The 67765-nt window shown below is 41.8% G+C and overlaps 2 protein-coding genes across 2 annotated transcripts in view; one reads left to right on the top strand and one right to left on the bottom strand.

Annotated features, from left to right (window-relative positions):
* The first annotated feature begins 15450 nt into the window (after positions 1-15450).
* LOC112961011 (piezo-type mechanosensitive ion channel component 2-like) lies at positions 15451-47318 on the top strand. Its single transcript, XM_026055805.1, is given in 32 exon segments — positions 15451-15587; positions 16621-16804; positions 17198-17397; positions 19660-19774; positions 21552-21815; positions 22875-23018; positions 23415-23620; positions 25412-25482; positions 26301-26524; positions 27164-27368; positions 28709-28813; positions 28898-29063; positions 29762-29796; positions 29799-29991; positions 30683-30783; positions 31377-31536; positions 32807-32896; positions 35268-35368; positions 36373-36447; positions 37576-37632; positions 37821-37942; positions 38604-38743; positions 39392-39685; positions 40388-40646; positions 41080-41271; positions 41844-41934; positions 42270-42399; positions 42562-42709; positions 44265-44479; positions 45155-45312; positions 46841-46989; positions 47076-47318. Coding segments are annotated over 32 exon segments (4974 nt in total).
* Positions 47319-51960: 4642 nt separating this feature from the next.
* NPEPL1 (aminopeptidase like 1) overlaps positions 51961-67765 on the bottom strand; it is a gene marked incomplete at its 5' end in the record, with an annotated part of 18868 nt that continues 3063 nt past the window's right edge. The window contains 11 exons of the mRNA XM_026058207.1: positions 51961-52850; positions 53695-53805; positions 54491-54667; positions 56158-56281; positions 56948-57048; positions 60664-60741; positions 61284-61426; positions 61626-61707; positions 62442-62531; positions 65161-65331; positions 66558-66743. Coding sequence (XP_025913992.1) covers positions 52692-52850; positions 53695-53805; positions 54491-54667; positions 56158-56281; positions 56948-57048; positions 60664-60741; positions 61284-61426; positions 61626-61707; positions 62442-62531; positions 65161-65331; positions 66558-66743 — 1422 coding nt within the window. The remainder of the gene's footprint in view (positions 52851-53694; positions 53806-54490; positions 54668-56157; positions 56282-56947; positions 57049-60663; positions 60742-61283; positions 61427-61625; positions 61708-62441; positions 62532-65160; positions 65332-66557; positions 66744-67765) is intronic.

Below are 67765 nucleotides of genomic sequence, written 5' to 3'. Positions count from 1 at the left end.
GCTCGTCCCGCCCGGCACCAGGCCTGGACCGCTCCAGCCGACGTCCCCGTCCCGCCACGCGGAGGGACCTCGTGGGCGCGGGGCTCGCGGCCGGCTCGAGCGCGCCGTGGCGATGCTCAACCCGCGGGGAGCGCGGGCCGTGCGCCGAGATGGGCCCCTTCTCGTGCCCCGCACCTTGTGCGCTTCCAGCCGGAACGCTCTGATTTCTCAGGGGTTGCTTGGATTTTCTATCCACACTGGCACCCGGCAGGGAAGTTAATGACAAAGCTTGCCCGCTTGCTCTCCCCTCTGCTTCGTAACCTCCACATCTGGTTTCTTACAATAAACTTCAAATATACCTCCTCCGTTGCTATCATTTTACCTGGCTGGGGTGATAATACTGCTGTGGTAATGTTATTCCCTCCTCTGGCAGCACACTCCGTGCACAGTACTGCCAACTTTGTCATACTATATTTTATACTCATCTCCGGACAGCTCTGAGCATTCACTTACAATATGACTAATAGTCTCTAGGGCCTGGCCACACATCCTGCGTTCTGGAGTTGGAGCTTTCCAACCGTCTATCTCTGCTGTAGCATGTCTTCTGCAAATAGCCTGTATGGTTATTATTAAAATCTCAGTTTCTCCTTTCAGTGCTCTCTCACGAGTTGCATATTGTCCATAAATTTCTCTTTCAAAATCTTCCTGGGAGTCTGTGCTAGCCAAAGGCTGGAGCTGTTAAGAGAACTGCAGTGACCCTTTCTTCCCTCTTTATAAATACCACCCAGAAGGTTGAGCAGGTCATATCCTATAGCACACGTCTGGACCATAGTCATACTGTTTCTGTTGCTGAAATCAGCAGGACAGCTTTGGAGGGGTAAGGGCTACCCTGTAGGAATTACAGAACTGTCCGCAGAGGTCACTGTTAAGCAGATGAGTTAACCAGCTCACATGCTTTTTTTTTTTTTTGCATCTTTGCTACTCTTAGGACTCAAGAATTAGACTTTTCAGGATGACCTAAACTAACCTATTTGACTTTGCACTGAAACAGAGGAGGAGTACCCACATGCCTGGGTCCTGCCTTTACTGGAAGACAACGACAAGTCCCTGGTGGCTGGCTGCTGGCATGTCTGCAAGGCTCACCATCACCCTGTGTGGCAGGCAGGAACTCGGGCTTCTCTGGGAACTGGCTCTCTGGCATCCTCCTCCCAGATTGTTTCCAGGCACAATCAACGAAGGCAAGTGGGGATGCCAGGAAAAAGTTCATGAAATGTATTAAAATGATCTGTGAGTTTGGGCTCAAACACACACAAAAGCAAATGCTTCACAGTGGGAACATACCCAGAGTGTTTTGCACCTATTCCATAAGAAGACGCTGTGTGTTTATGTCCTTCGTAAGAAGGATGTCAGTTATTTCAACGACAAATTTATTTCTATTTGACTCACTTTCAGTGGGGCCCGGTAACAGGACCAGATTCTTACCTCTTCGCTGCCATAAGTTATCCTGTGGAAAGTCAGCGAGTTTGTTCCTGGAGAAGGACATCGCCTGAGAACCTCGGCTTCTTCCCCTTTGCTGTGTTGCCTATGCAACACTGAGGGCACCTAATCAGTAGCCTACTGCCTGGCTGTGACAATAATTAGTAGGTATACAAATTAAATCATTATACAGCGGATGAGTTCACTTTACACAATCACAAGTTTCACAATCCTAAGCTTCAGAGACAGTTGTGTACTGCAGAAATTAATCAATCTCACAACATGCTTTAGATGCCCACATGACTCACTTTCTGCCTCTGTTGCTGTAATGCCTTTTCCTCCATGACTGAGGTTTGTCCATCTGATGAACATACCCCTGAGAATGTAATACACCAAGCAAATGGAAAGGTCAGGCTAGAGGATTATTAATAACAGTTTTCTTTTTCTTCCTGTGTTTTTTGGGAGGCACTAGAACAAGGTTATCCTTAGAGACAGGACAATTCTGAGAAGTATGCTATGTTGCAGGGATCTCTGTGCTGCCTGCAAAAGGAATGGGAACACTTGAGTGCTTGTGAAGGAAAAAAAAAGTGAACAAAACCAAAATGTAAAATGAGAAGTCAGAAAGCAGCATTCAGCCCATGAATTTGTTCCCCTGGCTCTGCAGGAAGATAAACATTTTTCCTGTTTGTGCAGTTCATAGTAAGACAAGTTTAGGATCAGTCTCTCTTGTTTTCATTACTTTAAAAACCTTTCCAGTTCAGGTGACTTAATCTTAAAGGATATATCAATGCTCCAGATTGTTCTACACAGCACATAGAACTTAACTTTGCTGTAAAGTCCTTTTCTCTCCCAGGTATGATCTGAAGTAGAAATCTGAAAATGAAGTAGAACTTGAAAGTGGAAGTCAGGCTTTCCCTCATCCTATTTCACCTCCAATTCCTTACCATAACTCATAAAACTTATGAATTACCTGTTTCAGGAAATCAGAAATTGCACATTCTGGTATATTCCTGGTTACTGCCCTGGCTATAGTTACTGTATAACTCCATAGTTCCTCAACTTTCCCCCTGTTAACTGTGTCAGGCACTGTTCATCAGCTTCGCAGCTTATTCCAGTAAAAGTCAGTGGCAAAATTCTGATGGACTTCAGTGACAGCAAGGATAAAGTCATATATTTCAACTGGGTAAAGAGTGCATGACACACAGACAGACACAGACACACATTGACAACTCTCTGAAATCACATACAATTTGAAAGATAGCAGAAGAAATTACCTCCAAGATCAAACCATCTTTTACCATTTATATATATTATTCATCCATATATTTGGAGAATTTATACCGTGGGCCAGATGCAAGTTTAAAGAGCACAGATTAAGCAGGTTTCACAAAACAGAGAATGTGTTTCCAACAGGCACAGGTCATGCCCACAACCACACACTCTGTATTTACACGACTTCATCTATGCATGACAAACCGCATGGCCCCAGGAACCTCATGTAATGTGTTCAGCTTCTTTCAAACGCCCTAAGCAAAAAACCATGACATACCATATTTACAAGAAGCAAGCGTCCATGCATAGTAAAGTGAGAGCTGAGATAAAAGTTTCTCAATTGTTAAATTCTTGCTATGAAAATTTCCCTAGTAATTTTTGTAGGAAAAAAACAAGAGTGCAAAATTTAATAAAAGCCAAATGCCTGAGACTTGCCCCTTGTAAAGCTCAGCCACCTTTGGGACTATGCATGGCTGTACCAGCCCAGAAGGTGTTCTCCACATCAGGTGTATCAGAAAGCTGTCTGAAGCATGGAGTCCACAGAAATATCATGTCTGTACAGTCTACTGCTTTCACGTACATCTCTACCCCCATCCCTCTGGCAGGCTAGCAGAGTGAGGGTGACTTGAGACCCTGCCTCTTCCTGACTCCCCAGCAGGGTAGGAAGGGAATAGAGAATTGCTCTCCCTGAGCACAGGGCTCCAGATCTCTCTAGATCTTTATTCTGTTGCTTCTACTGTCTGCAACAGGAAAAAAAAAAGTGTGGAGGTTAAAAAGCAGAGCAGGCCATCTGGGAATGCAAAAGTTTCAAGGAAAAGAGAAAGAGAGGCAATAACTGAGGCTGCAACATTTAAAGAAGAGACATGGACACACAAGTGAAAGAACTTGGATCACCACCAGGAAATATGTCAGCAAGAGAAATGTAAATTAGCAAAATTTACATTTATTTCTGCCTTGGGAGAGAAAATAATTGATTGAACTCAAGACATCCTAGGAAAACTCCCAACCCTATTACCGTAAGTGATCTATACATGCAATGTTCATTTCTTCTTGAAAAACATTAATGTGTCAGAGTCATTCATGAGCTTTCTGGTGCTCCCCTCCCACTGGCAGTCCTCTCTCCAGTGCACTGATTTGCACTCAACTTTTCCAGTGTAGGTGGTGTAGCCTGGCACTCTGTTAAAGGGACCTTCAGTAAAGGAGTTAGCTTTTCAAAGAGGCCCTGTAGCTGCAATTCCTAGCAAGTCTAGAGCAACAAGGGGTGCTGAGTATCCCTGAAAAATAAATCTTGCCACCCAAGTGCAAAACAAGACTTTTAGGGCATAAAGAAAGGCCTCTGCATTTGTAAAGTTTGCCCAGAGTCTACATGATTCAACACCCACGACAAACTGAGTGTTTTCCATTAATTTTAGCAGAAGCAGGTTCTATCCGGTCTCTAATTTTGGTTCTTTGCTTCAGGTCAATATGTAGCTGCTGTCATTCCTCTATTTCCTATATTAATGTATAGATTAAAAAAGGTAATTAAGTGCCTAATTTCAATCTTGGATTCCTAAAACCCTGTTTATGTATGCATCTAAACTGTTAACTTTTTCTTCTTTCAGATTTGAGAGCCAAGAGTTCCTAATACCTATAACCACAAAGCCACTATCAGTGGCCTTGTCACATCTCTTAACTCATAGCCAGTTCATCTGTAAAATGAACATCACCATATTCAGATAAGAGATGATGGTTCTCGGGGGGGACGTCAACCACCCTGATATCTGCTGGAAAGACAACACAGCTAGGCACAAACAGTCCAGGAGATTCCTGCAAAGCGTTGATGATAACTTTTTGACACAGGTGGTGGAGGAGCCAACGAGGAGAGGTGTGCTGCTGGATTTTGTCCTAACAAACAAAGGAGGACTGGTTGGAGATGTGAAGGTTGGGGGTAGCCTTGGCTGCAGTGACCCTGAGATGATGGAGTTCAGGATCCTGCGAGGAGGAAGCGGGGCAATAAGTAGGATCGCAACCCTGGAATTCAGGAGAGCAAACTTTGGCCTCTTCAGGGACCTACTTGGAGAAATCTCATGGGTTAGGGCCCTAGAAGGAAGGGGGATCCAAGAGAGTTGGTTAATATTCAAGCATCACTTCCTCCAAGCTCAAGATCGGAGCATCCCTATGAGTAAGAAGTCAAGCAAAGGAGGCAGGAGACCTGCATGTATGAGCAAGGAGCTCCTGGCAAAACTCAACCAGAAGAAGGAAGTATGCAGAATGTGGAAAAAGGGACAGGTCGCTTGGGAGGAATATGGGAACATTGTCAGTGTATGCAGGGATGCAAYGAGGAAGGTCAAGGCCCATTTGGAATTAAATCTGGCAAGGGATGTCAAGGACAACAAGAAGGGCTTCTTCAAATACATTGGTAGCAAAAGGAAGACTAGGGAAAATGTGGGCCGGTTGCTGAATGGGGTGTGTGCCCTGGTGACGAAGGATACAGAGAAGGCAAAGTTACTGAATGCCTTCTTTGCTTCAGTCTTTACTGCTAAGGCCAGCCCTCAGGAATCCCAGACCCTGGAGACCAGAGACAGAAAGTCTGGAGAAAGGAAGACTTTCCCTTGGTCGAGGAGAATCGGGTTAGAGATCATTTAAGCAAACTTGACACCCACGAGTGCTGAGGGAGCTGGCAGACATTATTGCTAAGCCACTCTCCATCATCTTTGAAAGGTCATGGAGAACAGGAGAGGTGCCTGAAGACTGGAAGAAAGCCAGTGTCACTCCAGTCTTCAAAAAGGGCAAGAAGGAGGACCCAGGAGACTACAGGCCAGTCAGCCTCACCTGCATCCCTGGAAAGGTGATGGAACAGCTCATTCTGGATGTCATCTCTAAGTATGTGGAGGACAAGAAGGTGATCAGGAGTAGTCAGCATGGCTTCACCAAGGGGAAATCATGCTTAACCAATTTGATAGCCTTCTATGATGGAATGACTGGCTGGGTAGAYGAGGGGAGAGCAGTGGATGTTGTCTACCTTGACTTCAGCAAGGCTTTYGACACTGTCTCCCATARCATCCTCATAGACAAGCTCAGGAAGTGTGGGYTRGATGAGTGGACAGTGAGGTGGATTGAGAACTGGCTGAATGGCAGAGCTCWGAGAGTTGTGATCAGTGGCACAGAGTCTAGTTGGAGGCCTGTAGCTAGCGGTGTCCCCCAGGGGTCAGTACTGGGTCCAGTCTTGTTCAACTTCTTCATCAATGACCTGGATGAAGGGACAGAGTGCACCCTCAGCAAGTTTGCTGATGATACCAAACTGCGAGGAGTGGCTGATACACCAGAGGGCTGTGCTGCCATTCAGAGAGACCTGGACAGGCTGGAGAGCTGGGCAGAGAGGAACCTCATGAAGTTCAGCAAAGGCAAGTGCAGGGTCCTGCACCTGGGGAGGAATAACCCCAGGCACCAGTACAGGTTGGGGGTTGACCTGCTGGAAAGCAGCTCTGCCGAGAAGGACCTGGGAGTGCTGGTGGACACCAAGTTAAGCATGAGGCAGCAATGTGCCCTTGTGGCCAAGAAGGCCAATGGTATCCTGGGGTGCATCAGGAAGGGTGCTGCCAGCAGGTCGAGGGAGGTGATCCTCCCCCTCTACTCAGCCCTGGTGAGGCCACATCTGGAGTACTGCATCCAGTTCTGGCCTCCCCAATACAAGAGAGACATGGAGCTACTGGAGCAAGTCCAGCGAAGGGCTACAAAGATGATTAGGGGACTGGAGCATCTCCCCTATGGGGAAAGGCTGAGAGAGCTGGGCCTGTTTAGCCTGGAGGAGAGAAGACTGAGAGGGGATCTTATCAATGTATACAAATATCTAAAGGGAGGGTGTCAAGAGGATGGGGCCAGACTATTTTCAGTGGTGTCCTGTGACAGGACAAGAGTCAATGGGCACAAACTGAAACACAGGAAATTCCATCTGAATATGAGGAAAAACTTGTTCACTGTGAGGGTGACAGAGCACTGGAACAGGTTGCCCAGAGAGGTTGTGGAGTCTCCTTCTCTGGAGATATTCAAAACGCGCCTGGACGCGATCCTGTGCAATGTGCTCTAGGTGACCCTGCTTGAGCAGGGGGGTTGGACTAGATGATCTCCAGAGGTCCCTTCCAACCTCAACCATTCTGTGATTGTTACAATTAGCTACGTTTGAACTGTATTACAGATACCAAATGACAAAAGTGCTTCTAGTCATGGGAATGTGTTCCCAAGATACTGTCAAAAAATGCTTTATTACTGTTACTGCACAGCAGATTTTTAGCTCCCACCCTGGACTCATGAGGATGTAGGCTGAGCAAAACCACCTTTCATCTAGGAAGAGATTCAAAACCATTCCATGTACAAAGAGAGAAAAGCCTTTATGTGGGGAGACTGGAATATATAGATATGGCTGTGGGGGGACAGCATCCTGGTCTAAATGTCCATTCTGAAACCCTTCCGGGCCATCTTAGGTTTCCTGAATCTGCAGGGCCAAGCCTGGTCTCCAGAAGCAAAGCTGTGCACTTCACTGTGTGTAGAGCATAGCTGAAACGATAGCCATCCCAGTCATTAATATCCTGATTTACTTTATGCAGATGTTAGTTATCCCAAAGCAATTCCCATGAGGTCCTTCATCATCTCATCTAACATTTTTCTTCTCTCTGGTCCTAACAATGCAGTGAGGGATAACTGACTTGTCATGGCAAGAAAAAGGACATGCAAAGATGGTGTGGGACTTGGATGTTTGTAGCTGTGAGTACTGCATTATGAGTTCAGACTGACATTGTGGGTATAAATTAAAGTGTGATTATTTGCTCCTGGGTCTATTCCTCTTGCCAAACTTCTGAAGGCACTCACTGAAGCATCTTCTGGTGGTAACGGCAGCCTGTGCTCTGGGTTGACTACTCTGACAAGTAGTGATCGCTAGGCACAGAATCAGCCAATATCACCATCCAAACTCCAAGGTCCAAACTTTTCCTCTGTTGCATACAGTAAAACTGGCTATATTCCCCCCTGATTATCTTTACGGACTCTTAGCTCATTCTTAGCATCACGTCTCAGTTTTACTTCAAGAATAACAAAATCGTTACCCTTTTCACCAATTGAAGATTGTCCGTAAGGTTCCCTACAGTGGCTTTCTGGGGCCTTAAGCCATCACCTTGAGAAATATTTAGAACTTCAGGTGGAAAAAAAAAAAAGAGCATATTTTTAAACCCCTTTCCATTCAGAAATCACTTAACCAGCCAGATGACCTGCCTAATTCCCCTGGTTGCACTGGGGTTTATACATATATCTAGCAGCAACCTACCACATAATAGGTGTCCAGAGTTGGGCTAGAAAACCTCTGGGATTGTGCTTGTGAAAACAGAATAGCAATATTTTGATAAAACAGCTTATTTCCATTTCTTAACTGGTTTTCCTACAGACTGCAGATACTTCCTGTTTCCCCTCTGTCCCTTTCTAAAAGATAAAGCGACACGGTTGTTGTTGAGATCATTGCGGCCCCTCTAGTGAGCCAGGGTTGTCATGGGACTCCCTGCATAAACAGAGCAAGTTTTCAAGGATAATACACAACATAAATGAGCAGTCTTGTTCTGTCAACACAAGTCCATGTGTTTGTAAGGACCCTTGAATGTGTTTTTAAAATTACTTGGGCGGGTATTTTTAGCTGTGAGAGCCTCTCCAGCCTCCCCTAACACAGTGAGATTGTTCTCGGTGGCATTCTCCCCCTCTCCCAGGAGCGTTACCTCCGTCTCGGGTGCGACTCCCCCGAGGGATGTTCCTGCGGTGCCCGCTCCCTCCTGCACCAGCACGGCCTCTTGTTATTCAGGCTATACTGACATCTGTTGGCTCTTATCAACAAAGGTAGTGAAAAACAAAACCAGTTGGTTTCATGCGCTGAGATAGTGCTCACGGGCAGAAACAAATAACTGGGCGAGTAATCTTGCAATAACACTGGCTTGCGTCCAGGAGTGATAAGTAATTCATGCAGTACTGTCCAGCGGGCAGGGTCAAGTAAGTTTAAAAACTATACAGTCGGCAATGTATCATGCTCCTTATGAAACATTCCCAACAATTGTCCTTCCAGTTTTGTGGCTCTCACTAYATTTTATTCTGAGAAAACGCAACAGTTGCCATTCTGAAGGAGAAGGCTAAAGTCTACTGCAAGAACTTGTGTGTTTCACTTTAAGCATTTTAAGCATAGTCCATTTGACTAATTAAACCAGTCGTGGGACACGAACACTGTTTTCTGAATCAGTGTTTGAAAAGATCACACAACATTTGGAAAAGACAAGTAAGAACTAAGCAAATTTCAGCTGAATGACCAAAGTCTTACTTAGATGCACGACCTCCATAACATAATTTTACGTTCAGTGTAATAAGCAAAGAACAACCGGATGTGCTGGAATTTAGCCAGCATCTGCAAATACTGTCCTCATATGTCAGTACTCTAATTCACACAAGCAATACGAAACTTAACTGAAGTAGGGAACAGTGCTACCCACCTCTCTGTCAGTCTTAGTGATGAAGCAATTAGAGGCCTCTTTTTTTAGTGACCTTACTTACTTCCTTAAAAAAAAAAAAACACTGCCTAAGGTTTGGCAAGTCTTAAGTATGACTGTGAAGCCCAAGGTGTTTTCTTGGAAACTCACTGCAAATATAGCACACAACTGATCTGGGTGCTGATTTGGCCACAGCCTTTGTGAGGGAAAGAAACAGCAAACAAGTATGCAAAGAGGTATTGTGAGCCTGGGAGGAAATTACACGGAGGAGATCTTCTAGGAAAAGGACTGGAAAAGGAGACTTGGGTTGCCGAACAAGGACACTGCCAGCTGCTGTTTGTTCCTGTCGTGTGCATGGGAACAGGACGCCACGTACAGCCTTTGTAACTGCCCGAGACTGCACCAAAGAAATGGAGACTGCTATCAATTTCCCTTTTGCGTGGAAAAATGCAAAAACGATCCCAGAAATCCATTTCCCTGCTATTCCCCACAAATACTTGTTAAATGCTTTGATCACCAGCACTGAGTTTAGGCCTTACAAAGTACTGTACAATCTCTTTAAAAAGAGTCAAAACTGCCTTTTGGCTTTAAAGAGTTTGTGCTGTTTAGTTTTTGAAATGATTTAGAAGAGAATTAGGTTATTTTACAGCTCTGTGAATCTCTCCTGGTTGACTCCAGTGTAATTAGGTTGTTAAAATTCTACCAGTAAAGGTTTCATCCGTCTCTGAGCACTGGAAGTTTAGTATTTCATGCAGGAGCACTGGGCCAGGCTGATTTTGCCTGTTAGGCTTGGTTGTTCTCATGCAGCTTTAAAGGGGAAAACGGCAGGGAAACAATGGACCCACTTTCCTGGTAAAAGGCACCGAACCTGAAGGCATTTCTGGCCACCCAAGACAGGGGAGGTCGAGAAGGCTGGTGGCTCTGCCACTGCAYGATCCCGTGCCAAGGAGCTCAAGAGCCAAGGTGAAGAGCTGGAGCTGCCAGGGACAAGGAGGCTCAGTGAACCCAGGGCTCTCGCTAAGGTAATTCGGGGGCATGTCTCAAAGAAATGGGAAGAAGCAGCCCTGCAGCAGAATTTATACTCCCACGTGCTCTTTATATACTTTTATATACTTTTTATATACTTTTATATACTATATACTCTTTATATACTCACATTGCCTGAACCTCTGCATCTTGATTCTCGTTGGGCTTGCAGAAAACAGAGGTATCAAGTGATTGCAGTTGCAGTTGTAACCGTAATTCTGACTATTTGTGCACTGCTTCCAGGGCAAGATGCTATCAGTGATCGGAAGGAGGGCAGTGGAAATACTTCCCTACAACACCAGAGCTGCATCTGTTCTGCATTACATGGTCACTTGACCCTGACTCTGGGAACAAAGTCAGAGAATGTCCCCAGATATAAGCACTCTGATAAGTCAGTTAATCACAACAGTAAAGTAACTGATTTTGCTTTCTTATTCTTTGCTTGCAGTAGTATAGCCTATACTATTAGTTAATGAAATATGAAACTACAGTGAGGGTACAGAACTAGGAAAGCACAGTGTTTTCTCAGGGCACAGTTATATATRCACACAGAGACTTTTTTAAATTTTTTCCTCTGTTCCATCACTATGAAATTAGTTTAGCTGGCAGTGTGCAATGGCGTAGGGTTGGACAGAAAGTACTTTCAGCTCACTGGCAGCACCAGGCTGTCAATAATGCAGAGAGCGCTAATCCTCTAGATGTCACCACTGCCACAGCCTTGCAAATGCTTGGTCCTGCAGTAACACATCCCCTAAAGTCTGTCCACTACGAACAAAGGAAGAGCTACTGGAGATGGCCAGCTTTAAAGCTATTTTTTAAATTGCTAATGAGACCTCACTATAATAACACAAGACTCATTAAAAGCTAAAAACAAAAACAACCCAAACCCAAACCCTTTCATTTCTTTTTAATTATTTAGGCTGTTACTTCACTATTTGCTTTTTCACGGCTGGTCTCTAATGAGTTCAGATATCTGCATGTCTGGTTGGAAGGCCCAAACAAAAGACTTTTGTTTATTGGGACAAACAGCTACCCAGTACTCAAGAGGATCCTTCTGTGCTGTGTGGGGAACTTGCAGTATCACCTGGACCAAATGGAAGGGCTCCAGGTGAAARAGATGCAACTGCGGTGAGGAAAAAAGCCTCCAGCCCTCCTGGAAGTGTAAAGCATTCCTGACTCCCCCCACTGAAAAAAAAGCTGGGGATGGAAGGCAATGAAGTCTTTTCACATTAAGAAACTGTCTCATCTGGCAAATAGCACACCAAAAACTGTACAGCATCAGCAGTGGCTACGGAGGCCTACAACAGGAACAAGGCAAAATATATATCATCTTATGGTCCTGAAAGGAAGCCAAGGGATTCTTGCTTTCAGAGCTGCAAGCCAGAATTTTGCTGTTCTACACCAATRAGACTTTTTTCACCAAACCTATATCCATACTGGGAACTGAGCCATCTTTTGTAGAGCTAGTTAGAAAACATGAAAATAAGAATTTTAAACATGCCATTCTTTACAGAGTTAGCCTTTGTCAGAAATAAAACAAAACAAGTAAATTTTTGAAAGTATAATTATTTTCTTCTATTCATTAACCAGGTAGTTCCAAATGTTACTGAAACATCTCAGTGATGCTAGGATATGACCATGATGCACAAAGATGACACCTTGCTGAGAATTTATGCAATTTCCAAGCTCACAGAGCTTGTGCCTTCCTTACTCTCCCCTATTTTCCACTTCTATATAGCGAAAAAGTCAGCCCATAAATGGCAGTAGTTTTTTTTCTTCTTTAAACTACTCAAGAATCTTAGCCTTATTTCCACAGATTAAAAAAAAAAAAAATTGTGTTATTGCACTGGGAGACCTCAGCGTAATGTCTGATTGGAAGCAAGGCAAGGGTAGCTTTCCTTCGCCTAGTTATTCTGAGGTAGGTATGGCAGAACATCGGGTTGTTTTTAAAAAATCCTTTCCCTTCCATAACGTAAGCATCCCTCACGCTTTAGCTTGCTTTGGCTTTTGGACAGAACGAAAGCTCCGATGACAATACTCRCAAGTGTACCTTATGACTTATTGCCTAGAGACCCCAACCAAGGCCACGTAATTCTGAAACTCTGGCCATTGCGACTGTACTGCAATTTCTCCTCAGGGACCGAGGGATAAATTTTGCTCACTGGTTCAATGATGCCTCAACTTCCAGCTTGGAAGCCAAAGCGTAGCCTAAGTCAGTGATGTGGCACAGATAACAGCAAGGCGGAATATGACATTAGTTTCTACCAGTTTCCAGAAGCTGCTATATAGGGAAGAGTAATCGTTTGTATTTTGGACTGTAACACCCTCCTGTCACTTTAATCATCCCTTTGTTCATATAACACAAGAGACTTTGTTTTCTGTTCCATTTTAAAATGTGCTTCCCCTTGCTATGATGTCAATCATATCTTAAGTGGTATTTTTCACTGGACAGCAAAGGAGGATTTGATGAGCTTTATTATTTTGCTGATGGCATTTACTGGCACTCACATTATGAARTAACTCTGTATACAGCCAGTGCCAGAGTAGATATTTGTGGTCCTTCCAACAAGATTTTAGAAAAAGAATGCAATGTTAGCTATCATTCRGTCTTCACATACCACAGAGAGGTTTATAGGACTGAATTAAATTCTACTGAGAGTAGAACAATCTTAGAAGTGAATTACATAAACAGATGAGTACATTTAGTCTGCAAAGTGTAGTTCCTTACTTGAGTCACCCATGCTAAGAACTTTGAAAAGACTTGTTCCTCCCCGGGATTGATACTCCACAGAGACATTGACAAAATCCCTTTGGACAGGCCGTGTAATTAAGGCACCAGCCCCTGAACTAATTCCCATTAAAGTGTGGGAGTAGTATGCAGCTGCCCAGTGCTAAAGGAAGCTGTGGGAATTGTTGTGACTCAGGGTACAGTCCAGCCACCTGCATTATTTCAACTGAACATATGCATGCAAACATGTTACAGCATTCTGGCTAGTCTCTGTGATGGGAGCTCTCGTTCACCCTATGATTAATTTCCTTTAAAGCTAACAATAATATAAAAGGAGATTGCACACAAGTACCAGCCTCAAAACAACTTGTAATTGCTTTTTTGGAAAATTATTTTAAATAGCTCCATGTTTTCAGGGCTGCAAAGTTTAGTTACGGACACGTTTGGCAACAAAATCACAGTCCCACCACATGCTCTCTGTTGGATTATCTGTTACAAAGTCATTAGGCAAAGATTAGAAAGAAAACTCACAGAAATATTTCAGCTTTCACAGTTTAAGAAGTAAATGGCATCAGCAAATCATTAAGAGGACAGAGAGAAAACTTGTTGAGTGAGTCGATAGTACCAGTGTTACTGTATCAACACAATTGTGCTCTGCCTTGGCTAGTTAACGCTGATCTGAATATTAGTGAGAATATCAACTCAGCCAAAGTACTATGGTGATGCACCAATACTATTTCCAGTCTCCGTGCTAGTTTGCTCAGAGCTGGGCTGCATATCTTTATGCAACACTGAGCTGGGTGAACTCAGAGTTCACACTTAGAACTATAGCTGATACACAATATTTTTGCTGCGCTGGAGCAACATCACCACTCAGCCATGCTACTCTTTCTTTATCCTTAGCTTTCTATTCAAACTGCAAGCGCTCTAGGGAAAGAGCCTGCATAGCACTGAGGACATTCCAATAACAACAATTAAGAGAAAAAAATTAAATACAGAGTAATTTTCATAAAGAGATAAAATGTTAAAATTACAATCAAAACTGAAAAGTAGAGRAGTCAAGTTCATGTTCAGGGCTGTCACTCAGAGGAATGGTATAGCTTATGGAAAAACAAGGAGAGGAGTGATGGCTTTGAAACGAAATATCTCACTGCCAATATCAATACAATATTGTTGAATAGACAKAGGCTTTCTTTAAATTCCATCATCCATCTCAGTTAAAGTCACATCTGATTATTTCACAGCTATATCATTCCGATACAATGGATTTTCTGTGGCCTATCTCATCTTCCTATTGATTATCCCACTGTTTCCAGGATCTACAGTTGACACAATGAAAGGTAGACCTCCATCAAATTCTTTATGAGCAATACTGCATTATTACGTATAAGTGATTAATTTGCTAAGTTTAGCATTTTATACTCAACCCATGTAAATACACTATAGCCTATGTTCTTACAGACCTTCTTTACATGGTGTCCAAGGAGCCCRGGCCTGGGTGTGTCATTATTATTTTGTTAGCTTGTGCATCTCTCTCACTTGCTGCCTCTGAATAGGCCACAGAGGGCAGAAAAAAAATTCTCTCTACACCTGATACTGAGACTTTCTGGGTGATTTTATCTGTAATGTCCTTGGGAAGGGAAGAGGACTCGTGGTTGTTCTGGGGGAGAGTATCTAGATGATGTAGCCTGTTAAATCCTTGCAGCAAGGAACTTGCTTCATCATATGTTTTACTTCATATAATACATGTTTTTCTGCTGGCACAACAAAGCCAACATCTCCTGTTTCAGGAGGCACCCACAACTTAGTCGGAGCAATAGATTTCAGCAGTTTCACTTTCTTTGTGATCCAAGTGGCATTTCAGATTGTTTACCACTGCCTGCTGCCTCACAGTAAGGGCATTTTCCATGGCAGTTTGTCACTTGATAGTAAAATGCCTCAGAAATTAATTTATGGGAGCCAAGTGCCATCACTGATGGCCCTGTTCCAACCACCCCCAAGTTACAAAGGAGTCTGGATACTCATCCTGCATTTTTATCTGACTGCATTCCTACCTGGACAGGGGCCAGATGTCACAGTCCAGTGACATCTCTAATCACTATCTAAGCTGTTTCAGTGATGATTTGATTCAGGGTATTTAAACACACACTTCAGTTCCACTGAAATCCCAGAATTGCTAGTGACCTTTAAAGCAGACAGATACATGCATCATTTTGACTGTGCAGATAATATCAGCGTGTTCTTCAGAAGTTTCTTGAAACTCTTTGAACCAAAGCAGATTCTACTTCTGTCACCCTCTTTATTGTAGCATTGAAGGACCCGTAAGAGCTTTGCGGGTTTTACACTGTTCTGACTAATGCCAATGGCAAACTTCACTGAGTGGTGGGAAAGGACGGAACATTTTTGTGTTGCTGCTTGCATGCCACACAGCAGCATGTATCATATGCAGGCTCCCCTTACAAAAGCGCGACAACAGGAATGGGGGGCATAATACAGGCTAAGCATGTATTCAGGGATTTGAAAACAGGGACATACCAGTTCGTAGACACATCCTCTCATTCCTATCTACTAGACTGCAGCTGGCAGAACTGGTTTTGTCATTTTGGAATTGTAAGGTAGGATACCAAAGCATGGCTCTACTGAAATGTAGTAAAAAGAAATGGTATATTAAATGAATCAAAACAGATTCAGTGTTGGCTGTAAAAAAAAGATATTAAATTGCTGTATTCATGAGGCTATCTGATCTTTTCTCTCAAAGAATTATGATAATCCTTCTGAAAGAAACCTTTGAATCTTTCCTTGAGAGAAGTAATAAATGTTTTACTGGAGGAACTTTACTGTATGTTTACATAGCAATATGCAATTGCCAGATGTGGCTCTGAAGTATTATTACAGTAGAGTCAACTATTCTATAACAATGAGAACTAAGAGTAATGCTAGTTTTTTGTAACGACTGATCCAGCAAACCCTTTAGATAAAACTGAGTGCAACTAATACTGTTTTTTTTTTTTAAACATTCTAAGTATAGAACCCCCAGTCTATTGGTAAGAAAAAAAAWTTGTAATCCATCTTTGCTATCTTTGTTAGTCTGTTCTTTAACAATACTTATCCTAAAGCTATCTGAGCCAAAAATACAGACTAAATGGATTTTTTGAGACAAAAGACTGACCTCATCRTTTTAGTGACAAACATTAAGCTCACTGCATATAATGACATTCTGGATTTTTTTTTAATCAGTGTATGATTTTAAAATAATATCAGCAATTCTTTCTTCAGCACTCTAAATGAATTAATATTTAACCGTATTTTATATCATTGGTTGAGGGTAAGCACTAAATTTCTCTAGTCTTTCACAGGAGCTTAARAGGTGCAAAGTTTCTGTTTCTTCTGCAATGTATCTGATCTTTAAAGCCACATCTTAAGAATTATACTCAGTGTTTGAATATAATACCAGCTCATATGATTGATTACTGTTATTCTGATGTAATTTGCTTTATTTTAAAGCACATTAGTGCTTTTTTTTCTCTGTTACTGCACAGTTACATTTCTGGGTGGTAGGAGGAAGAGAGATTTCAGTTTAATTTTTCAAAAGGTTATATGGAAAAAATGAAGCTGTAGTTTTTTAAAGCACTGCTTCCTGCTCTGCAGGCTCAGCGAGGTCGATGCTGGGAATATCTTCCTCCTACTGATTCCTGATGTTGGAATGTTTCTTAGTAGCATCACAGTTACAAGAATTTGTAAAAAACTGATGAAGCCTCCTGTTCCCAAAACACAGACTTATTCTGAAGACCAGGAACAAGAGGAGGAGGAGGAGGAGGAGAACGATGAAGAGGTACATGCAATACTCCATTACCTGAATTAAAATGCCGACAAATATCAAAAAGTCAGGCAGCTGGGGTAAAATTTGTTGGCAGCRTATACAGGAGCCAAATAAACAGTCCACAGAGAAGTTTTGCTTTCTCTGGTTCACTGTATAGCCTAAGTGATCTCCCAGAAAAGCTTCTCACACTCCAGCTGTAAATATACAACACAGTGTTTAGAGACTTAGATGTACCTTGACTTACTTTTCAGTAGATTCTTGTGTCCTGTTCTGCACATCACTGTATCCAGACTGGAACACATTTCCCCTCGTGAGAAAGTGCATTAAAGACAGTTTGAGCGCTGATGAAATCGCTTGGTTTTCATTTTACTCTTCATGCTGATGTTTGGCTCCCGCTTTTTAAAGGACTCCGATGTGGAAGGAGGAGATAGCAATGGAATGGAGTCTGACTGCTCAACTGAGGATGATCTGGGAAGAGAAACAAGCGAGAGAAAACCCCATGTCGTGCAGAAGATCACTGTCTTCCTGGCAGGGTTGAAAATCCTATTTGAGGCTGTTTGGACCAGTGCTGCAAAAGTGGTAGGAACTCTGCTGTTACACTTGAGGTAAGGCTTTAAAGAAGAGGTCTCAAAGGCCTGGGCCTCAGTCCAGAAAACAAAACAAAACAAAACAAAACAGATCTTAACTGCCCTGTTATTCTTGTTTGTTATTTGCTATGACCCTGTTACTGTTGTCACGTCAAATATTGTTGCAAACTCGTAGTACATACAAGGCAGAATTTCTTTCTCAATTCACAGATAGCTCTTGAAATAGCTGTTCTAGTCACCCAACCTGTCTGATGGGGAGTTTCAGATAATCCAGCTGCTGTGCAATTGAAAAAGCATATTTCTTTAGTGCAGATCTGTTGTCCAGAGAACTGTGAGGATTTCAAAAATTTCCTTTCATTTTTGTAGGTTACCTAGGGGGTAGAAGTTAATATCTGCTTATATTCTCGTTACTTTGAGTTAATATCTGTCAGTGAGATGYTGTTCTGCTGAGTGCCTGGTCTGCAATTTTTACATCATTGGTTGAGGGTAATCCAAGTGCCTGCGTGTTGCTTGCTGTGGAACAGAATCTATTTCAYTGACTGCTTTTCCCCTACGTATAATCTTGCCTTCTGCAACATCTGCAATCTATTTTCTTACCTTCTTGGGCTTGCGCTCCYGCTGGGCTTGTCATCGTAGCATTACCTTGGTCAACTTCAGCAGCATGTGTGTGATGATAGCTACATTCAATGCAGGGCACCTTTCTGCCCTTTACCTGTACTAGTTACCATATTTCCAGAGCCTCATTCCTCCTGATGACATCTGTGCAAGGTAAAGACATCATCTGCTGTGCAGGGAAATATTTAAAGTAAAGTGCTTTCAGAATGGATTGAAACTCACATGTTATCTTATCACCAAGGCAATATAAATAGAAGTGAAATGTCAATATTTGGAAGAAATACTTGAAGAAAGCTCTATGGGACGATGTGCTTTCTAAGGTGTAGCACGTATGTTCTTTCGCACCCTCTTTGCAATTTTTAGTGGAGAATTTCAGAGCACTTGACAAACTTTATTCAAACCTCAACCCCTCTCCTGTTTATTCTTCCCAATTTACATATTGCAAAGCCGAAGTTTAACAGCTTATCCAAGGCGATGTGGAGCACTGTGGCAGRACAGCTCCAGAAGAACCTGGACTTGCTGAGGTCAGCGGCTGTTTCTCCACCGATTTCAAAGGGCCTAAGCTTTGCTGCAGGAGGCCCAGTTTCCATCCACCCATCACGAGTCAGGACCCTAACGCTATTCTGGCAGCTTGTACCAACTTCRTTTCACAATAATTACTAAGTGGGTGATCGTGCAGAGTAGCTGGTGGGCGATGATTTTCATGGGTTGAACTCTTAGCATTTCTTTGCTACTATTTTAGAAAACAAGATTTTTAGCACCTTTGCTGTTTCTCTTCCACTTCTCCAGGCTCTTTGGGATGACGGCACTCATCAACACAAGCATCACAGAGTCATGGAAACTGCAGGTTCATCCTGGATTAACCTGGCCTGTGTTTTTAAATCCCATCATACTGCTTGCACTATATTATACTTTGGTCACATTGCTACAGCAGAGGACATGAAATTCAAAGGTAACAAATGGGTGAAARGGCAGAGGGTGCAAGGCAGAACAAGTGGTATAGCAAATACGGTCACATAAAAGAGACAATCAGAAAGAAAGGAGTTTCTTCTTCTTTCTACAGAATTGCTCCACATGAGGAATCAGTAACAGGAAATTCTGTACAGATCCATCTCTCCAGTCTTAGGTCCAGGGTGTTCAAAAACATGTCTCTGCTTTTCTGGTTTACAAATGGACTCTGTTACTGGGAAAAAAATTTTAGAGGTTTTGCTGATACTCTGTTATTACTCTCAGCTAGTAACATCAGCACTGGATGGTGTGTAGTTGCACGCTGGGTATATGATATCCTGGYGTGATACTTAATGCAGGAGCGTAGGGCAGAAATCCCATTGCCACCAGCAGGGAACAGAAGTCTGCAGGAGAATAACATGCTATGGATGACCAAGACTGAAGAGAATAAGGTAGATTAGTTTTGTTTCTTATCTACACAAATGTATGCAGAGAAATTGAGAGCTATTGTTTCTCCTTTCCTGCTTTGCCCCTCTCCCCATTTAAGTTTCTTATTAAAAAATCCAATATTCAGAAAGCTAACATCTCCATCGCCGTGTCAACATGCAGGAACTATGAGTCATTAGAAAGCAGTTCCAGCTTCTTATACTGCTGCACTAGACAACCTCTGTAGGAAGACAAGGCTGCACCTACAATATTTTTGTATTTTATTTTTAGGCAGGTTATTTCTCAAGTGGAAGCTGGCAGGACATACCCCTTTTACAGTGTGAACACAGCATTTCCTGCAAAGTTCCTGCCAACATCTGTGAAGGACACAGCCCTTCTTTATTGGGTAAAATACTCCTAGAGCGATAATTACATGACTAAGTGCGACACAGCCCAATGCACTGTTGCCACTTAGTTCCATCAAAGGGTGCAGTACCAAAAATAAAACTAAAATAGCTCTTTTCAGAATATCTTTTCTAGGAAAAAAAAAAAAAAGGAACTGCAAAGATAGACCATGTTCATCTTGCACCTATGGCAGTAGGAGTGCCAGGTTATTGGGCAAATAAGATCACTTTGAAGGAGTTGCCAAATCCAGCATTCAGGGGGAGAGCAGAGTCAAGCCATGTCAACGAGCAGGATTTGATGCAAAGTATTTCTCACCGCACAAGAGCGCCTTATTTGCTTTTGTAAAACAAGACTTTCACTATGGGCCTTCAACACTGGTTGCACTGATGAGGGGATGTTCCCCGTGTAGTATTTGGGGAGGTTCAGACACCTTTTACAAAAAGGAAGGTGGCTGTGTAAATTCACAGCCTTGGGGCACACAGGGACATGAAGACAGGTTGCCTGGGATAACAAGCCAAGTCCCTGGGATGGGGAGCCACCACGTCACACAGTTCAGTTCACCATATGAGGATTGCTGGCACTGGTGAGACACTCACAGCAGGCACCATAACCATGTTCACTGATGGATATAAGCTTTATATTTCTTGCAGAGGACAACAYGTGTCCTGCAAACGCGAAGGGTGATGGGAATGATACCGGCTGTCCGGCTGCACCAGCGCAGTTTGTTCRGAGTCAGAGCCATGTCAGTGCCCCGACTGCCATGCTGGCAAGACTGCTGCAACTGTATGTATTCATATTGTTTTCCAGATTTCATTAACCTCATCAGGGAGCTTGGCATAGAGCTGGGCCTCTTCATCATTTGGAGTGGRAAAGAAAGGAAAATAAATTTCCTAGACTGTAAAACTCTTGTAAAGAAACAGGATTCTTCTTCTTTTATAGCAAAGCTTCCTGGTCTGTACTCTCCAGCTGAACGTTGCATATATGGCACTGAAATTTCAAAAGGACTAATACATTTGTGGGTCAGTCCTGATCAGCCATATAAATGCTATAAAAAGGACTTACTTCCCTTAGTATTACCAATATGAGCAAACAAACTGTTCTTTCTTAAGTTTTTCTCCCGCCCCGCCCCCCCCACCCCCAGGCAGGAAGGGAAGTATCCATGTGGTTTAATGGCAGGTGCCATATATGTTCATTTTTTGACTATTGCTAAGCAATAAATGATTGAAATAGGAARTTTCAGTATCAGAACAAGCTCTAAAAATAAAACTCCACTCTGCTGTCAGCGTGCAAGAACTTTATGATGATTAAGAGCAYACAAATAAAACATGCTCATTTGGTCAATTAAACCTATCTATCTAAACTGATTTTTTAACACCCTGGCTTTGCAAAATTTRTACAAAGTTTGCAGGTAACCTTAAGACACATTCCAGTGTCACATCCGCTTCCTACTGAAGTATGCAAGCTCTGTAAGTGCCCAGAAGACCATGGCCAGAGGGACTGAGAAACTGAGGTCTGAAAAGGTGCTGGCCACTCGTTGCCTAAGAGACTATTCCGCTTCCTTCCTTCCCGAGGTGCCACATCACACTTTTGCAAGCCCCGTTGTTTAGTACAGACACACAAGGTTTTCACTTTGGAGCTGATAAAACCCTAATTTTGCTTCTCATAGGGAATCAAAGGGGATAACGTAGTGCATAACTTTTCTGATATGTCTGATTTTGAGTGCTACCAAAATTTAAACAGCAGCATTTCTTCCACTGGGTGTTTGTGTTGTCTTGCAGGTTTGGAGCATCACTCATAACAGCTGTTTGACTTTTGCTCTGCTGATTTTGTCCTGCATCGTTTGGATGGTTYGTGACCAGAGACATTATGCCTTGCATAGTTCTCCATTCCTTGCTGTTTATGGGAACATCCTGCTTGTCCTCAGCTTCTTTGTAGGGCTGAACATCTCCGTAGAGGAACTCTTCCCTGCAATCCCACAACTGGTTCTCATTGGTTTTGATTTAAAACCATACTCCTTGCCATGCACGCATCTTGGTGTGAAGGTAATAATTCCTTGATTTCTCACCCCCTTTTTAGGCAAGTTGGAGTGCAGGTCTTCAGAGAATGAAAAATGTATTTTTATTCTTTTACTGTATCATACTCTCCCTCAGACTGCAATATCCACCCTCATGTTAGGAATGGTAAGAGGGACAAAAAGAAATGAGCTGGCTAAGGCATTCATGAAATACGCCTGCAGTACGGCTTGTACGTTCTCAACCTCCGAGGGCAGGCCATTTGCAAAGTCCAGCTCTCAGTGCTAAAACCTGGGAGTTTGTTCCAGGCCTATCAGGTTATTGTAGTACAAGAATCTGGCTTTGTAGGAGAGCGCAGAGTGGCGAATGGCTAGTCCTGGAATTTGAACAAGAGAACTGCAGTGCTTGAAGCACTTAGCATTTGATTTGTCAARGACATTTCAATGCAGGACGTGGGGAGTTTGGAGGAGATGGTGTTATACAGCCAGCTTAAACTTTCTTCTTCCTATGCTAAATTAATCAGCTGTCAGAAATAAAAGGAAGTAGTTGTTATTACTGAAGAGAAGCACAGCAACTAGTCTTCTCACCTTGTTTTCTGACAGTGCACAGACCTCACATCGTTCCATGCTGTACTGACACAAAGCAATTCTTGCCCCCAAAGTCTTTGCAACCTGAACTCTCTAATTTACTTGTATATAAGATATAGCCACTGTGACAAACCTCTTTAAAGYGTGCTACTTTTTTGACTTATTTAGGTAGTTTGTGAGGATCTAAATCTCTAGCAAAAGGGGAAAGGCATCACTGGTATTCCTTTATGAGTTCTGCAGAAAAAATAAGGTGCAAATGTGGTKTAATTGCAGATCCTTTATGCATTCACATTCTGGCTGTTGCTTAAGGCAACATATGATTGAGAGACATRCGAAGGATAAACAAGACCCACCCCAAGAAGTGATAGTGACTGAGAACAGTAAGGAAACAACACAAGTTGATCCTGTTGTGGTTTTCTGACTTTCTCTTTAGAGATACAGCCAAGCATTTGGTCTTGTTAAATTAAAGCTGGAATCTCTTACCAAAATACTCTAAGGATAGACACTAGTCATCAACAAGTTGGCTTTTCTTCTCCTGAATTTTCTGAAACTTGTTCATGAGACTCAGATATTAGCATGCAGACTCTTAGAACTGCACTTCCTTAAAGTTGTCTCTGCTTGGGTTGTCTGGATCACTCTTCAAGAGGTCAGTAATGATTTTTTCWTATAAGCTTCTTTCCTGGCACTATGACAGGCCAAAATCATGCCTAGATCAGTAACCATAACAAGTCATATTCAGGTTTGGGACCACTACCTGGTCTTCCAAAGCACAAAGAAAGCATATTACAAAGAAGCAGAGGTTCTATCATTCTCTACCTTCCCCCAATCATAAACTTCATGACTTTTTTTTCCCCCCCAATTCTCATGAAAAATATTGCACTTTCTGCCCAGTGGTATCAGCTAATTCCCTTTAAATCTCAGAAGTCTTGTTTTGTCTAATGACCTAAATGTTTATTCCATACAAAAGGGGAGGAGGGCAGGAAGGGTGCAAAAAGACTAAATTTTGCTAGAAATTTAGACTTTCTGTCTACAGTGATTTTAGGTCTCCTTGATGAATTATCCTTTTTTCATCCTCTGGGTGTTTGCTCTACCCAGGCTCCCTCCTCACACATCAAGGCTTTGCACCATTTGGTCTTGTGTTGTGGTCATCTGCAAAATAATATATCAACTGAAGTTTGTCAAACCACAGGGTTATGCCTCAAACTGCACAGAGGTGAGGTTTTTAGTCACTCAGATGGACTTCAAGGACTGTGAATATACTCGGCTTTTATACTTTAACTAATCACACATGGTTAGTCCCAGACACAAATATTTTCAGGATCAAGGCCTTTAGTACTACAGAATTAGGAAATTATGCATCAGATAACAGCAATCCACAATAATGAAAGACAGTAACTGATGATGAGACATGGGCTACTTTTCTTGGGTTGCTTAAAACCCTGCGGTTGCACACCTGCCTGACACACAGGCTTTCCACTGTGACGTGCAGAAAGGCAGTAACATAACTGCAAGTTACTAGTCCCTGGATTTTTGGGGTAATTTTTTTCTCTAGTCTTAGTTAACCTTAAGTTCTATCCTATGTAAAAGTTTCACTTTTTTCTGATGACRAACATAAGTATAAATAAATAAAACCATCATAGCTGCAACTATCATTACCATAAACAATGCTTTACATTCATCCAACATTTAACATCCTGCAAATAAATAGCATTTTTCTCCATATTCAGCATTTTCTTGAATAACTTATACCAGGACAAGATTAAGCAGACAGGTAAAGCTCTCAAAGGCAAACTTTCCTACTAAGATTGTTGTAAGTAAGTTTGTAGTAGATAAAAGAACAGTATGCTGAAGAAACAAGTGAAAAATCTTTTAAAACTTGCTTCCTATAAAACATCTCAAACTACAAGAGGCGGAGACTGCACTCTCTGGTTCTGCTACACTCTGCTACCTTCATTTTAGAAGCGTAACTCATTTTTAGGATTTTTTTTTTTTAAACATACAAAGATCCATGAGATAACTTGTGACCTTTAAGTAAAARAGAGAAAAGAGAAAGCAAAATCTCCAAACAGACACTACCTCACATCTCCAGTTAGTTCCACCAGCATCATTCCTCTCCTGCAACCCAGCACCACCTGGCTGATAAGCTCACCATTAATAGCACTTCACCTGGCTCCCAGCCTCTGCCACTTCACTCCACCCCAGCACATCTCCTGTGTCAGGTGCTCAACTTATTCAGCCTTCTCCAGACCTGGCAAAGTCTCAGGCAACCTGCTGCCTTGTCGCACCAGTATCTACCACCGTGCTCCCAGCATTTATCCTGGTTGCAGGGGAGAGAGTGTGCCTTCCCTCTCCCTGAAATGATTCCTTTCTYTGCTCYAAAGCATTACCATCTTTCACAGCTTTCTTCCCAGACGGGCTCCACTTATTTCTTGATCCTCATTTGCTCCTAAAATCTTAAAAGTACATCATCATGGAACAGGGCTTACACTGGGTCTCTAAGCCCTGCAAGTCCTAAAGTGGCAGCCACCCTGTCATAGTGACAGACRCAGGACAGATATCTGATTATAACCAGAGCTTCAAAGTCAGACAGCTGGAGCCATGAATAAATAACACGGTTGAGGTGATGAATGAAACAGCAAAGCAAGCACAGAAGACATGGGGCCTGGCTTCATTTTCTATATCAAGCATTCATTACTGACTTAGCATAAAAAGGGAGCTTTTCGTAAGAGTATAGTGTCAGGTAGCTTATGGAGGAGAGCTTTGACAGTGTTGCTCAAGAAAACACCAAGCACCCTTGGAATGGCCTTACTCAGGGGGGGAAAAAAAAAGAAGAAAATTCCTGCCTAGCAGAGGACCTGTTCAAATGTGTGTGATAAATTGGTACAAACACTTGAAATCTCACAGAACTACTGGAATTTGTGCATACCTCCTGTATTGGAGGAGTTTGTTCCTGAAAGTGGAATTCAGGCTTGGTCTGTCCTTATCTCTGTAGGGGCTTTACCAAAACATGACGTACCATCACAGCAGCCTGGGCGAGCTGCTGCAGAGATCTGCGTTACACGGTGCTCCTGTTGATCCTGTGAACCGGTGGGGAGGGCTCCGGAAGTGTGGTGACAGTGTTTTACCCTGCCTCAAGGTAGGAGCCTTATTTTAATAATTAAATGATTGCTGGAAAAATAGAAGAGTTTCAAGTAGTACAAAGCTCTGCTGGCATATCAGGCTTCAATGTTTACAAAGAGAAGGAAGTACTCGCAACTTAGCACAATTTGAATTGACTTTTTTTTTTTAAACACAGTTGCAGGAAATTTCATTCTTTTATTTTGTTTGCTTTTCTCTTTTAAAGAGAGCCGGAACTTTAATGTTGGCTAGAAACCATTAAAAGATTTGTGATTCAGACAGTAGGCTAAATAAACCATTATTTGCATGGCTTTAACGAGGATAAACATGGGTATAAAGATTTCTTTAAAATAAAAATCCTGTTTAGATCTTTGTGATAGTAAATGGGAGAGAGGAGATTTATGAAACAAGTAATATTTTCTCAGCTATCTTCGTTCTTAGTCTTTTTCTGACTTTGCTTCAGGCCCCCTCCCGCTAGGATCTGGAGTTAGATAACTCCAGAAACATTATCCCTTGAAATTACCAGTGGCCCAAACCCATTACTGTCATTACTGCGGAGCTATGAGGAGAATCTTTCCCACATCATGACATTGGAGTGTTCCAGGCTAGAAATGGACTACGGGTCATTCCATTCTCACCGTACTCCTATTCCTACAAACATCTAGAGAGAGCTGTAAATATTCACAGTACTGTGTCCTAACAGAAAAAAGTGCAGAGCAATATTTTAGATGCTGTGAGTTTTGACTGTCTCTTCTCACCTTTCTGAGTTATTCTTGCTTAGTGTCATACTTAGGTTTTCTTAACATCTGAGACCATTTCACGCTGATCTTGCAGAATCACCTTATTATTTTGGGGCTAACAGCAATGGAGATGACAGTGTATCGCCATCAGTTTTTCTACCGGGTTCAAAACCAGCTGACGCCACCAATGGCAGGGGTCATATTTGACAGCATTACTTGGGAGCACTTGGATGATGGGTTACTCAGCTGTGYCAAATATTTTGTCAGCTACAGTTTTTATAAATTTGGGTTGGAGGTGAGGAAATATGAGGAAAGAAGGAGTCTTTTTGGAATGCAGGCACCAGCAACAGTTCACTGAGGCATTAAAAAGCCCACAGTAAACTCATTTAAACAGAAGTCAAATTCTCTACTGCTATAAGCATACACGACAACAGCAACATACATTTGTCTTCTCTTCCCTTGCTCTTTCCCTAGTATGGTACTAGAGATATCAGCTCTGGGTATGGGTTCTGGGGGTTGCATTTCTTCCCTTCCCCTTTTCCTCCCACAAGACATGTCAGAGGAGGATTGAGGCATCAGGGTTTCTGATCAGTTATCAGGTTATTGCCCACTTGTACAGAAAAACAGAGTTTTACTCTTAATGCTTCACTCCCTAAAGAACAACATTACTTTATGACTTCTATAAGCACAGGCCTCACTAATACAGCAAAATTTTATCTGTATAGTTACATCGCTGTACTTATACAAGTAAACTCCAACTATAGACACTCTTATTCCAGAAGGAGTGGTTTGTTTTTTTAAGTCTTTCTTAAAACTTTTCTCCAGCTACAGTCAGGAGACTGCAAGGCAAGTCAGGATAATTTTCTAAATGACAGTAGATTGTAATCTACAAAGCCATGCCTTCTTTCTGACTTGGATTGCTGTGTTCTTCCAGATGTGTCTCATTGCTGCCATTAATGTTATACAGCACCGTGTGGATTTCTATGCATTGCTCCACGTACGTTGGATAATCTATCTGCTGTGGAGCCAGAGAAGAAAAGCAGTGGCTGAAGTCTGGCCAAGATACTGCTGTTTCCTTGCCACTGTGATGGCCTTCCAGTGTTTGGTGTGTCTTGGTCTGCCTCCTGCTTTCTGCAAAGGTTTGTGCAGTACAGTTTCTAGGTCTGGAAAATGGAGAACACAGAAAAGATCTATGGAAGAACTGGCCAAAGCATGACAGTGGAGGGCTGGAGGGTTACTCCCCTTCCAGTTCTGCCAGAGGAGATCACCTGCACAGCAAAACAAGAGCAGCAGGTGGGATTCCAGTCAATAGTGTCACTTACTGTTCTTTGCATCATTAAACTCTCATTGGATGCGCTTTCAAGAGCAGTGGGAGGCTAGTGAGGGCCATTTCACCCACAAGTGGATGCAAACAGTTCTCCAAGCCTCAGGTCACTAAGGCTGTTTTCTCAAGGCTTGTTTATTATCTGCCCAACAATCAGAAAAGCAGTGATCAACTTTAATCTCCACAATAATCACCAAAATCTAGTCATGCTCTGGAARACATGCTCTTTCTCTTTGTTCCCTTTCAAACAGCCTCCATCTCTTTCTCTGCTGCATCCTAAGCACCATGTCTAAAGAGGTATTAACTCTTGGTAGAAAATAGCTATGCAAATCAAAGTTCCTGAATTTTTGCTCAAAAAAAGACAACTGCTAACAGGTCAGGCCAAAACCCATATACAAAAGTGAATCTACGACACAATGTATTCATGCTCCTGACAACTTTATGGCCACAATTAAAAGGTCTCATTGCACCCACATTTTGCTAGAGGCAAAAGACACACAGTGCCTTTGGGGAACTTCTAGCCCAAAATGTAATAAAACAGTGACCACTGCTGTAAATCATTCTCCTGTTTGTTTTTTGTTTTCTCCCAACTTGGTTTCTCCCTCAATCCCTTTCTAAAGGATGCAGCAAAATGAAGAGAGCAGGAATGAGTTCCTCCTCTGGCATAGCTGACTTCCCATGTCCTCTCCCTGCCCATGAGCAGTTCAGAAGCCAGGTTCTAACACCATCTTGTAGAGCCGAGGGAGTGGAAGAGGGCAGCCACTGCAATGAAACATCTAAAACAAAGAAAAAAAAAAGGGGGGAGGGAAGTATTTCAGAGTTTGGTTAGCAATTGGCAGAGTTCTGCTAATGCTGACTAATGATGAGATCAGAAATCATCTTGGAATAGACCCTGATGAGCTTCTTCAATTATATCCCCAAACCACCAGTTGCTAAGCAGTGAACCACATACATGGTATGCAGCTGTAAACATCTACCTCCTGTTAGAAAGTCTCCTGTTGACTTTTCCCAGGGCTGAAGTCAACTCACGTAGCCACTCCCATTCCTTGCCACTGAGGTCAGAGCACTGAGAAGGTGCATTTTTGTGGGCAGCAACAACATTGCCTCTGCATATCTCTCCAGACATGTCCAGATAAATAACTCCTCTGTTAACAGATTACCTATGGAGGACCTCTCGCTGGTCAATCCATTCCAATCTGATTAAATGGCTCTATCATCTGCTGGATTTTGAAAAGAGACCTGATGCTAGCTTTCTCCTGTGTAAGTATGAATCACTTAGTGCAATGCTACAGTTAAAGCTACATTATGACTGCTGTAATTTTTCTGGCTCTTCTGTCTTTCCAGATGACTTTGTATTTCTGCTTTCTGCCTCCCTCCAGTGGCAAGTATTTGAGAACAAGAATAAAGCTTGTGTGAGAAAGCAGGCAGGAGACAACGTGGAGATCAGTCATGATTTAGACCTGGCTGCCCTTAGCCAGTACAGTCCTGTGCCAAACTTTATATACTGCAGGTAAGAGCCAAGGAGCTATAACAGGTGGAAATGCAGGATCTTTTGGTATTGGTTCAGGAGATTACAGAAGAGAAAGGCATTTGCAAATACTACCACCTCAGCCAGAACTAACTGAGATTGCTGTTCTGCACTGCAGATGTTAGTACTGACTTTTCTTTCTTCCATTACTCTCTCATAATATGTTTCTTAGGCTACTTTTGCATATGTTTTGTGAGTTTGTATGTTTTTCATTGATCCTGGGTATCCCATTTTCCATCATTTTCTGGAATAATCAAGAATTGACTGCAGTTTACTTGAGTTATTAGCTTATGTTTGACTAAATCATATCTTCATCATCTAGCCTTAGTCTGAAGAAATTAGGAGACACTCCCATTTCTCCTGACAGTTTGCTCTACCATCTAATAAGTTTTCTCCCTTTGAATAATAAACCCGGGTTACTGCTCCTCTTCCAGAACAGTCCAAGTATTAACAATCCAATACAGTGCCTGTGTCTGACACAGTTTGGAAATAGCTTTTAAAACACCATCTAATTATGTGAAGCCACAATATCAGAAAATGGGTTGCTGAAGAATCCTCAATGTTACATCAAAAGATATATTATCCAAATTTTGATCTTAATGTATGGCTCATAGGACAATAGACAGAGTTCCCTGTAATGCTCTGAAGTTTCATTTTCTGCGATGGTTTCTCTCCTGCAGGTCCTATCTGGATATGGTTAAGGTGGTTGTGTTCAACTGTTCGTGCTCTGCCTGATTTTTACCACTGGGACAACTCGAATCAGCATCTTTTGTCTGGGCTATCTGATAGCTTGTTTCTACTTTATACTTTTTGGAAACAGTCTTCTACTCAAGCCTGTCAAGAATATTCTTAGGCTGTGGGATTATTTGATTGCATACATTATTTTAGTAATAGAGATGAAGAATCTCTTGTCTGTATGTATTTTCTTTTTGCACTTCACAAAAATAGGGGGAAATCTACACTTCGTTATTATTGTATTAATGCCCAGAAGCACTACCTAAGACACAGGAGTAATGTGCTGATGTTCACATGCTCTTTCACAACAAGTGCTATCCTAAATATCTCCTAGTCAAATGTTAAGCTCCTGTGGCAGTCTTCACATTGATAGGCACTAAATTCAGGCACTACATAAGCCACTAAAACTGAATTACTTGTCTTCCCAAGGAGGTGGGAAGCAGTCAAGAGTTATGGTCTGCTCTGGATTTGTTTTGCAGATAAAAACGAATGCCCTTGGCATGAGAGCTAAATTCACCTATAAAACAAAATATTTTTTGAAAAAGAGCCTCTTGATCATGAAAAATCCATCAAGTCTTCCAAAAGAAGTGGGGAATTTGACTCCGTTCCTGTGCCTGGGTGGTCTGCCTACAGCAAGTGGCGAGCATAGCATTCTTTTGCACACCCCTGCCTGCTTTCCACCCGCTGCCTGCTTTTCACCACTGTGTTCTCCGAGAACCTTTTCTTTCAGAGAAATCACATACAGCAAAGACAAATGCTCATTCAACTGGCCCAGCGTACTGGGTTGGATCAGAAAGTAGAGATGCACTAGAGCATGGGTGGATGGATACACTGGAACCAAACCACGCTGTCTTCCTTCCCAACAGATCGGAGCATATGCCTATCTATCTTGACAAGCTTCTGAGAAATCACTGCTGGCTAATACAGACCTTTGGCGTGTTCTGCACTGTACCAGGGTATGACTTTGGCAAGTAACAGTGAACACTGGGAAGGAGAGAGGAGGCTTATGGGGCAACATTGTTGGCGAGTATATTATTTCAGAGGAATTAACAGCAGTCCATTTCTCTTGTAGAAAGCAAAGGGAACACTGTGTACCATTAGCAGTTCAGGCAAAGTGCAGAACCACAGGAATGTGTAAGATCTTTAGCACGGATCATATAGTGGATTCTCCAGCTGGATGAACTGACTGGAATTAGGTATTAGATTCTCCAAAGGAATGCCTGGAATCACCTGGTGTCTGTAACTTGTCCACTGTATTACTTGACAGTGTGCAAAGGCAGGCGATAGAGACCACAGAACAGGAGGAAGCCAGTGAGTGCTTCTGGATAGGATCCTTAAGAATGAAGCAAGGAGTTGTCCACGAAATCTCCAAATCCACTGCAGTTTTGTTTTTTGATGTTTTACAGAGCCTGACTGTTTCTAAGATCTGCACAAATCACCAGGTGCTAGTCACATGTTTGTGCTGTTTTCTGCGTGAAAACTGGACAATACTTGTATTAATGTCTTAATGTGTAATAAAATATTTGAATAATTGTTGTGATATTTTCTCCCATCCAACAGTTCTTGAGGACAGGAAATGTGAACTGCCTGAAAATGAAGCAGGAATAGTCTGGGATGCAATATGCTTCACTTCCCTGCTAGTACAGTGAAGGACCTTCACAAGCTACTATTACCTCTATGTGGTGGCAGATCTGAAGGTCACCAAGATCTTAGCTTCCAGGTATTCTTGCAGGATGCAGGACTTAGAAAGTTTAAGCCAGTTCTTAGCAAGGCAGAGAGCAGCTAGATCCCTCATTCTACCCACAACCAGATGGTGTTGGTTAGGGATGCAGATTTCTAGGGACAGTGAAAGAGAATCTCCCCAGTGTTTATATTGTTCCTCCTTCTTCCTTCCTCCACAAAAAGTGATCCAAAAACCTAATTACTATTTTTCTGAGAACTCAGTACTACAATAAAATATGAATAGGAAGTTCAGAAATAGCTGCTAACACCCTAGGTCAAGAACTGGTTTATTGGGTAGGGAGGGAAGTTAATACAGTTGTATACCTATCACTCTATGAGTACCATGAGATGCAACCCATGCTCCTGGCCATGCGACAAGGAGGAAACACGAAGCATCACAGAAGCCCTTCCACATCAAGGCCACAATTAGCCCCAGTGAAGATGCACTTACATAGCCACACAGCAAAAATCTTGCCAGTACCACTGCTGAGAAGTTCGGGGAGCAGGGTTTGGCATAAGGAATTTAGTATTTTAAGTGCTGAAAATTCTACCATGAGAACAAGAGAAACATTAAGTCTGGCTTTAGAAAATAATTTGCATGGCTACTTTATTTACCCAGAGAACAGTCAAAGAAAAGGAAAGAAACTGGGGCTTGTTTTGAAAGCTGTGAAATGCTGCTGTAATTCTGAAAAGAGGAAGGGTTTGTCAAGCACTTTGTCACAATCAATCAATCAGAAGTGTATATGTGCACTCAGAAAACAGCAGGGATTAAAAGAGGAAAAGAACCTGCATGCTCTATAAGGACTGTTAGGGAACATCCTCAGCCCTTCTACTCATGCTCCAAGTCTCTCTCAGACAGTTTCTCTCCTGTCCGTTGATCTATATTTCTGTAAAGCTGCCTGTTTCTAAGAGATTTCTTTCTGTAAATGTAATGTCTTTAATGATATCTTTTCTCAACTCTGTTGAGTGATTTACCATGAGTTGATCTGTAAGACTGGATCTTCACTCTCTCGTTCTTCTACTGCTCTGTTCTATTGGCAGAATCAAATACCTTAGGCCAGACTTTTGCTACCAGACTACCAACATTAGGAGTGATGTAATTGTGAATTCTCCCAGTCCTACAAAGAGTAGGCAGTAATGTCAGTCCTTGGATCTACCAAATTGATAACCATAGTCAGCTAGTTTATTTTACCATGGTCTATTCCTTTGTGGCAATGCAGGGATGGCTGCATGCTGCCCAGAGGAATGTTTCATGAACAGTCCTACAGAGGAGCTGAGCTGTTCGCAGCGAAGCTGAAGAAAGTTGTGTTGTACAGATTGGAGGAAGAGAAGAAATCCCTCCAGGCTATGAAAAGACAGTAAGCCTACTATAATTTAAAACTGCATTTTAAAATATACTATGTATCCAGATGGTGAGCATGGTGAGCTGTTTCATCTTTTTACTTCTCCCTTTCTGTACTCAGATGACTGAACTTTCATTCTTTTTGATTCTTTCCTTCTCCTCCTGTCTGAGGCCAGTCCTTCACAGTAACATTGATCTTAAATCTTTTACCATTAGGTGGAATGGGGGTTAACGTTATAATAATATTAACTAAGATCAAAATACAAGGCTCTGACTCAGGAGTCAGAGATTCAGCTAGAAAGGCTCAGATTATGGACCATGTGCCCAAAACACTACAGCAGCTCTTTACTCCATGTCCGCATTCTTCAGTGGGATCCACACTCAATGGGACACAACATGTGCCTGTTCTGTTCCAGGAGCCATGCACCTATATCAGCTGGTTTCCCAGCATTTTGGTTCCTAGCACATAGCTGGCTTATCCCTGGCCCTCTCTGAATATAGGCAACATTCACTCACATTTGTCCATCTGACCTATCTCTAAGACAGTCTGTTGGCTCAGCATTGTGGCTGCTACCTCAGATGACCTGTCTCTGCTCACCAGGGCAGTGTTTTTCTGCTAGGACACACCTTTCTATTCCATCCTATGGAATTCTAGTTTCTTCACTGTTTTACAGCAAAGGGTAAACCATTACAGCAAATGGTTCAGTGACTGGAGCTGGGAAATGAGACCGAGGCCACCTGCATGCTAAAGGCTTTTGTTGATACTGTAATTGCACTGGTGCAAACAACTAGTGTAAACACACTGCACTGGAGCAAACACGGATTAACCCCTGCACTTTCTGCCATAAGCTCTCCAAAAAAACCTGATGCTAAGACAATATGTTATGTAGACGTATCAGTGTGAAAGCGTTACAGCTTGTTAAGAGTCCTCCACTGAAGATGCAGACAAAGAAAAGACATAAAGTTGTAGAATGTCCTTGGAAGATGGAAGGGAAATGTGTTAGATATAGATCTGCCTCATGACCATGATCTGTGGTCCAGCAGGGACACAACAGGATTGTCCTTGCCCATTTTAACTGCCCGGGCACTACGCCACCACTGCTCGGCAGAGCACTGTTTGAGGCTATCAGTACTTGCACTTTTCATGTTGGAATAATGAGACTCATTTTCACTTTGCAGTTGGGACTGAATGAAGCCTTCTCAGTGCCTTTCTAGATGAACAAAGATTGACCAAACATTTTGTGTTATCCACGGCAGAATCTCACAGATGTTTCCTTGCAGAAATCTTAAGCAGAATACCAAATGTTTCCACACCACATACAAAGCTGGTCCAGAGCCAAACATTTACAATGTTGTTTTGTGTTTGCCTATAGTATTGCATGCGCCTGTCAAAGCTGCTTCCTGTTTTGGATATTATATTTTGGGATGGAGAGTTTCCAAATACTAGCCAGGTCCAAAGTAAGCTGTGCTCAGTAAAAATAAAAACAATAATATCAGCAGAAGTATAAATATTCAGATGAATAATTACCTCTTTATTATTTCCTGGCTTGCAAACTTACATGTGTGGATAGGAGAGGGGCAATTTTAAAAGACATATGCTAAATCTCAGCTGGCCAAAGACATGAAAGACTTTGTTATTCTCACAACCTTTATATTTTGCATGTCAAAGCAATAACCAACAAAATACATATTTGAGACCCGTCCCTATCCCTTTTCATATTCATACAATGGACATTGAATCAGGCTTGTGAACTTGTCCTTTGTTAAGTCTATTGAAGACAAAGGGATGCTACTTCAGTATCCCTGGCAATATTTCGGAAAGATATGAGAAGTGGCTAACATTATGAAATTGCTTGTGAAATAGGATTCAGAAAGAAGCATTTTGGTAGGATACCCAGTCTTATGAGAAAGACTGTGACAGTCAGATGAAGGGGGAAGAAAGTCATGTTTGTGAGTCAGGTGATGCCCATAGCAAACAAGTGGCTGGTTTTTTTTTTAGCACCAGTTCTGGAGCCACTGTCTCCTTGGTATTAGTCTTAGCCTTTTATCTTTGGGGAAAATACTTCCAGATTTGCAATCTGGACTTATTCATTAGGACAGGTTTGATAGGAAATAAAAAATGTTGTAAAATAAAATAGAGTAAAATAAAAGTATATGACTAGTTGAAAAAAAATGAAAAACCCAACATTTTAGACAAAAAAATGAACATTTCTCATTTTTAAGGTAATTTCTAAACCAAATCTTATTTTCCTGACCATTTCTATAACACTGATGTTGCAAACTATATGCCACAGAGCAGGCATGAAAACAATGTTTGTAAGACACTGAATTCAGATAAAGTGCATGCCTATTCGCAATACTGTCTAAATTTTCTTTTCAACCTGCAGGATGGAACCAATCAAAATCAGAAAAAAGAAATTTGAGAGCTTAAAGCAAACAACTAGCCCTGTGATGCAATCAGAGAAAGAGCAGCAGCTCCAAGATGCAGGTAAAACTGCGGCATCACATTAAGTGTGTTGTAGTCACACAGTGGGGAAGGTCTCTCTGTCCCTATTCTTTCTTTGGGTTCTAGAGAAGAATATTCCACATTGCCTCTAGATGGTTGGACCACAGCTTCTGTCTGTCCCAGGCAGTTTTCACAGTAGCCTTTGGGCCCACAGGACTCTTGGAAAGCAAAGATTCCTGTGGCCTCATTCGCAGTTGAGAGCAGACATGGCAAATTGCCTCCATGGCTCACAAGCGTGGCTCTCCTGCCATGCACACAACCTCAGAGTGCCCTGAGCAGCCCTCTGCAAGAAGGAATGTCGTTCTTGTAACTTAAAGGGGAAGAAGGAAAATCTGCCCGTCTGTTCTGTTACATTACTTTCACAATCATCTTTGCAGAGGAGGGTGAGAATGACTGCAAAAAGAAATGGTGGCAACCTTGGGTGACCCACACCACGGGTAAGCTGAAAGTCAACAAGCCATTACTAGCTGGAAAGATGATGTGTAGAAGTGGAAACAACATACCCTTCTGGAGATGTGTCTCTGCACACAACCACAGCCTGCAGGAATGAAATCCAACTGCTCTCCCATAGCTGCACCAAGACCTACCTCATTTAAGAAGGAGAATGTGTGTATTTTAGCAAGATGTGTACAATTTTCCAGTCTGTCCCTTCCAAACACTACCGTTGCCCGACATACTTCAGTGTAGATGGAAAATGATTTTCTCCACAGATGTTCCTACTTAGAGCTTGAGAACTGCCTTAAACTATATAAAAAAATGCATTAAAATACTAATGAAGAGAGTAAAAACATTAACAGTATGTTCCATTATACTATAGCTAACCTACTAAAATACATATCTTGTTTAAACATAAGTTAAACATGTGGACTAAGATTTCTAACAGTACACTGGTGATTGAGATGCATAATTCATTTGGATTTTGAGGAGAACTGTGTTTCTAAATCTCCTATACATCTCTGAACTCTACCATTTCTTCATTGTTTTAGTGATTCAGGTTGGTAGTTACCACCTCTCTGAGAGTGACAGTGAAGAAGAGGAGGACCCAGGGCACACAGGAAAGCGTGAGGAAGAATTGCCAAAGAAAAAAACAGCATTTCAGGTGCTGGAAAACAGCAGCAGGGCCTAGGGGACAGGGCATTAGGTGGGAACCTGCGGAATTTAAGAGCTACTTCCAACTCTACTAGTGAGTTATTTAAGGAAATTACTTGATTTTCCTGGGCATTAGTTTCTCTGTAAAATGGGGATAGTGAGGCTTACTTCCTTACTACAGCATTTCAAGATCTACAGGGGAAATGGTACAGGTATTGCTGTTACATATGGCAGCTGGACATCAAGAAGTATTTTTCTGCTACTGACTGTTGGTATTCCTGTATGGGTGTTCTCTGACCCTGCAGGGAGCAAAAAGGGTCTGTGGACTGTCACTGAGTGTGGAGTCGAAGGGAAGGGAAGCAGGGTTGGGGAGGGAGAAACTACACTACATTGGATGAATGAGCAGACATATGAGGCCACTCCAATCAGTCCATGAGAAGCAGCACTACCCAACCCCTGCTAGCTAGACAGATCTGTCCAGCTCCTGAGCAGAGAACAACAGGGCTTCTCCATGCAGCTTGCCTATGAAGCCTGGATGACCAGCTCTACATTGGCTCTGAGAACAAGGGAACAGGATGAATTCAGAGGACAGAGAACGAAAGAAGACGAAGAGCACCAGAGGCTGGCAGGTAATGAGGAAAGCACTCGGACACTTTGCCACAGCAGCTTTCTAACCATATCAGACCAATTGGAACAGCCTAGGAATAAGAAAAACTGTAGGCAACATGTCAGGGAGTACAGACAGCTATCAGGGTCCAGAGGGGTCTGAGGAAACATTAAATATGTATATCCCTGTAGTGCACAAGCTGCAAATACTGCAAGGTTACACTGTACAAAAACAGGCCAAAAAAACGTGAGACTTCTTGTCCTCAACATACTCCACATGCTCAACAAAGTCTTCCCTTGTCTCCTGCCCCAATATCCGTAGCTCTGCCCCCATACTTGTGATTTCCAGTGCAGCCTTCAATGATATGACCTCCACATAGCTCCAAAAGCCCATTCATTTCAGTGAGCAGTGGAAGGGGCCCAGAATTCACGTGCAGTGAAAAGATGTATAGACAAAATTTATGTGGCTGTGTTTGTATTCCTATACGGCACAGGAGAGGTGAGAATTGAATGCTGTGAAGAAGAAGAGAGAGCGAGCTTAGATGAACCAGGTAAGGCAACCTATACTATAGCAAATGCATAAGCCTTTGTACACAAGGTGTCAATAAAAAGTGACTTGAAGTGAGCTTTGCAACTTATTGCCATCATAACAAGCACTGAGGAACGAAAATAGCAATGGAAAAGCATGATGAATCATTCCCTGTTTGTAAATGCATGTCTTTTTTTTTCCTTCTAACAGAAAAGATTATCCAAAGAGTAACCAGTATTGCCAAGTTTATGTGGGTCTTTCTTCAAGTACTGCTAGATGATACTACAGAGGCACTGAATTCCCTCTGCAAAGACAACCTGGACATTGCAAATGTACTCAGAATTGAAGGATGTATGCTACAGCGTGAATTCAATAGGATAAGAACATTATGGTTCACATGCATGGTAGCTTTCAGTGTCAACCGCATATCTGAATTCATTAATTTCCTACTGGAAATTCTGGGCTCTATCCTGAAATCATTCTACATAGAAAACACTGTCAGATGAGAAAATATTGCATTAATTTTCGTACAGATAACAGGCTGAAAACCAAAAAGTTTTCACTGGTCACTTTTGCCCAGCTCAGGACATCATTTCAACTCACTTCTGATTCTTTTTTTCCATATTAATCACAGCTCTGCATATTCTTGGTATCCATTTAGATGTCCAAAGCAATCTGAAAAAAAAAAGATGCTAAATAATTCTATTCAGGTTATATAGAGAAGACTGGTAGATATCAGCATTGTTTTCTGCAGCAGATGAGAGCAAGGGGAAGGACATAATATGTTGTGTGGAAAGAAATTTAAAACTGAACCTAGCTATATGTTCTAGAGGTGAGAATTCATGTGGGACCTCAGAGGTCTTCCAGGATAGAACATACCTTATAATCATTTTCTTCAGCAAAAGAGAGCACTGTATTTCTGCCACTTGATTAATACTGTATTCATTTTTGAAGGGAAATGACACTGTCCTCCAATAATATAACATGAGGAAGGGTCAGCAGGCACAAGCAACTCTATATGAAAGACACAAAATGGAAGGCTCGGAGGAGGATAAGAAGGAAAAGGCAGTATCTGAGTGCCAGCAGACATCCAGAGATGATACCCTACCGCTCTCTGAAACCACTGCATCCAGGTGAATGGGCAGTGATGATGATTATCATAACTCTTTGGAGCTGTAGAGACATCACTACAGGAACTCAGCACCAGGCAGTATTTGCTAAATTTGCTAGACTGCTTAAACTCTTATGACCCTGTTACTGTAGCATCTGAACAGCTCACAGATATTAATATAGTTAATATATTATCTTGTGTCACTGGATATCATTCTGTAGGTGGGGAAATGAGATACAAAGGATCATCACTAGTACAAAGTCGCAGAAGAAGTCCTAGGAGCAAGGATGTCCTAAAACTCATAAAATCTCATTTCGACTTTTGTTAAAGTTCTCCATTTCTAAATTCTAGACGAACCATACTCCCAAGACTCAAAATCAGCAGCATTCTTGTGTCTAACAAGTCAGAGACTGCTCCAGAGTGAATACAGAATAACTTAGAATATTCAAGAACAGAGAGATGAAATACTCTGAGTATATGAAATACAGAAAAATAATTTTACATTTCTGTGCGAGGTAAATGTTATCAGAATTAAAATAATTGCAGATTCACAAAGACAGGATTGGTGTGGGAATTCAGAACAAGTGTGATGTTTGCCACTTGGCAAGAGCATTTTGTTATCTCTGTCTAGAATAATCTAGACATTGTCTATTAAAATTTTTTCTAATAGGTCTAGAGATTTTCAAAACAATACATTTGAGCCAAGGGTCTGTGACCAGGATGCTGAAAAAGTAAGTAGAGATGAAGCAGCAGAGAAGATGGAAGCTGAAGACAGCATCAAAGGCATGGTGCCAGAAATGAATCCTTCACCTTCTTCCCATGCTCAATTTCCCAACCTGGAGAACTGTTCATTAGATGCAGCAGATCATGTTGCTTTGCCATCAGTTCAGAGGAGCAAAGAAGCAGGCAGACCATTAAAAGAAATTCCTGTTGAGATGACTGCCAGTGAACTACTTCTGAACAGGCAAGAAAAACCTAAAAACAAACCCAACTGTTATGATATGTGTGTGTTCAATGCACCATCTTGAAGAAATAAAAAGCACTTAACAGTTTCCAGTTTTTAAGTTGCTCCAAAAAGGACTGGAATCATGTATAGACTAAAAAGGTTGTGTAAATCAGTTGGTGTAAATCAGTATTACTGCATTCACAGAGAATGTGTGCCAGTTTTGAGTGGGCATCTGCCTCTCAGGGTTACACCCTCTGCCAGTGTTAGAAGTCATGCCATGTGCAGGAACTGATGATCATTTTCACACTGCACTTTTTATGGCCTTTTAAAGAAAATGAAACTTTCAACAAAGTAATTTAGCAGCTGTTTAGTATCCTGCTTGATGTGTAAGTGTGTAAACACACTCTTGTAATTTAGGAGGGGTGACAGAGTAGGTACAGTTTAGGTGATTTACCGTATGTCATTTTAGTACCAATAAATCAGCCCTAGGATACTGGAATGTGATTATTGGTGGATATAGTCAGCGATAACTTTTAGTAAGACTTGGTGAACAGGCTGTTAAAGCTTCACACATGCAGATCTGAAGAGGTTCCACTATGCCATCCCTTTGGTCCAATTTATTTAATCATCTGCATCAAAAATTCTGGTTAGCTATCTCACACCCTTTTTCCTAGAAAATATAATTGATTCCTTTGCATATTTTTTTGTTCTGTGGTTCAGGATATTTCATGACAGTGAACTGGAAGAGTCAGAGAAGTTTTATCAGGGTCTGCCTCATCCTTTAAAGCTGGACTTTGCTTTGTACAATGCCATGGTGTCCAAGTCAGAAATGCTTTGCTATTTTGTGATTGTTCTGAATCACATGGTTTCGGCTTCAATCTTCACTTTGGTTCTGCCCATTTTTATTTTTATCTGGGCCACATTATCTGTTCCAAGGCCTACAAAATTCTTCTGGATGACAGCAGTTATTTACACACAGGTATGTTTTTCTGGATGACAGTCATTACTTATACAGAGATACGTTTTTCTCACTACTGCTAAAGTTTTTCTTAATATTGAAGTGAGTGGCTTTGTATATAAGTCATTTTTAAAGTATAGTAAACTTCTCTTAGGACCAATGTTTAAGTCGATTAGCAAGGGGAAAAGACTTAAAAAAAAGATGCATGAACTGTAGGCAATTTATTGACTTGAAAACAAGAAATAAGTTGAGTAAAAAGAGAAAACATCTATCCACCAAAAAGTTTCACTGGCTTTCGGAAAAAGACTTGCTCTCCAGAATTTCAAAACATTAGGAATGTCTGTTGGACATTCCCTATGGCTCTTGGAGCCATTCCCTATTCTTAAAAGATCTGCAAATCCTTCTGAGAATACTTATTCTCTACAAGTTTGTATCTTTCTTTTTTTCTCTCTAGATAACAGTAGTTGTCAAATATTTTTTTTCACAGTTTGGATTCTTTCCATGGACAACTAAATTGTATTGTGCCATCAATGCAGAAGAACCATTCGTTCTGCCAAACGTTGTTGGGACTGAGAAGAAGCCTGGCTATGTGCACTTTGATCTCTTCCAGCTGCTTGCTTTGTTCTTTCACAGGTAAATCCTGAAGGTAAATGGTCCTATATCAGAAGAGGAAATTATTATTTTTTCTAAACTCTGATGCATATTTGCAGTTAAATCAAATGCTGCTGAATGCGCTTTATCTTAATTTTTGTTATAAATCCAAAATTGACTTTTGTGTTTTAAGGAATATGGCCTCAGCATCCAAATCTTGATTTGAAGGTAAATTTAAGATCTGTCTCTCAGCTTTGTAAAAGGCTAAATCACAGATCTAAACACCACTGGCCCTAATTCTTTGGCTACATGATTATAAGAAATGCTGCATATTTAATAGAAGATGTGCATATACCACTGTAGTTGGAGTCTTGGGAGGAAAAATTATGGTCCCTTTGAAGGGCAGTAAGTTGTGCCAAGAATTTCAGGGGATCTGAAATGTTGATCTAAATCTGTGAGGCTGGGTTCACTATTTACTCACCATAAAAGCCTTTCTTAAATCTCAAGTGCAGGCTGTCTTTCTGGCCATTCCCATTTTTGTCCTTTTGCTTATCTGATGGGTGAGATGTGATTTTCATAACTCACAGAAATAGATTACATTATGCTTTCTTAAAATATTTCCTTTAGTGCCATGGACTGTGGGATTTTGAATGTGTTGATATTCCTGATTCCAAGAAGAAAAGACCAACTAGATGGCAAAAGAAAAAGCCGCGCAGAGGTAACTTGGTGGAAGAGGAACATGGGTCAATGCGATGGCATCTTTTCAGGCAGCATAATTCTTCAGGAAGTGTTTGCAGAGGAAGTCTGACAACCCCAGGGAATGGAGGCCATTGGATTTTCAAGCTATTTTTGTACATGTAAAGAGAAGTATGTTGCATTTTAAATTAAGATAGGAAGAGTACAAAAAAAGTACAATTGTGTTGACTGAATGAGTGCATTCTTGCCACAGGTAAAACAGAATCAGTCATCTTCCCAGGGAAATTAGGAAACATGCTATGATTAAAAAAAATTTGCTTTTTTTAACAGATTGGTTATTTGTCTTTCATTTGGTAGATAAGTTTTGTAAGAAGGAAGCAAGGAGGAGATGGAGTCTTTTTGGAAGGAATCTCAGCAGTAAGAAGAAACTTGTCAAGCATAAGATGAAACAACTGATACTCAAGACAAAGATGATGGTGGTTAAAATGTAACTTGAATATGACTTCTAGCCTCCCTTAAAAAGATGCACTTCAGCCCAGTAGTTATATTTATTCCAGTCTTCACAGGCTGCATGCATTAAGGACATTTGTACATTTTAAAGACTCTTTAGCAGAAATTTCCACTAAAACACCCTATTTTTATTCCCTAGTGCCCTTCAAGTCTACTGGCCCCTCAAGCAGTTCTTCTGTGATATTATTCATCTGGAGTACAGCCCTGTGTGTGACATCTGTGCTCTGATGGTTTTGGTCGACATGATCAATTTTATCATCATTATCTTTGGATACTGGGCTTTTGAGGCAAGCACAAGAGTGAATTTGGTTCTATAGCCTGTGGAGCAAGATCATTTGATTCTTGACTTAGGGACCATAACATATATTCAAAGGTCTCTACTGAGACTTTATTCTTAAAGCTGGGGTTTAGGAGAACCCTTTGACAGGCTGTTTTAATGATGAAAACTGGAAGTCTGTATTCATAAGCCTGTATAAGACAAACACTTTGTATTCACTTTAGCTGATTGCTTTGCTCTGCCACTAGGAACGTGACGGAAACTTCCTCTAATTAGTCTATTACTAGGAACATGATGGGAATTTCCTCTGATCTACAGCCACTCTTTTTCTGTTTGTTTGATTTCTGATTTAGTCTTAAACTCCAGTGAAACACAACAGCTCAGATGAATATCGGAGTGACTAACCAAGATACTGGGAAAAGGGGAGGCACAAAGGAAGAACATGAAAATGGAATGCAGATGTGGCAAGGTCACTACTTCCCAAGAAAAGCAAACCATGTGCTTTGAGGTTTTCCCAAAGCATTTTCCTTTCCTAGGCAATGCTGGAGAGCTCCTGTGCAGGATGGGAGCAGATCTCAGTGCAGAGATAAGACATGAAAACTAGTCAGAAACAAATCAGAGGGCCTTGGATGACTCCCTGAGAAAATGAGCAGTCCTAAATTCCATCAAGATCAGGACTTACGCAGGGCACCACCATAACAGGAGAAATGCTCTTTTCAGGATCAGATTCCCAGAGCCAGAGCGAGAAGGCCAGCTTCACTTACAAACTACTCTTAATGCCAACTGGGAACAATAAATTTCTAGAAAAAATGCTCAGCTCAGTCTCTGAAATGTTGTTAGCTTGGCTGTTTGCATACTGCAGTGCACTCTTCTAGGCCAAGCTTTGCAAGGAGATGCGAAAGGGAGCTTACAGCATAAATGCATTTTGAGAATCTTAGCGCTGCATCTCTCTTTCCACAGCTGGCTGTTGCTAAAGTGACTGCTTCATTAAAAGAGAAGTGGATACCAACCTGGGAAGAGAGGCAGCAATAACAGTTGCTGGCTCTTAGGAGAGAAAAAGCTTTGCAAAACAGTCTTAGCAATAAAAAATGAGCACAGGGACAGAGAAATCAAAAGCTGGATCAGGATCTGAATTCCCTTTTTTTTTTAAAACAGGATCAGATAAAAACTTCAGCTCTAAAACCTCTGAAATCTGGGGATGAGAAATCTAGAGCAGAGCAGTATGAAAGCATTTGGTTTGGGGAGCTTCAAGAAACAGATGTGTCAGGCTTGAATGTAGGATTGGTGCCCATTCATATGTAAAACTTATCAACAAAGAAAACCGTTCAAAAATACTATCTTTGAATCCTTTCTTATGCATCCATTGTGTTGTTTGTCTGTGGCTTTCTTAAAGATGCATTCAGTGGCACTACTTACCTAAATAGCAACAATGCACATGAGCATGGATCCAAATTTTCAGTTATTTTACTGGATATATCAAATCACCAGATGAACTCAATCATGTGTGTTGGTATACAGAGTCTCCTCCTCTTTCTGTTACAAACCCCAGTCTCGATTCATTTCAGAAACATTCAGCAGCTGCTGACATCACTGAATCGCTTTCAGAAGACCAGGTCCCAGCAGCCTTTTTGGTGATGCTCCTGTTTCAGTTTGGTACAATGATTGTGGACAGGGCTATATATTTAAGGAGGACAATGTTTGGGAAGTGTGTATTCCGGGTGGTCCTCGTCTTTAGCATTTCCTTTTGGATGTTTTTCATCTTACCAGGCATTACTGAAAGGTATTAGCCTGCCCAGTTTCACATAGTATACTTCTGCCCTAAGGCCCATCCACTGCTTTCAATGGAGAAATGAGAATATGTGCTTTTGGCTGGTAAGCTGTGATGAGAATATTTGGAAAGGGATAGATAGATGGACACTGTGAACTTCAGCTTTTTCCAGCAATCCTCAACTGAGAAGTGCAGCATGTTCTGGGCAATGACTATGCAAAAACATGATTAATTGTAGTTTATTTTGCCTCTGCAGACAATCATGTCTGTGGTTCATACGCCTGCTCAGATGTGGCAAAAAATATTTGATCTGATAAGGCGGCCTAAGCTCTACCAGGAAAAAGAGCCATCTGCGTATGTATGAAATATGACAAAGGAAAAATCCCAGCAGAAATATTTGCCCAGTCTTAGCTATATCCTGTCAAAAGCTCTTCTCTATAAGTAGACACCAATCTTCTCGGACTTCTTATTGTTCAAGCTACAGAGAAAAGAACAGTATTTAGCAGAGCTTCCAGCTCTGGCAAATGGCCTCTACATTGAATCTTGGGTTTTGCTGGGTTCAGATTTGGTCCAGATTTTAACAAAGAGGTCAAATCAATTATTTTGAAATAGTCACATTTATGTTCTTTAAAAAAAACTTTCATGGGAAAAATACTCAAGCAAATCCTATGATCTGCTCATTTCCAGGAGGTTTAACAGAAACCATGTGGCTCAGCTTTGGTGCTTGTTCAAATGCATTTATTTTGGTTTGTCAGCCTATCAGATCAAATGTGGCTATCCAAGTCGTGTCCTAGGCGACTTTCTGACAAAGAGCTACAATTGCATCAACCTCTTCTTATTTCAGGGGTAAATACAGCAGTGACATCCAGCTTTTGAAACAGAGTACGCAAACTGCAAGCCTGGTCCTACCCTCATAAGAGCCAATGGCACATTCCTGCCATGGTTTAGTTTAGGATACTTGCAAATTATGGAAAGTGCACCAAAAATTCTTTGCAGGAAATGAGAGCAGTATCTGAATGCTATTGTTTGGCCCCTGAATACAAACCGTGTTTCTTACTGCTATGGTCAGCCTTACCCCRTCCCTGATGGAGGACTGTTCCAATTCTAAATAACTACTCCATGAGTGTTTCAGACACATGGTCTCATTTCTGGCAGCCGCCCCTACACTAAATTCTCTCTGGTGCCTGGAACAGCTGCTTATTCCTCCAACTTGGGCCTTTGAGATGTAAATAGTGTAATCCAGCTTCAAGAGGCAAGGAAATATTAGCAGAATTTAATGTAAATATTGTATAAATCATCCCAAAATAGCATGGCCATGGGATGAGCCAAAGACACTAACAGAAAGTTAAACAGACTAAGTAAATACAGACTAAATATATTCCCCTCCTGGAATTGCCACTGGAATGGATCCAGATAGGAAATAGGTTGAAATACAGTCTTGTGGCAGTGATATTAAAAAGCCATTGGCCCGTTTGGTGACATTTAAAATGAATTTTATGTACTCAATGCATTTTTAATACATGCTGAATTAAATATTATCAAATCTATAAAAAGATTATGGAAAGAATGTCTGTTTTCATATGGGTGGACACTGCCCGGAACTCTCTCTGCGGGTTTTGTGTAAGAAAGAGAACTGTTTGAAAGCAAACGTGAAAGAAAAAAACCCATCCCTGCTGTAAGCTATGCGCCTAGATTTCAAGCAGCACACGCACAAATCGTTGCACTGCGGTTTTTGAACCCAGTTACTTGCCCGTTCAGAGGCTAGAAGTCGTTATACGTTAAGGCAACAGAATTTGCAGGACACAAAACACAATGAGGACCAAAAAATGAGATACACTAGTTCTATCCCTTACATGCGCAAACGGAAGAAATCAGTCCAATTGTCTGGGGTGGGTTTGTACAGAGCCTGATTCAACACAGCATAAGCATAAATGGACCCTATTCTTGCATGGTTCCCTTTCTAGCTGGTCCCTAGCCCCTACTGTAGAAAACAACAGTTTTCTGATGATAACAAGATGTCCTGACTCACCTTGAACAGTCCTAGAATACAGACACCTGTCTTAATGTCCCAAAGCCCTTTCTTCAGAAAGCTACTTTGTCCAAAATTTTACAAACAGGATGGGCTTTCCATGTTTCCCTCTCTCATATTGCACCCAAAGAAGGTGGCAGCTTTCTATGATTCCTCAAACACCTGGAAACTCCTCAGCTACCCAACAGACTTCAAATCAGGAGCTACAGAAAAAGTCCAATACACCCAAGGGGGACCATGTCAAGGAAACATGGCAGTGAAGACCTGCAGCTAGGACTCCAGCTTCCTCTGCTTAGCAAATACAACAGTCTAAAACGTACAAGCTGTTTTCTGTTCAATCTATCGGTTTCGCCTGGTGCCTTTCCTCACAGAGCTCTGGACTGTCATGGACTGAGTCTGGACTGACACAACCCTCAGCCTTTCTAGTTGGGTCTGTGTCAAGGATTTATATGCAAACATTTTCATTATGAAATGCTGGAGAGAATCTGAGAAGGTGAGTGACTCCAGTTGTGCAATCCCTTCTGATTAAAACCTCTGGAGCAGTTGTGGCAAAGTAACTGTCATTTTCCTTTTTTGCAGAAATAACCTCAGCCTTCAGGGCAGAAGAAGAAAATGACTGAGATGTATGGAATGGGGGGCTGCATCATCTTCGTATTGATCTGTATTGTGTGGTTTCCTCTGTTTTTTACATCACTGCTCCAGTCAGTGGCAGGGGTGACCCACCAGCTCTTGGACACCTCAGTCCGACTTACGATTAATGGTTACGAGGTAAGGCGTTCCTCTCACCACAGCCTGGGGGACAACTGCAAGCTCCAAACTTAACAGCCAGGAGGCTTTAACAYGGGGGAAAGTCCTTTCACCTTAATGTTAACGGAAGGCTGTTCAGTGCCATTTACAAAGCAGCAGGGAGGCAAATGATAGAAAAAAGGTAAGGGATAGTGAGAAATGTGGAAGCGGTGAGATCCATTGAGTTTTTCTGCTTCTCAACATTACAGATTTTGTTAGCTTTACTAAATCCAGTCCTGGATGCAGAAGGAGGTGTTTGCAAACACCCAGCAATCCAGACTCCCTGTAGCCAGTGAGGAGCAGTTTTCCCCTCATGGGGCAGGCAGACCACAGGGTCCTCCAGAATAGCCTTTCTCTCCATATTAATGGTAAGAGACTAAGCTAATTTGCCTCCCTAGGCTATATGTAGCCTTTATGCTATGGGCTACAGGCTGCACTTAGAAGACTGTCTCAGACTCTCCTTCTCTTCCTCTCCTAGTCATTATTCACCAGGAGCGCTCAGCAGAAGAATCTGGTCCCTTTTACTCAAGCAACATACAGCGACCTGACAAATCACTACGCCCTTCACTCGCTAAGTGTCACCCAAGAACCTATGATACGTAACACACGAGTCCAGTATCCCTATGTGACTTAAAGATGAGCACACAGCACAGCTCTGGTATTTTTGCCCGGCGCTGTACTAGCTCCTCTGCCAGGAGCTCTCACAGTTGCATTGGTGCTGCACGCTACTGGCCTCAGACACTGCCTTGCAGCAGCCTACGAGCCCGGTGACGTGCCGCATCAGCACATCAGAGGGAGCACACCCATCGCTATTGCACTGCGCCGTATAAACGCCCTCCGAGGGTTAATACTGCCCAGCAAGAGCTATTCAAAAAGACAGAGCGTTCTGGATAGGTCTTTCCTCTATGGGACTGAGCCATAGGCAAAACTCTGGTGATGGGTCTGTCCCCAGGTCCTCAATACAGACGGTGCCAAAAGCAATAAAACATGCTGCCAAACTCATTCGCTTCATGCAAAACACAGTGCAGTCAGAAAAGGCCTTTCTGCCTGCGGTAAGGTTTACAGGTTGAAGGTAAATCAAGACATCATCAAGACAGATTCTTCTCAGACTGAGTGTGTTGGTCTGAGACAGTCCTTAAAACATCCATTCCCCTTGGTTTTTAAAAAGCAAGCTGATCACCTTCTAAGCTGCCCTAGCAAGATTTGCAACAACAACGTGGAGCTGATCATCTTCGATGGCAGTCAGCCCCTCTGGCCTGTCTCCTGGCCAGCTCGGCAAGGCCGGGCTCTGCTTCCTGACCGCTCGGCTCCGCRGCTCAGGTGACGGCAGCGCTGCCCGGGGGAGGACACCACGGCATTTCCTTTTCCGTGCCCGCGGCATGGGGCTAAAGCCCAGCTGAGCCCCGTTTTGGCTGCGGGTGACCGCCGGCCCTTTGGAGCAGGGGTGGTGCAGCAGAGGGCATGGCGGAGCTTCCAGCAGCGGCGCCGGCCGCTCGGGCACGGCACGCGGGACAGGCAGGACGCGGCAGCACTCACCGCGCGCAGGCAGGGCTCCCCTCCGCCACGGCCAGCCCTGCCCCGGCGCTCCGGGGTGCCCCCGCTGGCTGGGGCTGCCGGTCCTGGCAGAAGGCAGCGTCCTCGACTGTAGCCTTTTTTTTTTCCGGAGGGCATAAAATTGAAGTGACCTCTGTCGATCTTGCCCCAGGAACACCTCTCTGGTGGAGAAGGTGGAAGTGTCCGGCAAGCACACGCTGCGGTAGGAGGAGAAGGAAATACGAGAACAAATTGCTCAAACACTGAACGGGACCAGGACGGAGCCAACATCAGTATTTTTCTTCTCTTCGGGGAGGTGTTACAAAACGCACGCTGGCRGAGACTTCGCATTACAGAAATGAGCATGCTTTGCTAGGACCGCTTCCTGGTGAGGAGGGGGGGAAGGTGGGTCTCCACCCCCAGGGTGCATCAGCAGGCGCTTGCTGTCATCAGCCTCTTCTGAAAAGCACTGGGCCTGTGATGGGTCTGCAGCTGTAATAATTTAAGCTGTAATGATTATTTAATTATTTAAGATGGAATAATTGAATGGCATGGACTGTAAAGTTAAGCGCACTAGTCACTGTGAAGCACTCAGTCAGGTTGGTGATGGGGCAGTAAGAACTTCGGGTGGCTTCTGCCAGGTGCTCACCTCGAGCCGCACAGAGCTCTTAGCAGGTGCAGGTGGTAACTGCAGAGACCAAATTCCAGTTGGGCTGCTCAGTACAGGCTTATTTCTGTTTGGTAACTACCTCACAAACCCATTCCTAACGCTGAATATTTGCTACTTCTAAGGCAGTTTTGGCATCTCCCCTTTTCTAGATTGTTTCCAGGCCTCATACCAAGATACTCGAGGGCGAGCACTACAGCAGAAGCTAAAACAGCGTATCTCCTGAAAGTGGGTAAGCAGATCAAGGAGGTAGTGGAAGTGGGTGATGGTGGAACTAAAATTCTACCATTTAGTAGTAAAGAAACATTGTGAGCTTAACAGGAACGATCCCAGCACCTCTGTGATACATAAAAGAGCATCACCTATTAGGTGAATACAGCTCATGAATCACTTTCTTGTATAGGTAGGAATATTCTGCTCTAGGGAGTAGATTGCCTATCTGAAAGGGAGGAAAGAATAATATGGATGGGGCATAGCAAGAGATGTTATTAAGAAAATTTAAAAAGCCTCAATTTTTATATCTGTGGAACAATTCCTTCTAAAAAAGCACAAGATCTAAAAAAAACCCCACCTTCTTGCAAAACATAACCCTAAAACTACAGCAGCTGCCCCCCAACTCATCCTCAAGCCAAGTCATTGAGTGGTGGATTGTTGAAGAGCAGAGTCCTCGCTGCTCTAGCAAGATTTGCAACAACAACACGGAGCCAATCATCTCTGATGACAAAGTCAGCCCCTCTGGCCTGGGATTTTCGGCAGGATATGGGTAAGAAGGCAAACAACATACTACCAATGTCACACCCTCTTGCTCTTTATTTTTGTTTTATTTTATCTTGCTTAAGCAAACTTAAGTAGTTGTTCAGGTTTTGATTTCCTTAGTATTTATCCTGTTTAGTCCTGCTATTGCTTTTCAAGTATTTCATATTAGATTTCTTTCCTACATTGGTCAGCTGGCTTAAGTGCCTTCCAATTCCAGCAGCATGACATGCTTTGAGAAATGGCAAAATAGAAGAATATGGTCATCAGCCATTTCTTTCACCTGAACTTGCTACCATTCAGTGAAATTTCAGTGGTGAATAATATTAGAATTTAGCCCTGGCCCACAAAATTGCAGGCTAGTCTTTATATAGAAATCTGTCTAATTTTGGCAAAACACTGTAAATCTCAAAACTAGAATTGATTAATCTGAAGAGGTTTCTACAGGATGGAGATTTAAGACTTGATTTCACAGCAATGAAATTGGAACATTTTGACATTAATTTCAGTGGTCAGACTGAATCAGTAATGAAAGTAACTGCTCAAGTCTTCCCCCACAACAGGTTTTGGTACCAGATAGTACTTTATACTGAGTGCCCAGAGTGATAGGGAGACCAGATTTATCAGTTTCACAGAGCTGAATGATTCTTCTGGAGGAAAAGGGGGGGGGGGAATCAAATACTGTCCACGTTTTCTTCCTTTCCTCAGCACTGCTGGACTCTGTACGTCTCTTGTCTTTGTCATCAGTAAGTTTATCTGAGAGCTCCTCAATGGTATTTCCCGCTCCATAATGTTTGAAGAGCTTCCCAACGCAGATCACATCCTGAAACTCTGCACAGATGCCTTCCTGGTGAGGAAGACTGGGGAGCTGGAGGAGCAACTCTTTTCTAAACTCATCTTTCTTTATAGATCTCCAGAAACTATGATCAAGTGGACCAGGGAATTGAAACCACAATAGAGGAGCAAATACAGGAAATAATGAAATTCTGTTAAAAAAAAAAAAGTTACATTCTGCCTAAGAATCAAATATAGCCACAAAACCAAAATGAAAAATGTTTTTTCTTCTCCCTTCTGTGTTAAGGTTTCCAGAAGGTCTTTAATCAAAAAGACTGATATCTAAACCAGACGTGTACCTCATTGTTGGAACTTCAGCTAAAACCTAGCACCAGTTCTCTCCAGAGATCACCTTGCACACAAGGAAAAGTATAATTTATTACAATTCAGTTTGACTTGATCTGCAAAGCAGCCAAAAGTGTGTGTTGGGTGGGATTTTTCAGCGTCAACACTCTGGTTAAGCCAAGAAGTGTTTCCAAAGGCTGATGCTTGAATCCATGAGGCAGGGACCAGCACTGATTAAAACTCGGTCACTCCATTTCCAGCTCTGCTGCTGACATTACATAAACCAGGGCAGGTCATTTCCCGTGGGTGTCCAAGCCAAACTATTACTTGTAAGTATCTTGTAACTAGCTTATATAGAAAATAATACAATGCATCCCATCCCTGATTCCTGTTGAATCAATCAAATGAAATGAATCAGCGCTCAGTGAATCAGTAAGTTCTTCAGCGCTGCATCAAACCRTTCAGTACAAGCTATTACTCTGTTAGGTCTGTTTTCAGATGTATGAGTGCTGGGAAGATGGATTTGAACAGACTAATGAAGTTGCACAGGAACTTCTGGAGCACTCAGTGTACTCAGAAATGTAAATAACACTATGAGACATAACATGGGATACGTAAGCTGCTTTAATAATAATAAATTTATTAAGTGGCAAGAAGCCACTCTGCTTTGTAAACTGATTTTACTCAATCACAGTCCCCCTATTTTTTTCTCATTTAGCATGAATTATTCTGTAATTTGCATGTGAAAGATTTACATAGAGATATGTTCTGGCCCACTCTCTTGTTGATTTTACCGGTCAGCAAAACATTAAACATGCAGAAACAGCACCTTATTAAAACTAAATGCATTTCTCATTACATCTCTTTTGCTGCTAAGCTAAATTGTCACTGAATAAGCCAAACCTACAGTGGTTTTTTCCTCATCCTGTGTTCCGAGATGTATTGGGGCCTGCAGAAATGTCTGATAAAACCTCACGTAAAACAAGTAATTCAGAAGGCTGTGTAAGCGAGAGTTGCAGTTGCTTCTTCAGACTAGAGAGAGCTTCTCATGCATTAAATGCACTTAGTTAAGTTTTGTGAGGTGCTCTAAGGAGGACCTGCCATCCCCCTGATACAGTTAGTAGAGCCTGGAGTCTGCACCATTGGTATTGTTCAGTCACTGTGTGCACCAATAATTTAAAAAAACAAGAAATCAGGTGTTTTATCAGAAACAAGTAATAAATCTTATGATAGTAAAAAAATGGCAATTTCTGATGTGGGACTTTTTCATTGCTTGAGAATGAATCAGTGCAAAGTGAGGTAACACATGCACCCCGTCACTTTGGGATGAGGGCACATTAAACCAGGCGGCGCCTTTTGGAATCCCTCTCCATATCTTCAGTGGGAGAGTCTCCATTGCATCCTAGTGGGGACACCATGTTTAGCAGAGGGTCTTCAGATGCCCCTCCAAACAGGGACAGCAACAAAGCCACACCATAGCCAGTAGCTCGTTCACCCTAGGAAAAAATAAATAAATAAATAAAATCACACTTTAGATTGTATAACCTGGGCTAGTTTTAATTTATCTACCCACTCAACAAGAGCAGTGAAGGTGCAAGGCCACAGTGAATACTCAGGTCCCTGTCAGGCCTCCTCAGATTGTGGTTCTGTCTCCATATTGCTGGAATCTAACCAGGAATCTGTCCTGGTTAGATTAAACCTGCACATCAGTCGATTCACACAAGAACAGAGCCCACAATTACTCGAAGTGGGATTTGTGCTGACAATATTCAGGGCAAAGAATGTTCCATCCAACATCAGCATGGATTTGGAATGTGAGCTGAAGAAACTGGGTTAAAAAAAACAAAAACAAAAAAAACAACCCCCCCCCCCATATACAAGTTCCAGGCAAGGGAGGAAGGGGAACACTAGAGCAAACAAATGTTTTTCCTGCTGCCAGTCAGCAGGCAGAAAAGTGAGCTCTTGGTCAATCACCTTAAAGACAATATGGGGAAAAACTGTTTGGAAGGCTAGAATTACTTCCATGAACAGCAAGCCACTGAGTTAAGAAACACAGGTTTTGAAGTTTAAAGAGTTAAAGAAGCTGCTGCCTAAAGTGACTTTTAGAACATTTTAAAAAACAAAATGAAAAATATGGCCAGATGAAGCTACCAAAACAAAGGAATTCAATTTCCCAAATACAGATGAAGAGTCATTGAATTCCAAAACACTCTTCTCCATCTAATTCTCTCCTTGCATTTAAAGGGACAGAATTCAGGGTCTCTGCAGGCACAGGCAGTTTTCTTTCCTACGGGAGCAAGCAAGGTAAAACGTCAGTCACATGAACACGAACACACTCACCGCATGAACAGGTGCAGCAATGTCTATATGGACCCAGACTCCAGGCCAGTCAAAGCCAATGTGAGAAGCAATGAAGAGTCCAGCACAGGAGCTTGGAGTATTGTCTCGGTCCTGTAGAAACAAAATACAGTTTTCTTGCAAGAAAACAAAATGTCAATGTTTTATTCTTGCCTACGGAGAAGGTAGCATGCAAATCTAGGTCAAAGCTTAACGGATGGCCCTAAAACCTAGACTTGCTAACCAAGTATACTGTAAATCCCTTGACTTGATCCCTGGTAGCAGTCTGGTCTCACACTCTTCCTTGCAAGCTTCTTCCTGACATGTTTTTGGAACCTATTGCATACTGTAACTCTCACAGTGACCACAGCTGCAGCAATCCCTCAGGTCTCTGTCCTCAACTTCCTGGTTGCTGCATTCCCAGTTACTCTCTCCGCTGGCTATAAACGATCTGCGGAACATTCGTCTTTACTTCTTAGGAGGTTTCCACCCAGGAATTTAGCATACATCTTAGAGCCATGCTTAAAAGGCAAGCGAACCAAAGATATCTTTGCAGCAAGCTACACTGTATGATATAAAATTGACCCTAAATATCAATGCAGAGACATTTGGTCTGTAAAATACCCAAGAAAATAATGGTTTTCGAAGTCCTTATATGGCCCATTTCTTAAGAATATGGCTCACAGGAAAAGCTTTCATCCAACCATCAACAGACCAGTGCATTATCCAGGATACAAAAAGGAACATGAATCAGAACACATCTTTGTGTAATAAAGAAAGGATTTAAAGAAAAACTTACTGCCACAGAGTTCTTCATATCAGCTACAGCAGAGGTAAATTCACTGAAGTGGAGCTCAGGGCAATATACAAGAGGATGGACCAAGTCTCCACAGTTCCTACCAGCTTTAACGCAAGCCTTTTCCCACTCTTCGTTGTTGGTAAGGACAGCAGCATGATACTTTCCTGTAGCAATTCCCTAGTGAAATAACAAGACACAGTCAGGAAGGATTCACCTTTATTGTGCTGAGTAGGACAATTCTCTACTCCCTCCTCTGCATTACCAGTTGCTTGTCATCTAACAAGACCACCGAGAAAAAAAAAGTCTCAAAGTCATCTGACGAGAGGGTGGTGTTACGAAGGTAGACACAGGCATTGTAGCTACTACTGAAGCTTTTAAAATTTTTGGAAATCCATTCTGCAGTGAAACAGTCCACATTTATTTGGCCTATTCAAACCACAGCCCCATGAAAATATTCTTTGTAGTTACTGAGTAAGCAAACTATATGGCTTGATAGTTATTTCTTCTTAGGAATAAAATCAAATCAGCAATGAATTACAAATAAAATAGCTAACACACGTGATATTCCAGCAGTGTGTGTCAAACATTCTGCATGTAACAACCTGAATGGTCAGAAAGGTTACTTCCTTCCAGATCTACAAAATCCAGAAGCCATCCTTGCCTCAGCTTTCCAGTAGGATAATGATGGGAAACTCTTAAAGGATTAATGTTTACACCAATGCATGCAACATACATGCTTTCAAAAATTTGCCACCATTTCTCTTCCGGATATGAAGACCATTTTTTCTCTAGAAGATTATGCCACAGGAATCACTGCCTGCCAATATCACCTTCAATGGAAAGATAATAGATTTCAAAAAACAATAGTATTAAATTGGTATCCACGTATCATTCTGTGTACGACTTACAACGTAAGCCATTTCACGGACAAGAAAATTCCTGTGCTTTGCATTATCCTCAGTTGGTGGAAATCAGCAAAGCCTCAAGGGAGCTATTTTAACTCCAGTAGAAGACCTGATCCATAATTTCTGTCTGGTATCTTGCAACTGCTAAGCAACATTCAACTGGGTGCAGTATCCACGAAATGCAGTAGTACAACCATGACGCTCTCTTATCTGACCTTATGGTAATGAAAGCCTAATAGTATTTTACTCAATCACATCACAATCTCTTGTGCCAAGGAAAGAAGTCAAACTGAAGTTATCAACAATCACATTTAAATCACACCCTTATTTTCAGTGTTAAGAATGGCTACTACTTCCCTGTTTATTAACCCCACTTTGGGGGTGTTACTAAATATAGAAACTGACTCATAGCAAACACTGGATCACCTACAGCACCTGCTAACATCATCAGAAAAACACCTTTTTCCTTAAGTATGCAGGAAGCATAAGTTGCATAAAAAAACAGAAAACCTGCTAGTTTCTAGAAAACATTGATGGCACATGTCATCTTCTCCAAATACATAGTGCACACAGAGAGTTACAGCTTACTGGTGTTACTGTTGGTGGTTTTTTTTCCTTACACAAGTTTCTGAAGTCATCAACAGGTACCAGTTCATGATACCCAGTTTCCCCCAACAGCCAGCAGAACTGAGGCGAAGATGCAAATGATGCGCAGACACTAACATGATGTCTCCCTGTCCATTAGCAGCTTTGTACCAGTACCTGAGCTCCAGTAAGAGTGGCCATATCAAGAATGATATCAGCTCCAAGATCTTTGCATGCGTAAGCTACTCCATCAGCCAGTATCAGCCTGCCTTCTGCATCAGTGTTATTGATTTCCACAGTTCTAGAAAGAAGACAGCGCATTTAATATAGCACTGGTTCAGTCTGGAAATTAAGACTGCATCTATCCTGTCTAGAATACTGGACAAGAAAGCAGGCTCAAGTCTAATGTGCTTTTTAACTTGACTCTGCAAGTCTGTATTGCTGCTTATTCTCTGCTTGCAAGCAACCAGGCAGAGCAAGCCCCAGTAAGTGTTTTTATAGAATGTGTTGTCCTCATGGGAAGGTCTACCTGCTGGGTCTGTACGGTGCCCAGCATGCCAGGCCGGGATCTTACAAACTACTGCCATACAAATAAGTATCATACTCTGTTTAAAACTATATGAGATACTTAAACAACGCTAGCCTGTTTCTGGGACAATACAGACTACAGATGGACACAAAGCACTGGTTGTACAGGAACAATGGACATACTTGAGAGTGCTTTAACAAAACTTCAACTCAGCATATTACATACATATTATATGTATTTTGACGTGCACTTACATATCCAACAGGAAACTCAGAGCACACAGGAAACTCACTCCTATGGCTGTCTGAAAGACTATTATCAATACTAAGGGAGGTTGCTGAGGGGCAGGTTCATAAATTGTATGGTACTCAGATAAACAGAATCAAAGATCATGTTTCTTCTCAAAGTGTCTGTTAAAAGGGATAGATACAATCTTACTTTCCAGAGTAAAGAACATGAATATCATCAGGTCTTGTSGCGCACGGTCCAACTGCATTCTCAGCCAAACAAAAAACAGCATGAAGATTGTCTTTAAAACCCTGTAGTAACAACAGGAGAGAAATGGGTTTCTATTCATAACATCAGGTTAATTTATTGAGACTGAAATCAATAAAGGATTACAACTTGACAGAAATGCCACTAATTACGTGGGAAATCCATGATAAATGTCTTACAGTTTGAAGCTGAGGCCAAGAGCTATAAAATAGGGATGAGAAGATTGTATCTAATACTAGCTTCAGAGTCCTCACTGGAGAAGGAATGGGAGCCTACAAGCATGTGAGACAGACAAGCAGTGTAGGGATCTAGAAAGTCTTCGCCAACTGAGCAAGTGACCCATACAATCTTCCCTCAATGGCAAGGTATCTGAGTTAGAATGTCTTTTATATGCAATGTGCAGATGCAACAGGAGGGCAGTTACGTTTAGTCACTATGATTCTCTGGGAAGAACACTTTTTGTACTTTATAGCCAGCTTTAGTTAGATCACCACAAGCATAATTCCAAAGCCCACTGAACTCACCAGGAGATCGCTGGGCTCACCAAAAACAAACCCTAAGTCACTAAAACTACAGTATCCCGTGTGAAAACCTGTGGAATACATCTCCAAAGATGTGCTGCTTCATTCATCTAACTTAGTACAACTCTAACATAGGCTCACAACAGAGGTTACAAACACCAGGGCCAAACTTCATAAGCCCTTCATCTTTTGTAGCCACAAAGGAAAGATCCAAGTAACAGATGCTTTCAACATGACAGTTACAAAGATTTGTGACAGTACGTTACGCAGCCAGTCAGGATGTCTGGGATTATTTTCCAATCCCTATATTTTCCATTGCTTTTATTTAGTCTCCAATAACAACAAAGATACAATTTGGGGCCATTTGAGAAACTGAGCTCCTCCCTATCATTTCTGCAATATTGGGAGAAAGCCTACAGTAATAATGGAAAAGGATGGAAATAAAAAATGCTAATATGCAGCCATTTGTGAACTATGTGCTTTCTCTGTAAAAACAATCCCAGATGAACTAATTCCACCTCTGAGAATTTTGTTGGAAAGCAACTCCGATCATGCCAATCCTGGAACATGGTACTCCTTCATGTCTCAGTGCATCTCCCAGCCACCAGCCATCTGTGACAGCTTGCTGTCCCACAGAATCCAACACTCAGACCACAGGTCAGATACAGGCTAGCGGTATCTACCCTCTCCTCTTTCCATATGAAAACAAAATAACCACAGTTAAGAAGAGTTTGGGGTTTTTTATACATTATTCCTGCTGGGAGGCACACAGCATTTTCAAAATCTTTTTCCTCTTAACCCCCTCTCTTTCTTCTGCCAGATTCCATTCTGGTTTACTTTGGTTTAAAATTAAGTGCTTATATGGTTATGGGTGGTATTTTAAAATATATGATGATTTTGTTTGTACAATGACTGTAYTGTGTAGAGGGATCCTATGAACAGAAAGGCAGACAGCAGCATTTAACAATAAAGGCACCATTTCTCTTCAAATGGGATAGCTAGCCTTAAAAACAACAAATTCCTAGGAAAACCAAGGTCAGTTTTACTAGGAATCTCTTGATAAAAGTCCATAGCTGAAGAAAAACGGACATGCTGAATAAGCTCATGTTCTGAAGTCCAAAGTACAAATGCATCAATTGAAGACTTTCAGAATAATGGGCAGCATCTGGAAGCCATAAAGTAATTTTGCAGTTTCTAGTCCAGTCAGGGGGCAAACAGCATTGCAGATGAGACAACCTTCCATCTAGGACCCACTGCTCTGCCAAAACAGCCTGTGCAGCAAAATCCCACTCTATTCACAATATCTCACCAATTTCACCAAATTTTCCTCTTCCAAATAGGACATGTAGTTTACCTACTGTCAAAAAAAACGGAAACCTGCTTCCACTGTCAGCTGCCTTTTCACTTTCACTGAATCCCATTCCTTCCATAGCTGTTTAAAAGCAACATTCCCTATGTTGACATGCAGGAGACAAGGATTCCAAAAATTTAAGTGAATGTTTTTCTCATCTCACTTGTGTTGGAAGGCTCACAATGGATGCAATGCATCTTTCTAGGAAAAAATCACTGCTTAGCTTGATTTTTCTCTCCAAAGTCTCATTAAATCATGTTGAAAAATTGTAGAACACCATGTAGACAGAAGATTTTTTCTGAAGATGAATAATTGCCTCTCCCCCCTTCCCACTGAGCATCCTATTCAATACAAGTTTCAACTTCAGTCTTTGGGACAAAGCATAGCTAAGCTAAACTCCCTCCAGCTTTATATTACTTTAAAAAGCATAAAAAAAAAGTCTTGAAACAATAACAAGGATAAATTCTTTCCACTACCCAACTGAATAAATTTTCTACAGGGAGTTCTTTAACAGTTTTTTTCACATGAGTTTTTAAAATTAAGCAGGGAGATCATTCTTTTGTTTCTACATATGAGGGCACAGATTTCATGTAGATATGACAACTTTTGCAGGATTGGTTTGTCCAGACATATTACTGACAGTTTTGTCATGGTCCCAGTAATTGCATAGGAAATGACAGATCACTTACCATTCACGCCTACTGCAACTGTGAAAGCAACTTCAGCCAGTGGAGATAACTATATACAAGCATACTTCTGAAGTAAGGACTGAATCACCGAAAGAGTGTACCACATATGTGACTTTCCCAGACTTTCCCARAGCACTGGAGAAGTTTTACCTTTTGTCCCTGTTAAACATGCGATTGAACATTCTGAAGGACTGAGTTATGGAAAGCTAGCCGTTTTGACCAAGATGCTCATCACAAATCTGTTTTCAATTGTAAATCTCTACAGATAACTATAAAGTTTGCAATCCTTCCACATCAAACGTGCTGCTAGGGCCAAGGCACAGGGCTATACTGTTGAGAAATGGGTATTTGGCAGTGATCCTCCCCTGTACAAAGCTTCCGTCAGATCTATGCATTAATCTGCAGCAGTAAATGTTCTTTGAACTTTGGATACTCCTTGGAGGCAATAGCTGCTCTGTCAGCAAGACTTAGTGACTGGATTTGTGGAGAGGGCAGAGTTTTATTGGCAGTGGCCACGTATTTTCCCCAGTTYCTATTGTTAAAGTGTTATATGCATTTCTTTTTAAATCTTCATATTTCAGTGCTTGGCTTCTTCTCAAGTCCCCTACTAATTTCTGAGCACAGGGGTAAACCAACAAGCAGCTCCTGATCAGACTAGAACTGTAACTTCCCCATTAGGTAATATTAGAACTGGCACAGGATTCAGGATATGGATAGACTTAGTACCCTGGGGTAGTTCATCCCCTTTTTTGCTAAGGGGATAACAGCTGCCTCAAATCCCATACCTTAAATAAAAACAGCACTGGATAACTCAGGTGTAAATCTGATTCAAGGAACTTGAATCAACCCTAAAATTCAAGAAACTCTTTAAAAAAAAAAATAGAACTCAAGAAATTTCTCACATTTCCCAAGATCCCAAAGATTTTAAATATTTTCCTGAAATAGCAGAAAGAGCTGAGTGACCCAAGATCACCTAAAGCAGTGGCAGGTCAGAACTTCAGGATTAGACTGGCTCCAATATCTGGGAATACATCCAAAAATCAGACTGCTCCTTGGCAATACTGGTCTACATGGTATCAATTAACACATTTTACTTACTTGCTTTACAGTGGCTTTGAAGGCACCCAAAATAGCAGCTGCTCCACCACAGTCTCGTTTCATGCCAGGCATAGTAGTCTGTTTAAACAGAATCATACAGAGTTGGTTTTTTTTTGTTTGGTTGTTTTTTTTTGCTTTAAAGGAGAGTTTCACAGTTCTGCCCGCTAAAATTAGTATTTCTGATGCATCTGTAACTCTATTCTTGACAGTGCTCAGCCATAACAGATACACAGAATACATGTGCATCTGCTTTTCAGTGGATCTTGCTCTGCTGCTAATTTATTAGAAAGGAGGAAAAAAGTTGATAAGATTTGCATTGAGATCAACTCAGATGGGCTTTGGATCTGTCTCCAAAATCAGAAATTAAATACCTTTGCTTTAGCTTTCTACTAACAGTATGCAATACCTAAAGAGTAAAATACCAGGTAGTTATTAACTGCTCTGTAAAATAGTCCTTGAATTCTATTTGGTCTTTTCACCCTGGTAGCTTACGTCCATAYGGGCGAGGCCAGATCCACCTCAAATAAAAATGTTTTCGTTTCTACAGAAATTAAATGAATTGTTTCCATCAGGAAACATGACTGCAGGCAAAGACATCAGAAGAACAAGTGTTTATGTACCTTTCCCTTAATGCTGAGTCCTCCAGTGTCATACACAATACCTTTGCCCACCCATGCAATGGTCTGTGTAGCACCATCTGGAGTGTGACTGAGAACTGCTAGGGCAGGAGGATGCAGAGCTGCCTTGCCAACTCCATAGATACCTGGAAAACAGAGAATTAAACCACCTGTGGGGAAGAAACACTGGGAGGGACAAATCTCTGGTTATTCTGTGTGAATCATCTTGAGATTCTGTGGGCAATAAAACCGTTTCAAAAATGCATAAATAAAACATTATAATTCAGATGGCATAATATTCCAAAGAACTGCTGGGAAAAAAGTTGAATTTTGAACAAGATATACCTCCAAATCCTCTCTCTTTCAGCTCCTCATCCCGAATAATGGTTGGAGTAATCCCAAGATCCTTGCCAACTTTTTTGATTTCCTTCATCATTAAGAGAAAAAAGACAGCCAGTCAATGATCAGAAAGACACATTTGCGTCTTCCCACAGTAAAGAGAGATGTATCCACATAAGGGTTTTGTGTGATTTTTGTACACAGACACACACAAACATTCATTATTTTGGGCTTGGCACTGGTTTTCCAATGGCATAATTCCCCTGAGACATCCWTGATTTACTACTGCATTAAATGCAAATCTGATCTTTAAGCTCTGCTAATAAAAGAAATCTTCAGAGGTAAAGGCCAGCTGTACTCTCTGGACCATGATGAAACAGAACATTTTCACTCTCAGCAGCTTTCCAGAATTATAATAAACCCATTTACAAACATGTCAGCTTCTCTCCCTTAATTTCAGAAACATTCAACACCATGTGGCTTCCCATTTCACAGATTCATGACAATTGCACATCCTTGAAATAGCCAGCATCTTGCTGCTTATCCAAAGTCCCAGAGGAACCAGTGTCATGACCAAATCAAGAACTCACTTCTTCTGACTGCTGTTTGTTACCCCAGCTTTACACTCTGCATCCCTTCAACTTATCAAAGCTCTTTGAGCTGTTAAGGAAATACCCCAAGCATCCTTGGACAGTTTTTTTTGATATGCCTCCTACTGCCAACAGAGAAGAAGGTTTTGCTATGAGATACCAGCACTGGTTCTTGATCACTGTAGTCAAGACTTCCAATATGCAACTCTTACTCGTAAGGTGTATTACCAACCTCCAGGAAGTTATCTGTGTTCATTTCATTGCATGGGGTGTCCACAATTCGAGCAGCCAGCCTGACTCCTTCTGTAGCACTTGCCAGACACTAGGAAAAGAAGCAAGGACACTTGAGAGCTGGCTTTGGTTTGAATGTTTTTCCCATATAACTTTGCACCTAGTCCTGTGCAGCGTACACTGGATGTGTGGCTGCTTTGGAGTACGTTAATGCTTAAATGCAACAGATCCCAGGCAGTTCTACAACACTAAATAATGACAACACAATTAACCATTATTTTTCACATTTGTTAAACTTAAGTTACTTTTTCCCGTGCTCTAATTTCTAAGGAACTTCATTCCTTCCCACAGTGAACTGATACTTCAAAATTAGCAGCTTTTTCCCACTATCAAAGTGTGACCAAGAATGCAATGGGAGGTGCAGGGAGAAACGTAAGACAAAGCAAGTTCAGGATATTAGGGCAAACTTGTAGGCTGCTTGGGCTGGAAACCTGCAGAGACTATGCAAGCTACAACATGGGAAGTAGTAGCGTTTAGAATGGTTCAGTGCAGTAACTTACTACCATAAGACATTCTATATGGGGAGGGAGGTATGGAGAATGCGGAATATTTCATATTTGTGTGAAACATGCATGCATCTGTTTCTTCATTCCCGTGGCAGAATGGACTGACCTTCACCTGGACTGAGTAAAAACTGACTGAAGCAAGAGTGGATTAAACCAAAATGGTCCACAGTGAGCAAGCTGAGAGCATTTCTTTAAAGAAGGATCCTCTCGACAAAAAGGACAATGGAGGCACCAGAGAATAGACTTTAAATTTTAACACCTGGGAATCAACAACTTGAAAAAAAAGACCAGGTGGAAGGAAACTTTGTTCAAGTTTTCCAGCAGCCACACTACACAGAAGACCACACACAGCAAGAGGGTGAGTCAAGACGGATTTCAAAGAAACCTGATGTGTTGGCTACTTATTCGTGCTGATGTATCTCAAGTTTGGCTTGGCCAGGCTGCCCTAAGGACTCTATATTTTGTATCCCAACAGACTCATAAACCTGGCTTGTTTTGGAACGGTGCCTGATTCCCTACAATTACTTCTGGTTGCTTTACTTCCCCTAAAGGGATAAGGACCTCCTCAAGAGCCAAACTAGGTTTGCAGTGATTCACTGTTAGGGCCATGGAGGTAAAAGGAGGTGTTCTAACCCAAAGGCCAAGTCCGAGGGAAACAATACAACCTACCCACAGAAATAAGCTGTGCCTGGGTTTGGCTTCCAGGGTACTCAGAGAACCTGGATAACGGCAGTCTTGGGCAAGAGCCTTGTAAAACTGTGACAATCCCTGCTAGTCCTCACCATGAAATATCTTGGACTATGCAGTAGGGGCAGAATGTGGCAGCATGCCTAGAGAGAGGTTAAGCCAAAAAACTGCTACCACATGCCTCTTCCAAGCTCTGCATTAGYTGTCCAGTGCTGGTGGAATTTAAGGGGTGAAAACTTGGCTTGGAAGAAGCCAGTAGTACTTTTGGCATTGACATCAAGGGGAAAAACAGGAGGTGGAAATGACTTCAGCTTTGTTTTTTAGTTACAAATACCCAAGTGGCTTCGAATCTACCTATCTAAAGGAGTTTGCTTTAAACCCCAGTTACTTGTTCTCTGTTTTGAGGCATGGAGAAATTTAGTGATCAGCTGCTGTATTCATAGAACATCTCTCCTTGCTGCTTTCCTGCAAACTGGGCTGGCATCATTTGCTGTAGCCAATTCACCCAATCAGTAGAGTAGGGCAAAAGTGGAGGCAAAGATACTGCAGGAAAAAAAACACAAAAGCCCTAAAGCTGCAATTCTGCAAGTTTCAGATGCAGAAATACCATCTCTCGAGTCCCATCCATAGCCAAAAATTGTAAGGGATTTTTCTGACCTCACTGACTGATCACCTAAGTGAGTGTCAGTCTATACTGCAATAGAGAATTTGGAGCACTGAACAGGAGGCTGCCTAATAGCTTAACTGTAGAACTCAGAAAAGCTTTTAAGTTAGAACTTGATGAGGAATGATCTAGCATATTAAAAGTTACCTGATGTGGAGTTTGCTCTCTGTAACAGTCAGGTGTAAAGAAAACAATCTTTGATTTTCTGCTGTTGAAACATGACTTAGAAAAAAAAGGTAACTGTTATGCATAGCTCATCTCCAAGCTGGGCTGTTTCTTAAGGGTCTTATTTCTGGCTACAGTTTTGCTAGAGGAATGCAGCCAAAGAGATACATCAGACAGAAATATCAGAAGCCACGTGTGACCCCAGAATACACAGCTCTTAAGTGACTTCAGTGATATTCATCTGCATAAGCATGGACAAAATTTGCCCAGGTAAAAGAAACAGGGAAGCCCACACACCAAAGGTAGTGTAATAATAAAGACTAAAAATCTACTATTTGCATCCATGATTTTATTTGCGTTACTTGTTTGTTTGGTGTCTTCCACTCCTGAAATCTAAATTCTGAACAACAGCTTCAGCCTTCACTGCAATAATAACATGTTCAATATTTCTATTTAGGTACCCTGCAAACTCATCAATAACAAGGAACTTTGATCTGGGATCGTTTCTTACTTTAGATACAACACCTAGTCTATAAGTAGCCTGAAAGACATGCATTTGTGCATGCAACTATTTAAAAAAATATATGATTTTAGAGAACAGTGGAAACAAYTCACCACATAACAAATCAAAAGCTTACTTTAAGTGTTGCCACTTCTATTGGTCCATTGTTCTGTCCAACCAGGAAAAATTCTACTGTTACAGTTTTCTTCTCTGTGCGTCTCGATGCACTGGACCTATGTGTGAACAACGGGAAAGCCCTGGCTAACGCACAAGCGGAGGCGAAAACTTCAGACCGCTCACAGACCATCTGTAACACCAGCCAGAAGACAAAGAAGTCAGACAACTTCAGGGGTGTGGACAACTGCACTTAAAATGATCTATCATCTGTGAAAATATTGGTGACGAGGAAAAAAAAGGGGGGAGGGGAAGAACTGATGTCTGGATCAAGACATACTCAAACATCGTGCTTCGCATGGATGGAGAGGCGGTACAAGCAGAGCACACAACTGAGCAGGTTCAGTTCACTTCCCATACAGAAATGAATTACAGTGCTGCACCTGACTGCATGGGAATGAGTATGTCCTTATAAGGGAGCTGAACTACTTTAATTACACTAGTGCAATTAACACAATTTTGCATATAGACCAAGACAAAAAGGCATGGGAACCACCAATGTGCGTTCAAAACAAATGACATGAAGAGAGCAAAGATGAGAATGTGATAAATATTAACATTTTTTAACATGTTGAATATTTTTCTAAAGTTCATTGCCGAAATTACCAATGAAAAGCAGTTTTAGTTAAATATTTCCAAAGTTAACTATAAGGGAAAAAAATGCATGTAGAGTTATTACTCTTGCAAATAACTTTTCCAAGTGAAGACTATAATTAGATTTTGTTACTGACACAGACTGTATGAGTTTTCTCTAATAACCTGGAAATCTGAATTAACCTGGAGGAGCCATAGAAAAAAAAAATGTAATCATCAAATTGAATTTTCATCATTCAGTCACAAATTCATCAAGCTCACAAAGCAGATGACCAGAGCTGCAAGACCTTSTCCAGTATAAGATTCACGGTGGAACATTAGTTTGCATTAAGTCTTTTAAAACCCACTGACTAACACAGGTGAGGCCTACTGCTTTCAATACACCCTAAATAGGTTATGCAACACAGACTGCATGCAGGGTGCTATAACTAAGTTAATCACCTAAAGCATGATATGTAGCATGTGCTAATATCATAAATCCTAGTCTGAAAAAAGCCACTACTGGTTTTCTTTGCATGGACGTTCCTGGATGAAAACATTCCATACATATCCATCTTGAATTCCCTCCAACTGCTTGAGCATGCATAAGCTGTTATACTTAGGTTTCATTAACGCTTCAGTGCTAAACAGCTTACAAATACTAATATAATTATACTGGCATAACTTGCCCACCTTCAGTCTCCTTGGATACAGCTAAAATCCTGAAGAGTCAAGAAAATACTTCACCAGACATTTCACCAAAAGCATTTTCAAACAGCCACTTACAACAATACATCTGTTGACACCTCCTGGAAGACAATTTCTAACCAGGCGGGTGATGAACTGAGCTGCAGATGGACTATTGTGTCGGCTGACCCTGGAAGGCAACGCGGCCACAGTGGCATAATTCAGGTAGAGAGGACAGCTGTCGGTAGGGTTTGGATTCAGAGTGCTTAAAGCAGATTGCCATATCTGAGGAGAAAAGAAGAATTCAAAAACAAAGAACTCGTCGGACTTTTCTTTCCTTCTCATTCTGACTATTAGTCACTCTTAAGCACAGCATTTTAGGGGTTGAAAACAAAGAAAAAACGATGCAGCCATTTTTAAATGCAATATGCTCTATCATCATCAAAACGAATCAAAACGAACAAGAAGTACGATGAAGCTCTTTAGTAATCAGAAAATACAAACTTGCTTTCCATCACAAGTATAGCTCTCTTTTAAGCCACATGAATCATGTTTTAAAACACAACATTTGGTGCAAGGCTGCTTCAGAGCCCTTTTAAGTTGAAACAGTTTTACTAGTGATAAAWAGATGGACTGGTTTATTAGTTTCAAATTATTGTCTCCCATAGCAATTTAACTAAAACCAAAAAAAGGCTAAATATTGTCCTAAGAGACTCAGAAGTCCAACACAAAACTGCCAAACATCCAGCAACCTAAAAGCTGCAATGCAAAACATTTACCATTTTACCACAAGCCATCAACACCATGTAAATAAAAATAGGCGTACATGTTCCACTGCGATAGCTGGGGGTAGGGGAGGGGGAAAGAGATGTGGTATCTTTCAGCCCTTGCAGGGAGCAAGGTTTAGGTCTCGCGCTTGCCACCTGGCACCTGAGAACGTGCATCTCAATAATTGCATTAATTGCAGCCCTCATCTTGGCACCTCGGCGGAACGCAGAGCACTTTTCCCCCACTGAAGCGGGTAAAAGGTAGGCTGAGCTCTGCGTTTGAAGCCGCAGTGATTTTTCCGCCGACGCACGGCTTGTCCAGCCAGAGCAACAGGCTGCTGCAGGGAGGCACCCCGCCGCCCGCCGGCCTGCAGGGGACCCCGGCTGCTCGGCCGCCGACCCCTTCTCTTCTCCCTCGGGCAGGAGCCGCTACAGCGCGATTTTACGGCCCTGCCCAGAGCGGGTACAAGGCCTCTCTGCTCGGAGAGGACGATGAAAAGCGGGTTTCCCCCGAGCAGGCCTGGCTGACCCCCTCGCCCC

The sequence above is a fragment of the Apteryx rowi genome, unplaced genomic scaffold (genome assembly GCF_003343035.1).
Source record: "Apteryx rowi isolate R43461 unplaced genomic scaffold, aptRow1 scaffold_0, whole genome shotgun sequence".
In the NCBI taxonomy this organism is placed as follows: Eukaryota; Metazoa; Chordata; class Aves; order Apterygiformes; family Apterygidae; genus Apteryx; species Apteryx rowi.
This window is presented reverse-complemented; position numbering and strand designations above follow the sequence as displayed.